General features: G+C 43.3%; 1 protein-coding gene across 1 annotated transcript; it reads left to right on the top strand.

The window, feature by feature from the left end:
- Positions 1-32,802: 32,802 nt before the first annotated feature.
- Positions 32,803-67,947, top strand: EIF4B (eukaryotic translation initiation factor 4B; the record flags this gene model as incomplete). Its single annotated transcript, XM_080704878.1, has 15 exons — positions 32,803-32,815; positions 45,256-45,393; positions 49,019-49,227; positions 50,418-50,534; positions 50,770-50,824; positions 51,392-51,526; positions 55,307-55,444; positions 55,542-55,715; positions 59,487-59,715; positions 60,497-60,594; positions 63,185-63,398; positions 63,949-64,004; positions 66,753-66,858; positions 67,134-67,206; positions 67,712-67,947. The coding sequence occupies 15 exons, from the start codon at positions 32,803-32,805 to the stop codon at positions 67,790-67,792; spliced, it is 1,836 nt and encodes a 611-aa protein (XP_080561004.1). The 3' UTR covers positions 67,793-67,947.
- Between the last annotated feature and the right edge of the window lie 4,142 nt (positions 67,948-72,089).

Here is a 72,089-nt window from a genome sequence, read left to right as displayed (position 1 = left end):
GCTTGGAGGTAGAATACCCTTGGGTTCCATCCTCAGTACTGCCAAAAAAAAAAAAAAAAAAAAAAAAAAAGACATATTTGAAGGGGACCCAGACATTATGGAGGTGAAAGCATTGATTTTAAAATATGAAAATATAACCAGGCATGATGGTGCACACATGTAAATCCAGCATTCAGGAGGCTGAGACAGAAGGATTGTAGTCGCAGCCAACCTCAGCTACTTAGTAAGGCCCTTTGCAACTCAGTGAGACCCTGTTTCAAAATAAAGTATAAAAAATAAGCGGAGTAGTGGTGCACACTTGTAATCCCCACGCTTGGGAGGCTGAGACAGGAGGATCACACAGGTTCGAAGCCAGCCTCAGCTACTTAGTGAGGCTCTCAGCAACTTAGTGAGACCCTGTTTCCAAATAAAGTACAAAATAGGTCTGAGAGTATAGCCCAGAGGTAGAAAAGCCCCTGAGCTCCATCCCCAGTACCCGCCCCCCCCATCGAATCTCTTCCCCACACTTATGTATATGTATATGTATATGTATTTATGTGTATGTATATATGTATATGTATATGTATTTATGTGTATGTATGTATATGTGTGTGCGTGTGTGTGTGTGTGTATATATATATATATATATATATATATATGCACATACATACATACATGCTGGCATCTTTGGCTCGTGAGCCATGGAAGGGCCAGATTACCCATCCCCAGCACTATAGGGCCTGCAGACAGGTGTATTTGTATATTTTGTGCACTGACGTGGCCCTCTCTGTGCATGACTCACATCACATCCAGGTGTACCATGCTCGGAGCTAAGCCCATCCCTCACCTTTCTAACCCTGTCCAGAAAAAGAAATGGGATGGATGGGGGATCCAGGACATGCAGAAAGGCACATGGTATTCCCTGGGACAAAGAAAGGGCAAATGAAAACTCCAGGGCCTGGGATCCCAGCACTCCAGTAGACTTTACCTCACTTCCTATCCTAGCAGTTCCAAATGGTCAAGTCCCTGCTTCCCAGGGAGATGGCCTTCTCTTAAATGGCCACAAAAATGATCCTGGAGAGGTGACTGTCCCCACTCTGCTGACTCACACATCCCCCTGCATTATCCCACACCCAGGGACCCATGCAGGTCTGCACTTGGGTGCCTTAGCTTGCCAGGGCCTGACTTCTGGAGAGTTGTGGGGGAGTCCGTGAGGCCTGGGTTCAGGGGATGGAGATACTGTGGGAAGCCTCTCTGAGTGAACTGAGCCTAACCATTCTTTGTGCTCATGCACTTGGGCCTGCAGCCTCCCCTCCCACCTTCCTGGCCAGGCTGAGGAGAGAGCATGGTGCACAGAGTGACCACTGTCCTTCCCGGACGGTGCCAGGCCCTCTGGCTCAGAACAGTTCATCCTGTCCTGTGCTACCTGGGAGGCAGGAAAGGCTTTGGGTCCCAGTTCTGGTATGGACAGAACCCCTGGCCAAGTGTGGACACATGGGCCATACCATTCCTGACTGAGAGATGAAGAAGGAGAGTGTTCTCACGGCTCTCTCAGTCCCAGACATGGGGTCCTCACTCAGGTCCTCCGGGCTCTCTGGATAGTGGCAAAAGCGGAGGGTGAGGAGTCAGGAGGTAAGCATGGGACTGTCACCTCTCTAGCCTGCACTGATAACAGTCCACACTTTAGATTCTGGGGTTATCTTTAAATCCACATGCTCTCTATCCCCAATTCCTCTCCACTCTGTAAACACCTTATGGCTCCCATTGTTGAAAGAATAAACCCTGATTTTATCCCTGAATTCCATCTTCCCTACTCCCATTTGCGTCTCCTTTTATACATCCCCTGCTCCACCTGAACTGATCCCAAACAGCATCCTAAATTTCCTCCTGCTGGGAATTTTCTCCCCTCTATTTTCTGCATCTCAACTCACACTTTCTTCTAGGCTCAGTGCAAATCACACTTCCTTCCTGCAGGTGCTCTGACGCCCACCTTTCGCTGTAGCAGCACCTCTCATGCAGACTGTTCCTTTAGTACTTGGGGAGTCAGGCCCAGCCAACCATGGCTAGAACCTCCAGCTGTTCCCGTGGGTGACTGTTCACTTGAATAAGTCCTGTTACTGGTGTAATGATGAGACTGTTCTGCCTTCCTAGAAGAGATGGAGAGAGAATCCCATAGCTGAGATGAAGATCTCCTAGCCTGAACCCAAAATATGTTCATACACTGCTTAAATGAGATCTCCCCCTCCAAGTCCTAATGTGAAGGTCCTATATTAGAGGAGGAAGCTGTAAGAGACACAAAGAGACTCAGAGATGGAGCCGAGGCTGAGGAAGGAAGGAGGAACCTGAGAGTCAAACACTGCAGGGGCTACAGGGACCCGAAACTAAAGTCCTGGGAAAGAATGCAGTGCCACTGCAGATGAAAGAAGAGGCTTCCTGGGGCTTGGTCTTATCTGATGTTTACATTCCACAGGGCCCTGCTGCTTCTCATTTTAATTGGAGAATACCTGCAGTATATTCTTCCTGCACGTTTCAGGGAGAAAGGAATTCAGGTGCCTCCTCACTCCCAGGCCTGCCCCCCTTCACCTCTGACCTCCCAGCTTGCTCTGTGGGTGGACTGCTGGGGGCAGGAGTTCTGTCTCCTTTCTGTTTCACTAGGCTCATTCCTTGAGCTGCATTCCTTGAGAGTTAATGTGAGAGGGTCTGGAATTGTCAGGGTGCTGCAAGGAAAAAAATCCAAAACACACAAAAAATATCAGAAACAGCCACTGAAAGAAATAGCTGGCTCTGCCAGCCAGTCTGCCTTTCCCTCATCGCCCTTCCTTCCACAATGAGTTTAAGGGAGCAGGCACTTCATCCACTGGACCACCATATCCCTGTGAGACTGTGCTGGACCCAGACACTACTGTGATAGTCTCTGTCCTCAGGAATAGCTGATAAAAGCCATGACCCAGCTCTAAGTATGCCAGGGGCAGGGAGAGATAAAGTTGTCTTGAAGGACAAGGCAAAAAAAATCCCAGAAGAGAAGTGAGATTTGAGCTGATCCTCGAAGGACCCATATTAAGAGAGAAGTCGGCGCAAGGAAGGGCATCCTAGACAGGGAAGGGGATCCTAGACAGAGGGAAAGGTTTGGGTGAACTTCTGGGTCCCAATCCCACCCTTTCCTTGGACTATCAGTTGACCCTCCTCCCTCTTCCACACAGATTTCTCTCCAGCTCTGCTCCATCCTTCCTGTTAGCAAACATGTTCTGGGGTTGCCCACATGCTCCAGGGACACTGTCCTCCCCAGCAGCTCCTTCCTTAGCTCAGCTCTGTCTTCTCAGAGCCAAGTGGCTCCTGTTATTCTGCAGAGGGCTGCACCTGGGCACTCTCCGCATCCCTGCTCACTCTTCAGCTAACTTGAGGCTGGCCCCAGATTCCACAGCTCCACAGAAGCTGCAGTGGCCTAGGTTCCAGGGACCTCCACATCAGTGGCCACCAGACACCCTTCAGGGCCCTTGACCTTCTTGCTCCCAGCAGCGGAGTGCTCCCTCCCTCCTGGTCTTAACATCTCAGGGCAGGCTTTCCTCCACTGTAGCTTCCCGTAGCTTCCCAGATGACCCTCTCTCACCTGGTCTACAATGTCCAACTCCTCAGGGCTGGATCCTGGGCCCTCTGTTTCCCTGAGTCATCTCAGCCATTTCTATGGCTGTTCTTGCATCTTCTACACACCAAGATGCTCCACTCAGATCTTGCTTCTGGGCTCCTGTGGAACTTTTTTTTTTTTTTTTTTAAATGCTGGAGATTAAACCCAGAGGCTTTCTACCTCTGAGCTACACCCTCAGCCCTACTTTTTATTATTATTTTGTGTGTGTGTGTGTGTGTGTGTGTGTGTGTGTGTGTGTGTGTGTGGTACTGGGATGGAACTCAGGGGGCATTCTACCTCTGAACTACACTCCCAGTTATATTTTTTTAATTCTTTTTATTTTAGTGTGTGTGTGTGTTACTGGGGATGAAACCCAGGGGCATTCTACCTCTGAGCTACAACCCCAGCCTGATTTTTTATTCTTTATTTTGAAACAGGGTCTCACTGAATTGCAAAGGGCCTCACTACGTATTAGCTGAGGTTGTCCATGAACGGTGAGCCTCCGGTCTCAGCCTCTTGAATGCTGGGATTACAAGTGTTGCCACCACGCCCGGCTTTATTCTTTATTTTGAAATAGGGTCTTACTAAGTTGTGGAGGTCCTCACTAGGTAGCTGAGGCTGGCCACAAACCCAGATCCTCTTTTCTATGCCTCCCAAGTACTGGGATTATAAGGGTGTGCCACCACGCTCGGCTTGGAATGTTCTTCAGGATGCCTCCTTTCAGATATCTCTTAAGCACCTCACAGTTATTCTGTTCAAAACTGAATAATTGCCAAGCGTGGTGACGCACACTTGTAATCCCAGTACTTGGGAGGCTGAGACAGGAGGATCAAAGGTTCACCGACAGCCTAAGCTACTTAGTGAGACCCTATTTCAAAATAAAGAATGAAAAATAGGGCTGGGGATGCAACTCAGAAGTAAAATGCCCCTGGGTTCCATTCTTAGTACCGCAAAAAAAAGAAAAAAAGAAAAAGAAGAAAAGAAAAGAAACCTGAATAATTGATTTTAGCCTGAATAAACTGCTGTCACTGCTGCTGCTTCTTTTAGTACTGGAAATTGAACCCAGGGTCATGGGGGCATTCTACTTCCAAGCTACACTCCCCAGCCCTTTTTTATTTTGAAACACGGTTTCACTAAATTGCTGAGAGTTTCACTAAGTTTCTGAGGCTGGCCTCAAACCTGTGATCCTCCCATCTCAACCTCCATGTACTGGGATTACAGGCATGTGCCACCTTACCCAGCTACCAGCTCCTTTTTATTATTTATTTATTTATTTATTTATTTATTTATTTATTTATTTATTTGCAGTATTGGGGCATTCTAACTTCAAACTACACACCCAACCCTAATTTTTTTTCTTTATTTTGAAACAAGGTCTCACTGAATTGCATAAGACCTCACTAAGTAGCTGAGGCTGTCTGCGAACCCTGATCCTCCTGTCTCTGCCTCCCAAATGCTGGCATTACAAGCGTGCGCCACCACGCCCGGCTTACCAGCTCCTTTTTAATCATTGGTCACTTGGAAAATAGCAAAGCATTCATCCAGCTGCTCATGCTGGAAACTTTGGAATCATACTTGATGCCTTCTGCTCTCTTGTCTGACCCCTATGCAGCTAATGAATTGTTAAGTATATTTCAAAGTATGTCCAGATCTCCGTTCTCTCCATCCACACACCATTTCCAGACTACAGCTGTCTCCCAGAACTGCTGCAACATCTTGCTCAGAGCAAGAAACTACATGGAGAGCAGGGGAGGGCTGAGGCTATTGGGAGAGCCACCCTGAGCTGTCCCTTTAATCATTTCACTCCAGAGTCTATGCCTGTTTGAGTTATTCTGTTGTGTCCCTGGAACTTCATCGATGTAATCACTCATATTATTAAAAAAAAAAAAAAAAAAAAAACAGCCAGGCATGGCGGCACACGCTTGTAATCCCAGCATTTGGAAAGCTGTGACAGGAGGATGGTGGTTCAAGGACAGCCTCAGCTACTACTTAGTGAGGCCCTTTGGAACTCAGTGAAACCCTGTTTCAAAATAAAGAATAAAAAATCGGGCTGGGGCTATAACTCGGAGGTAGAATGCCCCTGGGTTCCATCACCAGTACCGCAAAAAGTAAAAAAAAAAAAAAAAGAAAGAAAGAAAGAAAGAAAAAGAAAAAGAAAAAGAGAAAAGACCACTGATGGCACTGTGACCCATGACTCTAGCTGGCCCTGCAGAAGCAGCCCTTGCCTTCCTCTGCCCCCTGGTGGCCTCCTAGGTGCAGAGCCAGTTAGTCCTACCTAACCTTGGGCCAGTGCGCTGGACTTTGATTTCTGGGCTAATAGCACCACCATTTGGCCAAACAGCTAAATAGTCAGCTGCTCCACCCATACTCACTTCCACTTTCTTTGGAATTTTCCACCTGTAGTTTACAGAATCAGGGCCTCTGAGAATACAAGCAACAACAATAGGCATAAATGCTTGAAGTTCATTTTGGAGAACCATGCTATTGGAATGAATAAAAGGACAAATGGCCATGCTTCAGTCCAGGAACTGGCCATTTGAATCTCAGGCATACCCTGAATCATCATCGTTTCCCCGTGTCCAAGTTATCCCAGGGTTTCTAGTCTCCCCCTATCCATCCCACAAACCTCTCACCTCTGTCATGCTGGCGGAACATCCCCGTCTGCCCATCTGCCTCTCTGCCTATCTGTCACCACACTTTTTAAAATAATCATGGTTGGAGCCGGGAGTGGTGGCGCACTCTTGTAATCCCAGCGCTTGGGAGACTGAGACAGGAGGAGAGCACAGGTTCGAAGCCAGCCTCAGCTATTTACTGAGGCTCTCAGCAACTTAACCCTGTTTCCAAATAAAGTATAAAATAGGTCTGGGGTGTAGCCCAGAGGTAGAGGCCCGTTCCATCCCCAGAACCATAAAAATAATCATGGTTATGCATGCTGGTGCAGGCTTCTAATCCCAGTACTTGGGAGGCTGAGACAGGAGGACTGCAGATTCACAGCCAGCCTCAGCAACTTTGTGAAGCTCTCAGCAACTGAGTAAGACTCTGCTTCAAAATAATAATAAAAAATAGGGCTGGGAATGTAGCTCAGAGTTAAAATACCCCTGGGTTCAATTCTCAGTCTCACACACACACACACACACACACACACACACACACACACACACAATAATAGTTATTTGTAGGTAGTGGTATTCTGAAGGGTTTTTTTTGTTTTTGTTTTTGTTTTGGTACTAGGGGTGGAACCCAGGGGCTTTTCTACCTCCGGGCTATACTCCCAGACCTATTTTATACTTTATTTGGAAACAGGGACTCACTAAGTTGCTGAGAGCCTCACTAAGTAGCTGAGGCTGGCTTCAAACCTGTGTGATCCTCCCATCTCAGCCTCCCAAGTGATGGGATTAAAAGCGTGCACCACCACACCTGGCTTGGAGGTTTTAAAATGTTATATCTGAGCCGGGTGTGGTGGCACAAGTTCTATAATTTTAATCCCAGTACTTGGGAGGTTGAGACAGGAGGATCACAGGTTCAAGAACAGCCTCAGCAAGCAGTGAGACTCTAATCAACCTAGCAAGACCTTGTTTCAAAGTAAAATAGGGCTGAAGTATAGTTCAGAGGAAGAATGCCTCTGAGTTCAATCCTAGTATCAAAAAAATTTTTTAAATAAATGTTATTTATATATATTTTGTTTTTGTTTTTATATATGCAAATCCATGTTTATAGGAGCATAATTTACAATAGTCAAATTAAGGAATCAACCTAGATGTCATCAACAGACGAATGAATAAGGAAAATGGAGTACATACACAAAATGAAATTTTACTCAGGCATAAAAAGAACAAAATCATGTCATTTGCAAGAAATCTGATGAAACTGGAGAATAGTGTGCTGATCTCAGCCAGTTGCAGAGCTAAAGGTTGTATATTTTCTCCATCTATGATAGCTAGAAAAAAATAGGGAACCAAAGGGACCATAGGTAAATGAGGAGAGGGAGAAACAGAACAATGAAAAGGGACTAAGGGAGGGAGGGAAGGGAGGGGAAAATGAGCACTGATGAAGGAAACAGTTCAAATTATGCTATGACCATATATAAAGGTATCACTACCAGTCTAACATGTACAGGAAGGGGTGGGTAGTAGGATGAGATCCAGAGGGAGCCAGACTATGTGCATGTATATTTGTATCACTTGGAACTGCACTATAATACATAATTACAGTGCACCAATTAAACTATAATTTTTAATTTACAGATAAGAAAGATTTCTAACTATACCTTTGCTTTCCAAAAGCAAATATAAAAGAAAGTTATAAGGTTACTTGTGAACCAACCAGTACCATTCCAATTTTATTTTTTTAATTTTCTATTTATTTATTTACTTTAATTTTTATTAGTGCATTATATTCATGCATCATATTGGGGTAAAAAAAAAAACTTGTGTTGACACACATGTATACATCTCTCATTTAGCCCCTACCCAATTCCCACCCCATTCCCTCCCCATCCCCTCATTTAGGTTGTCTTGTTTGCTCCTCTATAGGGTCTTCTTTTTCATCAAGAGTTCCTCCTATGACCCATTTCTCCTTAGCTTTCACATATTAGGGAAAGCATCTGATTTCTTACTTTTTGTGACTAAATAATCTTGCTTAGCATAATGTCCTCCAGTTCCATCTATTTCCCTGAAAATAATGTAATTGAGTTTTTTAATGGCTGAGTAAAATTCCATTGTGTACATATCCCACAGTTTTGTAATCTATTCATTTGTTGATGGACATCTTGGCTGGTTCCATAGTTTGGCTATGGTGAATTGTGCAGCTATGAACATAGATACACATGCATTAGTTTGGTAGTTTGGTTTCCTTTCTTTTGGGTAGGTACCCAGAAGTGGTATTGTTGGATCAAATGGTAGATTTGTTCCCATTCTTCTGAGGATTCTCCATACTCTTTTCCAAAGTGGTTGCACTAATTTACAATCCCACCAACAATGTTTTAGAGTTCCTACTTCTCCACATCCTCGCCAGCATTTGGTTGTTTGTGTTTTGAATGATTGCCATTCTAGTTGGAGCTAGGTGAAATCTCAGGGTAGTTTTGATTTGCATCTCTCTGATTGCCAATGATGTTGAGCATTTTTTTCATGCATTTATTGGCCATTTGAATGTCTTCTTTCGTGAAGTGTCTATTTAGTTCGCTTGCCCATTTTTTTATTAGATTTTTTTTTTTTAGTGTTGAGTTTCTTGAGTTCTCTGTATATTCTAGATATTAGTCCTCTATCAGAGGTGTAGGTGGCAAAAATCTTCTCCCATTCGGTTGAGGATCCTGGCAGTTTCCTTTGCTGAACAGAAGCTCTTCAGTTTCATGCAATCCCATGTATTGAGTCGCCTTTTAATTTGTTGTGCCTTTGGGGTCTTGCTGAGAAAGTGTTTATCTGTGCCTATGTGTTGCAGTGTTGGACCAATGCCCTCTTCAAGGATCTTCAAGGTCTCTGGTTTGATTTCCAAGTCTTTGATCCATCTTGAATTGACTCGTGCAGGGTTCAAGAAAGTGGGATTAATTTCCAGTTTTCTGAAAATGGTTAACCAGTTTTGCCAACACCATTTGTTGAAAAGGCTATCTTTTTTCAAGTGTATGTTTTTGGCCCCTTTGTCAAAAATCAATTGAAAGTGTGTGGACTTCTATTCTGCTCCATTGGTCTATCTATCTGTTTTTGTGCCAGTACCATGCTGTTTTTATTACAATGGCTTTGTAGTATAGTTTAAAGTCAGGTATTGTGATTCTTCCTGCATGGTTTTTGTTGCTGAGAACTACTTTGGCTATTCTAGGCTTTTTGTTATTCCAAATAAATTTAAGGACTGATTTTTCTATGTCTGTGAGGAATGATCTTGGTAGTTTAATGGGCATTGCGTTGAATCTGTAGATCACTTTTGGAAGGATGGCCATTTTAATGATATTTATTCTGCCAATCCATGAACATGGAAGATCTTTCCTTCTTCTATGATCTTCTTCGATTTCTTTTTTAAAAGTTTTATAATTTTCTTTGTAGAGGTATTTTACCTCCTTGGTTAAGTTTATTCCTAAGTATTTTTTTTTTTTTTTTGTGGGAGATCCTGAGTGGAAATGTTTTTTGAATTTCTTTTTCAGTGGATTTATGGTTGGTGTACATAAAAGCTTCTGGTATTTTAAGATTGATTTTGTATCCAGACACTTTACTGAATTTGTTGATCAGTTCTATAAGCCTTTTGGTTGAGCTTGTTGGGTTTTCTAAATATAGTTTCATGTCATCTGCAAATGGTGAAAGTTTGAGTTCTTATTTTCCTATTTGTACTCCTTTGATTTCCTTTTCTTGCCTTATTGCTCTGGCTAGAGTCTCTAGTACTATATTGAAGAGAAGTGGTGATAATGGACATCCCTGTCTCATTCCTGTTTTTAGGGGGAGTTCTTGAAGTTTTTCCCCATTTACTATGATGTTTGCGGTTGTAGATCCTCTTAATACTGCCTTCAAAGTGTCCCAGAGGTTTTGATATGTCGTATCTTTTTTTTCATTTGTTTCTAGAAATTTCTTGATTTCACCTCTTACATCTTCTATGACCCATTCTTCATTCAGAAGTGTGGAGTTTAGTCTCCACATGTTTATGTTGTTTCTCTGGGTCTTCATATAGTTGATTTCTAGTTTCATTCCATTATGGTCTGAAATGACACAGGGAAGTATGTAACATTTTTTGAATTTGCTAATGCTCATTTTGTGGCCCAGGATGTGATCTATTTTGGAGAAGGTTCCGCGCAGCTAAGAAAAATGTAAACTCCGCTGTAGTTGGGTGAAATATTCTATATGTGTCCAACAGGTCCATTTGATTAATGGTGTTCTTTAGTTCTGAGGCATCTTTACTGAACTTTTGTCTGGAAGATCGGTCTAATGTTGTGAGAGGTGTGTTGAAGTCTCCCAGTATTATTGTGTTGGGATTTATGTCTGACTTCATGTCACAAAGAGTTTGTTTTATGAAAGTAGCTTCACCTATGTTTGGGGCATAGACGTTAATTATTGTTATTTCCTCTTGCTGGATTATTCCTTTTACCAGTAAAATATGACCTTCTTTGTCCCTTCTAATAAGTTTGGGTTTGTTTTGTTTGCGGGTCTGGGGATGGAACCCAGGGGCATTAGACCTCCGAGCTACAGCCCCTGCCCTATTTTTTATACTTTATTTTGAAACCAGGTCTCGCAGAGTTGCAGAGGGCCTCACTAAGTGGCTGAGGCTGTCCGCGAACAGCAATCCTCCAGTCTCAGCCTCCTGAATGCTGGGATTACAAGCGTGCGCCACCACACCCGGCTTATAAGTTTGAGTTTGAAGTCTAATTTGTCTGATATAGTTGCTACTCCTGCTTGCCTTTGCATTCCCTTAGCATGAATTATCTTGCTCCAGCCCTTTACCTTGAGTTTGTTACTATCTTTACTTGTAAGGTGTGTTTCTTGTAAGCAGCAGATGGATGGATTCTGGTTTTTAATCCATTTTGCCACTTTATGTCTTTTTATTAGGGAATTGAGGCCATTTACATTGTGATTATTGAGAAATAATTTTTAATTACTATCATGTTAAGATTTTATTTCTGTTTGAAATACTGTTTATTCTTTTTCGCTTAATTGTCTGCTGGATGGAAAATCTTATTTCTCTGGTTCTGGTGTGTATTATCTATTTCTTCTTTGTAGTTAATCTCTTTGAGTATTTTCTCTAGCGCTGGTTTGAAGACATAAATTCCTTCAGTTTCTGTTTGTCATGGAAGTTTATTTCCCCATCTAATTTGATAGATAGTTTTGCTGAGTAGGAAATTTGGGGCTGGAAATTGTTTTCTTTCAGAGTTTGGAATATGTTACTCCAAGCCCTTCTGGCTTTCATGGCTTGGTTTGGGAAGTCTGGAGTGATTGTAATTGGTTTGCCTCTGAATGTCACTAGGCCTTTTGTTTTTGTTGCCTTTAAGATTCTCTGCTTGGCTTCCACATTGGTCATTTTGACAATTATGTGGCATGGGGAACCTCTTCTCTGATCCTCTCTAAAGGGATTTCTATAAGTTTCCTGGACCTGTGTATCGACCTCTTGCTCTATGCTTGGAAATTTTTCTGCTATTACTTCCTTGAAGAGATTGTTGATCACTTTGGTTTCACCTTCTTTTTCCTCCTCTATTCCGATTATTCTTAGGTTAGCTCTCTTAAATTGGGCCCATATTTCTTCAATGTCATATTCCTGCTGTTGGATTTTTTTTCTAAGTTATAAACTATCCATTTGTTTTTGGACTGATCATCATCTAAGAGCAAGATTCTATTCTCCATGTGGTCTAATTGATTGTTTATAGTTTGAATTGATGCCTTTACTTCAATGATTGCATCCTTTATTTTTTTTAAACTCTCTCTAAATTCTTTTCAAAGGTCCTGTATTATTTCTACAGTTATATTCCTGATTTGATCTGCTGAAGATCTCTGAATTTCTGTGTTATCAGGTTCTGATGTTGTGGGGTTGTGGGCGTTCATTGCTCCATTGTTATTCCTCTTTCCCATGACTTCAGAAGTTTGTGCCTTCTCTGGGTTCTTCCCTGGGTCACCACGACTTCACACTTAGGGTGCTCTGTATCTCCAATCTGTGGTAATCTCAGTCGCCACTACTCTTTTACTGGGTTATATAGCAAAGTCTCAGACCCAGGGAGTTAATCGAGGCTGCATGATACTGTGGGGGTGCCGGGCTGGGCGTTATCTCACGGGGAACTGCGACTAGGGTATGGTATCTCTGCCACCACTACTCCTTCACTGTGTTGGACTGCAAAATCTCAGACCCAGGGAGATTATCAAAGCTGCGCAAGACCTTGGGGTGCAGTCCTGGGATTTCTCCTTTAGGGGCCGCAATTTCACTTATGGTTATTGTGTGGGCTGATCTGGAGCTATCACAGGCATGGTGAACTCGCCACCACTCCTAGCAATATGGCACCACTGTGACGCCCTCAGCCACGAGGCTGGTGTATTTCTTTTCTGGTTTTGAGCTCCGTTTGGAGTCCCTGGAGGGCATGATGAGCTTGGCCACTGGGAGTTTTAGATGTTCTTTGCGCTGAAAAAACTGCTGAATTACACCCGAATGATTTGCAGCTGCTCACTTCAGCTCCTTGTTTACTTTTCTTCTCTGGAGCCTGGTGCTGTGAGGGAAGATGGCGCCGGTGCAGCATCTGCCATTGCAATGCGGGCTGGTTTCTTTTCTGGTCTCTGGTTGTTCTTCTAGTCTTCTTTTTCTCTGTCCATTGTATTTACAGTTTTTATTTCTCTGCTGATAGTGTTTTCTGTGAAAAGCGCTGCTTTTGTGGCAACAGAGATCGAGTGTTAGCAGGACTTGTAAACGCTGCTTTTCTCAGTCGACATCTTCCCGGAAGTCCTATGTCTTATTTTTCGTGGGGTACTAGGGATTGAACCAAGGGACATTCTACCTCTGAGCTACACCCCAGCTCCTCGCCCTACCCCTTTTTTTGAAATAGGATTTTTTTTAAATCCTTTTGATAAGTTGCTAAGGGTTTCACTAAGCTGTTCAGAGTCTCACTAAATTGCTGAGGCTGGCCTTGAACTTGCAATCCTCCTGTATCAGCCTCCAAAGTACAGGGATCATAGGCTTGTACAACCATGCCTACCTAGTTTTGGATATTTATATTGCTTTTACCTTCTGTTATCACAAACTGAACTACAACAAACATCTCTCTGGCCATTTTGAAAGCAATTTTGCATTATAAATGTTCTGTGGACAGCATACTTGTCTGTTAAACTGTGAAGTCCTGGGCAGAACTGCAGGGCCACTCTGCCCTCATTCAGAGCCACACCTGTTGACTTGGGTCAGGACTCTGGTCAGTCTCTCTCCCTCCCCGGTGAGCACAGTGGGATTAGATTCACTACTTGTGTAAATCCCACCCACCTGGCTGGCTCTCAGCTCTTTAGGGCTCCCAAGTTTCTTGATCTCTTCTCACCTAAGACATAAATCGGTTTCCATCTGTGTATTCATTTAAGGTAAAAAGTAAATAAAAATAAAAGTGCTAGGCATGGAGGTGCCACCACACCTGGCTCCAGACGTCACTTCTGACTTCGTATCTGGCGTATTTGTTGGTCAAAGCAAGTCGTAGGACGAGTTCAGATCCATGGAGTAGGAAGAGACACACTAGACTTTGTTGAAGCTTCAACATATTTTAGTCACGATTTTCAATATGTTGCAAGCTTTCTAATCAATCATTTGATAATTCTCACCAACCAACCAGCCAGGGCTATCTTTTTATTTGTGTGTGTGTGGGGGGGTACTGGGATAAAATCCAGGATCATTTTACCTCTAAGCTACACCCCAAGCCCTATTTTTTACTTTTTTTAGTTTGTTTATTTATTTATTTATTTATTTATTTGGTGGTACTGAGGGTGGAACCCAGAGGCTTTCTATCTCTGAGCTATACTCCCAGACCTTTTCTTTTTATAAATATTTTATTTGGAAACAGAGTCTCACTAAGTTGCTGAGAGCCTCACTAAGTAGCTGAGGCTAGCCAAGAACCTGTGATCTTCCAGTCTCAGCCTCCTGAATGCTGGGGTTACAAGCATGCACCACCACGCCCAGTCTACTCTTTATTTTGAAACAGAGCCTAGCTAAATTGCTGATGCTGGCTGGAAACCTACAATCCTTTTGCCTCAGCCTCCCAAGTACTGGGATTACAGGTGTGCACCACCATGACTGGTCAGCCTGTACTTATTGAATACGTGATATAACTAGGCATTGTGCTGGGTGCTGAAGTATAATAGATCTCTAAGATACAGTCTCTGCTAGAAACAAGATGAAAGACTGGAGTGAGCAAAAGCTTGCTGGTGCCTTTTCAGTGGATGCTGGTGTTGTCTAGGGGCATTTGTGTTATTAGAGCCTGAAGGGGTCTGCTTTGCACCTTTTTTTCTATGAGGGTTTATTATGAACAAAGGGGAGGGGCTCAGTGTCCTTGGCAAGTGCTGTGTCATGGCAGCCAGGACAGTGCCTCTCCATTCCTCTTAGAATAAATGTGAATTCACACACCATTCCCTTTTCTTAATGAACATGAGGGTCTCCAGGATCTTGAAGACCTTGAGCAGTACAGGGAACAGTTACACACCTCTTAGACTGTGTCTCACAGAAACCTGGTGTGTTTATTTGCTTTATTCATTTTTAATTTTTTAAATTTTTTTAATTTTTTTTAAGTACTGTGGATGGGGATGGAACCCAGGGGCATTCTACCTATTTTTTATTATTTTTTTTAAATTTTGAAACATGATTTGACTGAGTTGCAAAGGACCTCACTAAGTAGCTGAGGCTGGCCACGAACTGCCATCTTTCTATCTCAGCATGTGCCACCATGTCCAACTCTTTTTTTTTTTTTTTTTTTTTGGTGGTGGTACTGGGGATGGAACCCTTCTACCTCCGGGCTACACTCCCAGACCTATTTTATATTTTTATTTGGAAACAGGGTCTCTTAAGCCAGCAAGGCTGGCTTCGACCCTGCATGATCCTCCTGTCTCTGCCTCCCAAGCGCGGGGATTACAAGCGTGTACCACCACGCCCGGCTTATTTTTAATTTTAAATCAGGGTCTTGCTAGGTTGCTGCAAGTCTGCTAAGTTGTTGAGGCTGATCTTAAACCTGTGAGCCTCTTGTTTTAGACTCCCAAATATGGTAATTACTAAGGCATGCTCCACTATACCTGGCTTGTTTTCTTTTTTTTGAGTTTATAAAAAGAGTTTTTGTTTTGTTTTGTTTTGTTTTTCCCCCAGTACTGGGGATGGAACCCAGGAGCATTCCACCTCTGAGCTACACCCAGCCCTATTTTTTAAATTATTCTTTATTTTGAAACAGGGTCTCACTGAGTTATGAAGGGCCTAAGTAGCCAAGGCTATCCATGAATCATGATCCTCCTGTTTCAGCCTCATGAATGCTGGGATTACAAGCATGTGCCACCATAACCACCTAAAAAGAGGTTTTATTTGTTTTGGTTGTAGTGGGGATTGAACTCAGAGGCATTGTACCCCTGAGTACTGGTTAAACTCAGAGGCACTGTATCTCTGAGCTACACCCCCAGACCTATTTTACTTATTTTGAAACAGGGTCTTGCTAAATTGCCGAGAGTCTTACTAAATTACTGAGGCTGGCCTTGAGCCTGCAATCCTCCTGTCTCAACCTCTCTCCCACATTTTGGAATTACAAGTGTGTACCAGAATGCCCAGCTAAAATATGTTTTTTGTTTGTTAGTTTTGTTTTTGCAGTACTGGTGATTGAACCCAGGGGCTTTCTACCTCCTAGCTACAAACCCAGCCCTATTTTTGAAACAGGGCCTCACTAAATTACAGAAGGTCTCACTCAGTAGCTGAGGCTGGGATTACAAGTATGCACCACGATGCCCAGCTAAAAAGTTTAAGATTCTAAATAGGATTTCAACATATGATTCTCAGACACACCAAGAAGATAGTTCGTAGCTGGGCTAGTGGCACACACTTGTAATCTCAGTGCTTGGGAGGCTGAGACAGGAGGATCTCAGGCTCGTGGCCAGCCTTAGCTACTTAGTGAGACCATGTTTCAAAACAAAGAATAAGGCCGGGCATGGTGGCGCACACTTGTAATCCCCATGCTTGGGAGGAGGAGACAGGAGGATCGTGCAGGTTCGAAGCCAGCCACGCTGGCGTAAGAGACTCTGTTTCAAAAATATAAAATAGGTCTGGGAGTGTAGCCCGGAGGTAGAAGGGCTTCCAGGCACCCCAGTACCGCCACCAAAAAAAAAAAAAAAAAAACAATAAAATAGTGGAAGAGAGAAAGAAAGAAAGAAAGAAAGAAAGAAAGAAAGAAAGAAGAAGAAAAGAAGATAGTTTCTATGTTTAGTATAACTTTTTTTAGTACAGGGGGTGGAACCCAGGGGCATTCTACCTCCGAGCTACACACCTAGCCCTATTTTTTATCCTTTATTTTGAAACAGGGTCTCACTGAGTTGCAAAGGGTCTCACTAAGTAATAGCTGAGGCTGTCCACGAACCGTGATCCTCCTGTCTCAGCCTCCCAAATGCTGGGATTACAAGTGTGCGCCACCATGCCTGGCTTAGTATAACTTTTGAATGTTTTTAGTAGTTTTTTTTATAGTTCTGTGAGTTGGAAAAACTGATAGGAATTGTCTTAGCATTCTCACTGATATAATCTAAAAGTATGACCATGCAACTTAGAGGAAAGAAGATGTATTTGTTCATGGTTTTCTTGGAGATTTTTGGGTTCAGTCCATGTGAGGCCAGGGACCGTAGATCTCAGGGCACAGCAGTGGAAAGCAGAGGGAGGGAGAACACAGGCTCTGCTCCTCACATCATGGAGACCAGAAGCAAGAGCGCCAGCAAGGGGATTCAAGACATGAGCACAGTCCCAAGGCCACACCCCCAGGAACCCACCTTCTCCAGCCTCACTCTCCTGGCCGTGGCTACCACTCAGAGAAATCCATCACATGTCAACCCTCTTTCTACTAGCTTCTGCCAGTAGTAAAAACTGATCCCAAATACTCACTTTACCTTTAGGATATTAGCCACTTTTGTACTTAATTAGCAAATTCATTTCCGAAATCCTCATTGCCTATAAAGTCTGCTCTTCAGATTCTCTGTTAAGTGTGTGCATGTGTGGTACTGGGGATTGAACCCAGGGGCATTCTACCTCTTAGCTACACTCCCAGCCTTTTTTCTTTCTTTTTCTTTTTTGAAACAGGCTCTCACTAGGTTGTTGAGAGTCTCGTTGCATTGCTAAGAATGTTCTCAAATCTGCAATCCTCATATCTCAGCTTCCAAAATACTGGCATTACAGGCTTGCATCGCCATGCCTGACTCATCTATCTATCTATCTATCTATCTATCTATCTATCTATCTATTGTGTGTATGTGGTACCAGGGATTAAATCCAGGAGTCAGTCTACCTCTGAAATATAACCCCAGCCCTACTTTTTTTTTTTTTTTTTTTTTTTTGGTGGTACTGGGGTTCCTGGAAACCCTTCTACCTCCAGGCTACACTCCCAGACCTATTTTATACTTTTTAAAATTTGGAAACAGGGTCTCTTAAGCCAGCACAGCTGGCTTTGAACATGCACAATCCTCCTGTCTCCGCCTCCCAAGCGCGGGGATTACAAGCGTGTGCCACCATGCCTGGCTCCTTGCCCTACTTTTTTATCCTTTATTTAGAAACAGGGTCTCACTAAGTTGAAGAGGGCCTCACTAGATAGCTGAGGCTGTCCTCGAACCTGTGATTCTCCAGTCTCAGCCTCCCAAGTACTGGGATTACAAACATGTACCACCACACCTGGTTCTTCCTTTTTTATTATTATTTTTATTTATTAATTTTTTCAGTGCTGGAGATGGAACCCAGGGGCATACTACCTCTAAGCTATACCCCCAGCCCTATTTTTAATTCTTTATTTTGAACCAAGGTCTCAATGGGTTGCAAAGGGCCTCAAAATAATAAATAAATAAATAAATAAATAAATAAATAAATAAATAGTCTGGGGAAGCCAGGCGTGGTGGCACCCTCCTATAGTCCAAATATTTGGAAGTCTGAGACAAGAAGATTGCAAATCTGAGGAGAGCCTCAGCAAGTAGTGAGATTTTCATTAATCTAGTGAGACTTTGTTTCAAAAATAAAAATAAAATAGGACTAGGAATGTAGGTTAGAGGTAGAATGTCCCTGAGTTCAATCCAGTACCATAAACAAACAAACATACAAAAAGGCTGGGAGGCTGTGTGTGGTGGCACATGCCTGTAATTTCAGAATTTGGGAGGCTGAGACAGAAAGATCACAGGTTTGTGGCCAGCCTCAGAAACTTAACAAGGCCTCAGACTCATTAAATAGGGCTGGGGATATACCTTGGAGGTAGAATGTGCCTAGGTTTAATTCACACTATCACAAAAAATGGGTTGCTGGGTATGTAGCTTGGAGGTAGAATGTCTGTGGGTTCAATTCCTGATACAAAAACCAAAACCACAACCAAAATAGGTTAGCGAAGAACACAGTCCTGGAGGATGTGTAGTCGTCTTTGAAGATTTTTTTTTTTTCTGGTAGTAGGGATGGAACTGGGGGCATTCTACCTCTGAGCTACACGCCCAGCCCTATTTTTTTATTCTTTATTTTTGAAACATGGTCTCACTGAGTTGCAAAGGGCCTAAGTAGCTGAGGCTGTCCACGAACCGTGATACTCCTGTCTCAGCCTCCCAAATGCTGGGATTACAATCATGCGCCACCACTCCTGGCTTCTTTGAAGGTTCTTTAAAGAGTTCCAGAATTTGGATAAAAAGAGAGAGAGAGAGGAGAGAGAGAGGAGAGAGAGAGAAGAGAGAAGAGACAAGAGACAAGAGAGAAGAGAGAGAGAGAGAGAACGAGCGCAGAGAAATAGAAAACTGTCCCAGACAAACCAAGGTACTATAGACTGAATATGTCCCACTCCTTAATCACCACCAAAAAAAACCCCATAAAAGCTAAGCATGAAGCTGGTGTGGTGGCACATGCCTGTTATTCCAGCACGTGGGAGGCTGAAACAGGAGGATCGCACAAGTTTGAAGCCAGCCTCAGCTACTTAGTGAGGCTCTCATCAACTTAGTGAGACCCTGTTTCTAAATAAATTATAAAATAAGGCTGTGGGTATAGCCCAGAGGTAGAAAGCCCCCTGGGCTCCACCCCCAGTACCGCAAAAAATAAATAAATAAATAAATAAAATAAAAGCCAGACATGGCACATGTTTGTAATCCTAGTATTTGGGAGACTGAGACATGAGGAGGATCTGGGTTTACGGCTAGCCTCAGCATCCTTTTTTTTTTTTTAGATACTGGGGGTGGAACCCAGGGGCATTCTACCTCCAAGCTACACCCCCTATTTTTTATTCTTTATTTTGAAACAGGGTTTAAAAAAAAGTTGCGGAGAGCTTCACTAAGTAGCTGAAGCTGTCCGCAAACCATGATCCTCTGGTCTCAGCTTAGTGAGGCCCTCCACAACTTAGTGAGATCCTGTTTTCAAATAAAGAATAAAAAATTGGGCTAGGGGTGTAGCTTGGAGGTAGAATGTCCCTGGGTTCAATTCCTAGCACACACACACACACACACACACACACACACACACACAGCCAGTCGTGGTAGTGCTTTTGATCCCAGTACTTGGGAGGCTGAGACAGGGGGATTGCAGGTTTGCAGCTAGCCTCAGCTACTCAGTGAGGCCCTCTGCAACTTAGTGAAACCCTGCGTCAAAATGAAGAATTAAAAAATAGGGCTGTAGCCAGGCATGGTGGCGCACGCTTGTAATCCCCACGCTTGGGAGGCTGAGACAGGAGGATTGCGCAGGTCCGAAGCCAGCCTCAGCTACTTTGTGAGACTCTCATCAACTTAGTGAGACCCTGTTTCAAAAAATATATAAAATGGGTCTGGGAGTAAAGCCTGGAGGTAGAAAGCCTCTGGGTTCCACCTCCAGTACCACCAAAAAAAAAAAAAAAAAAAGGGCTGTGCCATCCACCTTCCCTCGGTGTGTGCTCCGGTAACACTCCTCCCAGAAACCTGGGGGCCTCACCCGCTCATCTTTACTCGTCACCTGCCCTTGTTTTCCCAACACAGCATTCCCTCCCTCCCCGCTTTGTATTTCTCCATGGCATTTGTAACCACCTGAATTATCTGGTATTTGTTTAATGTCTGTCTATATCCAAGAGGATACAAGTGTCATGGGGCACAGACTTTTCTTAGTTCACCACTGTAAACCCGGTGCCTAGAACAAGGCACTTGGTAGGGTTGAGGCTGTGACTTGGAAGATAGCAGTACCATTAACAAAACAGAAAAGTTGGACAGAAGGAAAATGAATTTGTTTGCTCAGGGACGTGTTGAGCTTGAGATGTGAACGAGATGAACTGAAAGTTCAGAGCTGATCTAGATTTCAATGGGTATGAAATGTGTCAGAAGGAGGCGGGTCAAGCCACGAGAGAGGATGGCAGGGCCCTGAAAGCTGATGAAGGCTGTGGACAGACTGGCAGGCTGAAGAGCACGTGGGACTGCACTCCAGCATGTGGGGCTTGCCCGCCTTTTGCTCCAAGCCATGCCCAACCCCGCTCTGGGGATGGAACCCAGAGCCTCACACAGGGCAGGCAAATGCTCTCCCACTGCACTGCATCTGGCCCCACTCCAGCATGTGAGCGACACTGCCTGGAGGTACCTGCTAAGCTACCCGGAGTTGTGATAGATCTAAAAGTAGATGGTTAGCCAAGCATGGCGGTGCGTGCTTATAGTCCTAGTACTTGGGAGGTGGTATATGCCTCCATCTGACCAGAAGTGACAATGGAAACTTTCAGAATTGATGAGTCATGAAGGAAACAACTGTGGAGCACAAGTTGCAACCCATGGTGACCCTTGGGTTACACTGGCCCCAGGAGTATTTTTATTTGAGCTACACAGGGTTTTAATTTCATAAGTTAACTGTCTACTTCTATATTATATACATAGTGTGTGTGGTACTGGGGATTGAACCCAGGGGTGTTCTAACTCTGAGCCACAGCCCTATTTTATTTTTTATTTTGAAACAGGATCTCACTAGCCTTGAACCTACAGTCTTCCTGTCTCAGCCTCTCAAGTACTGGGATTACCTGGCTGTCTACTTTTTTAAATTTTATTTTATTGGTGATACTGGGGATGGTCCCTAGGGGCATTCTACCTCCGGGCTACACTCCCAGACCTATTTTATATTTTTTATTTTGAAATAGGGTCTCTTAAGCCAGCTGAGGCTGGCTTTGAACCTATGCGATCCTCCTGTCTCAGCCTCCCAAGAGCAGGGATTACAAGCATGCGCCACCACGCCCGGTTTGGCTGTCTACTTTTTGTGTGTGTATGTGGCACTGGGGGTTGAACCCAGGGGCATTCTACCTCCAAGGTACACCTCCAGTCTTACTTTATTTTTTATTTAGAAACAAGGTCTCACTAGGTTAATGAGAGTCTCACTACTTGCCGAGGCTGTCCTTGAACCTGAAATCCTCTGTCTCAGCCCCCCAAGTACTGGGATTACAAGCATGTATCACCATGCTCAGCTGTTTACTCTGTGTGTGTGTGTGTGTGTGTGGTACTGGGGATAGAACCCCAGGACATTCTACCTCTGAGCTATACCTCCAGCCCTATTTTTTATTATTTATTTTGAAACAGTTTCTCACTAAGTTGCAGAGCACCTCACTAAGTAGCTGATGTTAGCTTTGAACCTGTGATCTTTCTGTCTCAGCTTCCCAAGTACTGGGATTACAAGCACTACTTTCTTTCTTTTACTTCTTTTTTGCTTTTCTTTTGTCTTTCTGTGCTTGGTTTGTTATTCAGCATAATGTCCTCCAAGTTCATCCAATTTGCCACAAATGAACAATGTATTGTACACACTTGAAAATTCCTGGCGCCGGGCGTGGTGGCGCACGCTTGTAATCCCCGCGCTTGGGAGGCAGAGACAGGAGGATCGCGCAGGTTCGAAGCCAGTCGCGCGCGCTGGCTTAGGAGACCCTGTTTCCAAATAAAAATGTAAAAATAGGTCTGGGAGTGTAGCCCGGAGGTAGAAGGGCTTCCAGGAACCCCAGTACCACCAAAAAAAGAAAAAAAAGAAAGAAAAAAGAAAATTCCTGGCCCAGCACAGTGGAGCATGCTTGAATCCCAGTACTTGGGAGGCTGAGACAGGAGGATCACAGGCTCATGGCCAGTCTCAGCAACTTAGTGAGGCCCTCCACAACTTAGTGAGAGCCTGTTTCCAAATAAATAATTTAAAAATAGGGCTGAGAGTGTCCTTCAGAGGTAGAATGCCCCTGGGTTCAAATACCCAGTGCTGAAAAAAAAAAAAAAGGAAAGAAAGGAAAAGAAGAGAAAGAAAGAAAAGAAAATTGCTAAGAGTCCAGTTTTTATTTACCTGTCCCTCTGTCTCAGCCTCCCAAATGCTGGGATTATAGGTGTGTGTCACCATGCCCAGCTCTGTTCCTTTTCTTACTTCAAGTATGTAGTCTTTATTTTTAGAAATACACATAATTTAGTGGATTTTAGCCATATCTCTTTGCATTATTATCATCATAATTGTTAGAAATGTGGTCTTGCAGCTAGACATGGTGGCGCATGCCTGTAATCCTAGTACTTGGGAGATTAAGACAAGAGGATCGCAAGTTTGAGTCCAGACCAGGCAACTAGCAAGACCCTGTTTCCAAATAAAATAGGGCTGAGGTGTAGCCTAGAGTTAGAAGGGCTATGGGTTCCATCCCTAATATCACATACAAATGAATAAACAAATAAATATAATTGGGCTGGGGGCATAGCTTGGAGGTAGAATATCCCAGAGTAAAATCACCAGTACCACACACACACACAAAAAAAAAAAAAAAAAGAAAGAAAGAAAGAAAAAAGAAAGAGAAAAAGAAAAAGGGAAGAAATGTGGTCTATGTTACCCAGCAGATCTCAAACTCAAGTGATCTTCAAATGAGCTCAAGTGATCCTCTCCCAGGTGTCAAGGACTACAGATATGAACAACTGTGTCCAACTTGCCATATTTTTTAATGTTCTAGCTTAGACTACACATCTTTTTGTTCTAGCTTAAATTATACATCTTTGTGTGTGTTTGAGGGGGTACTGGATTTTTTTTTTTTTTTTTTTTTGCAGTACTGGGGAAGGAACCCAGGGGCATTGTACCTCTAGTCCTATTTTTTGTCTTTTTAAAATTTTGAGCCGGGCGTGGTGGCGCACGCTTGTAATCCCAGCATTTGGGAGGCTGAGACCGGAGGTTCGCAGTTCGCAGACAGCCTCAGCTACTTAGTGAGGCCCTCTGCAACTCAGTAAGACCCGGTTTCAAAATAAAGACTAAAAAATAGGGCAGGGGGTATAGCTCAGAGGTAGAATGCCCCTGGGTTCCATCCCCAGACCCGCAAAAAAAAAAAAAATTTTTTTTTTAAACACGCCGGGCGTGGTGGCGCATGCTTGTAATCCCTACGCTTGGGAGGCAGAGACAGGAGGATCGCTTCAGGTTCAAAGCCAGCCGCGATGGCTTAAGAGACCCTGTTTCCAAATGTAAAAAAGTATAAAATAGGTCTGGGAGTGTAGCCCAGAGGTAGAAGGGCTTCCAGGAACCCCAGTATCACCAAATAAATAAATTAATTAATTAATTAATTTTGAAAAAGGGTCTGAGTTGCAAAGGGCCTAAGTAGTTGAGACTGCCTGCAAATTGTGATCCTCTGGTCTCAGTCTCCCAAGTACTGGGATTACAAGCATGTACTACCACACCCAGCATAGATTATGCATCTTTAACTTTCACAGTTCACAGCCTACCTAGAGTTAATATGGTGCCTCTTCATGAGGGATGGGAAAACCTTATAATCATTACAAGTCTATTTACCACCAGGTCTTACTATTATTGTGTTATAGCTTCAATGTGTATATTATATCCCACAATAATGTTCTAATATTTTATTTTAGCAGCCAGAAGTAATTTAAAGAAACTGAGAAAAAATATTTTTATATTTACCCAGTAATTTACTATTTCTGATATTCTCCATTCCTTCCCAAAGATCTGAGTTTCCCTTCAGTATCATGCCCCTCAGCTTGAAGAACTTCTCTCAGCTTGGATGTAATTTAAGTTTATTGGCAAGGAAGTCTCAGTTGTATCTGAAAATGTGTTTATTTTGCCTTTATTTTGAAGGAGCTTTGAGATATAATTCATATACTAAACGACTCATCCATTTATGTATGTATGTATTTACTTATTTACTTATTCTTGTAGTACTGAGGATTGAACTCAGGAGCATTCTACCTTTGAGCTACACCCCCAGCCTACTTTTTATTTAGAAACAGGGTCTCACTAAGTTGCTAAGAGCCTCAATAGGTTGCCAAGGCTTGATTTAAACCTGCCATCCTCCTGTCTCAGCCTCCCAAGTACTGGGATTACAGGCATGTATCACCATGCCTGGCCAAATTCTTCCATTTAGATTGTACAATTCAGTGTACTTTTTAGCATGTTCACAGTTAAACAATCATCATCACAATTCGTTTTAGTATATTTTCTCTCTCTCTCTTTCTGTGTGAGGGGTGCTGGGGATTCAACCCAGGGGCATTCTACCTCTGAGATATACCCCCAGCCCTATTTTTTTATTCTTTATTTTGAATCAGGGTCTCACTAAGTTGCAGAGGGCCTCACTAAGTAGCTGAGGCTGGCCATGAGCCTGTGATCCTCCTGTCTCAGCCTCCCAAGTACTGGGACTACAAGTGTGCACCACCATGACAGGCTCTGAACATTTTCATTACCCTGAAAGTTCATATCACTTAACAGTCAGCCCCACTTCTGCCGTCCCCCCCCCCCGACTTACCTGGACAATAATCCACTTTGTCTCTATAGATTTGCCTATCTGGTCATTTCATACAAATGGAGCCATCAATCCTGGTCATTTGTGACTGGCTGCTTTCATTTGGCTTGTTTTCAAGGTTCATCCCTATTTTATCACATATCAGCAATTCATTTCCTTTTATTGCCAAATTATATTCTTATTGGGTATCAAGTTTCAGGCTGGTATTTTTGACGGTGTGTGTATGTGTGAGTGTTACTGGGGATTGACCTCAGGGGCATTCTATTTCTGAGCTACACCCTCCCAGCCCTTTTTTTTTTTAAATTGACTATTTATTTATTTAATTAGTGGTACTGGAGGTAGAACCCAGGGGCTTTTCTATCTCCGGGCTATACTCCCAGACCTATTTTATATTTTATTTGGAAACAGGGTCTAAGTTTGCTGAGGCTGACTTCAAGCCTGTGTGATCCTCCTGTCTCAGCCTCCCACACGCTGGGACTACAAGTGTGTGCCACCATGCCCGGCCCCCTAGCCCTTTTAATGTTTTGTTTTGAAACAGGGTCTCACTAGGATACTAAGAGTCTTGCTATGTTGCTGACACTGGCCTCAAACCTGTGATTCTCCTGTCTCAGCCTCCCAAGTATTGGGATTACAGGCATGAGAACCACACCTGGCTGCTTCTGGCACTTTAAAAACATTGTTACCTCTTGTCTTCTGGCCTCTTGGCCTCTGTAGTTTACCATAAGCCCACAGCCATTCAAGTTATTGCTTCCAACTAGGAAGCATTAATTAATAATTTAAAATACAATTAATAATTAGTAGTTTAAAATTATTGCTTCCCCTATGTGTCACTTTTCTCAGAACACTTCCAATGTTTTATTATGTTTTCTAACACTTCCACTGGTTTTCACCATTCTAATGATAAGTCATATTGCAACCCCCTTCATACTTATGCTTAAGCTGAAGACATTACTTCTTCAAATATTATTTCAGAAGCCGGGTGTGATGGCACACGCTTGTAATCCCCGCATTTGGGAGGACTGCGCATGTTCGAAGCCAGCCTCAGCTACTTAGTGAGGTCTTTTGCAACTCAGTATATAAAAAATAGGGCCAGGAGTATAGTTGAGGTAGAACATCCCGGATTCCATCCCCAGTATTACAAAAAAAAAAAAAAAAAAAAAAACCTATCCCATTTCTTCCCCAACCCCTGTCTCTTTTTGAGATCTTAATAATGTGTATTCGAGCCGGGCGTGGTGGCACACTCTTGTGATCCCCGCGCACAGGTTCACAGGTTCGAAGTGAGCCTCAATGGCTTAAGAGACCCTGTTTCCAAACAAAAAATATAAATACAGGTCTGGGAGTGTAGCCAGAGGTAGAGGGGTTTCCAGGAACCCCAGTACCACCAAAAAAAAATGTATATTCAATCTTTGCACATTGCCCACAGGTCCTTGAGGCTCTGTTTACTTTTTTCTAGTCTTTTCCCCCACTTTTTTTCTTTTTATCTTTTTTTGAAGGTGTAGGGATGAAACCCAGAGGCATTTGACCTCCGAGCTACATCCCCTGCCCTATTTTTTATTCTTTATTTTGAAACAGGGTCTCACTAAGTTGCAGAGAGCCTCACTAAGTAGTTGAAGCTGTCCGTGAACCGTGATTGAAGCTGTCCGTGAACCGTGATCCTCCAGTCTCCAGTCTCCAGTCTGGGATTACAAGCATGTGCCACCAGGCCCGGCATGTGCCACCAGGCCCGGCTTGCCTGATTCTTCTTCAAATTTTATCATGTCTATTTGTCTATCTCCAAGTGTAGATTCTTCTTCTGTTTCCTATATATTCTGCTATTAATCCCACCTCTTGCATTCCAGATATTGTATTTACCAATGCTAAAATTCCCATTTTTTTGGGAGGGAAAGGACTGGAAATTAAACCCAGAGCATCACACATGCTAGTCAAGTGCTCTACCAATGAGGTACACTCCCAGCCGTCCACTGAATTTTCTTTTTTTTCCTTCAGTACTGGGGATGGAACCCAGGAGCATTCTACCTCTGAGCTAAACCCCTAGTCCTATTTTTTTTTTATTCTTTATTTTTGAAACAGGGTCTCACTGAGTTGCAAAGGGTCTCACTAATTACCTGAGGCTGTCTGCAAATCCCAATTCTCCTGTTTCTGCCTCCCAAATTCTGGGTGTGTCACCATGCCTGGCTTCCTCCATTAAATTATAAAAAATGTATTTTATTTCTCTGCTAAGATTTCCTACCTTTTCATTCATTACAGATATATTTTACTTTATCTCAATGAGCAGTTATAACAGCTGCATTAAAGTCTTTGTATGATCATTTTCGAGCTACACCCCAGCACCACAGAAAGAAAGAAAGAAAGAAAGAAAGAAAGAAAGAAAGAAAGAAAGAAAGAGAGAAGCTAGGTATGGTGGCACATGCCTATTTTTCTTTTTGTTTTGTTTTGGTGGTACTGGGGTTTCTGGAAACCCTTCTACCTCTGGGCTACACTCCCAGACCTACTTTATTTTATTTTATTTTTGGTGGTACTGGGGGTGGAACCCAGAGGCTTTCTACCTCCAGACTATACTCCCAGAACTTTTATTTTTTTTAATATTTTACTTGGAAACAGGGTCTCACTAAGTTGCTGAAAGCCTCACTAAGTAGCTGAGGCTGGCTTCGAACTCATGCGATCCTCCTGTCTCAGCTTCCCAAGCACGGAGATTACAAATGTGCGCCACCACGCCCAGCTATTTTATTTTATTTTATATTTATTTATTTATTTATTTATTTATTTATTTATTTGGTGGTACTGGGGTTCCTGGAAGCCCTTCTATCTCCGGGCTACACTCCCAGACCTATTTTTACATTTTTATTTGGAAACAGGGTCTCCTAAGCCAGCGCGCGTGGCTGGCTTCGAACCTGCATGATCCTGTCTCTGCCTCCCAAGCGCGGGGATTACAAGTGTGCGCCACCACGCCCGGCTCCCAGACCTATTTTATATTTTTATTTGGAAACAGGGTCTCTTAAGCCAGCGAGGCTGGCTTCGAACCTGCACGATACTCCTGTCTCCGCCTCCCAAGAGCGGGGATTACAAGCGTGTGCCAACACCCCCCAACCTATAATTTCAATATTTGGGAGGCTAAGATAGGATGATTGCAAATTCAAGGCCAGCTTCCTCAATTTAGCAAGACCCTCAGCAGTTTAGTGAGAGGGTCTATTTCAAAATAAAAAAATAAGACAGTGTAAGTGGCGCACACTTGTAATCCCAGTACTTGGGAGACTGAGAAGGAAGGATAGCAGGTTCAGATAATTTCAGACAAATTATTATAAGCACTTAAAATACTATGTTAAGCAAATTAGCTTAATAAAATTCAGACTAAGCTGGGTATGCTGATGCATACTTGTAATCCCAGTACTTGGGAGGCTGAGACAAGAAGATCACAGGTTCCCAGCCAGCCTCACTTAGTGAGGCCCTCTGCAACCTAGTGAGACTGTTTCAAAATAAAAAATAAAGCTGGGTGTGGTGGTGCACACTTGTGATCCCAGCATTTGGGAGGCTGAGACAGGAGGATCCGGGTTCGTGGATAGACTCCGCTACTTACTGAGGCCCTTTGCAACTCAGAGAGACCTTATTTTAAAATAAAGAATTAAAAAATAGGGCTGGGGGTGTAGCTCAGAGGTAGAATGCCCCTGAGTTCTATCCCCAGTACTGCCCCCCCAAAAAAAGACTGGGGGTGGGTGTGCCTCAAAGGTAGAAGGATACTGAGTTCAATCCCCACTTCTGGGGGAAAAAAACCCTTAAGACTATGGAAAACAAATGTGTATTTACATTCAGTTAAATGTGTGTGTGTATGTGCGTGTGTGTGTGTGTGTGTGCGCACGGGTGCGCGCGTGTGTGTGCGTGTTTTATTGGGGATTGACCCGGGGCATTCTACCTCTGAGATACACCCTGAGCACTACTTTATTTTTTACTTGGAAACAGGGTCTCATTAAGATGTAGAGGTAGTCCAGTTCAAGACCAGTCTGAAGCTGGCTTTGAACCTGTGATCCTCCAATCTCAGCCTCCCAAGTATAGAGATTACAGGTTTACATCATCACCCCCCACATCTGGCTAATGTATGCTTCTCTCCCTCTCTCCTCCTCTCCTCTCCTCTCCCCTCCCCTCCTCTCTCTCTCTCTCTCTCTCTCTCTCTCTGGTACTGAGGATTGAACTCAGTGCCATTCTACCTCTGAGCTACACCCCCAGCCCTATTTTTTTATTCTTTATTTTGAAACAGGGTCTCACTAAATTACGAGGGCCTCACTAAGTAGCTGAGGTTGGCCGCTATCCTGTGATCCTTCTGTCTCAGCCTCCCAAGTACTGGGATTTCAAGGGTGCACCACCACACCCAGCTCTAATGTATGTTTCTTGAAACTGACTTTCATCCCTTTTAGTGCCAACAAATATGTAGTGGAGTACCAGCAGTGTTCCAATGCTAATACACAGAAAGCACAAAGATTTTCAACATAGATTCTGTGCTAAGGTGAGAGAGACTGGCAAGGAAGAAGGTGACAAATGTCAAAAGAAAGGTTCAGGCAAGAGCAGGGCATGGTGGCGCTCACTTATAATTCCAGTACTTGGGAGGTTGAGACAGAAAGATTGCAGGATCAAGGACAGCCTCGGTAAGTTGTGAGACTTTCATCAACCTAGTGAGACCCTGTTTCAAAATAAGAATAAAATAAAGCTGGGAGGTAGAATGCCTTTGAGTTCAATCCCCAGAACCAAAAAGAAAAGCAAAGATAAAAAAAAAAGGAAATGGAGGAAAGAAAGAAAGAAAGAGAAAAGGAAAGGAAAGGAAAGGTTCAGACAACAGTCCTGGAGGAGATCAGAAGAAAGAAAAAGCTTCCTGGGAAAGGAAACATTTGAAGAGTCTGTGAAGGATATATTTTATTGTTGACTCATTCAATAGTGAAGAAGGAAAAATATTCAAGGCAGAGGAAAGAGAAAGCACAAAGCATGCATGGCAGGAACATAAGCAGACAAGGGAACCCAGCAATTTGGGGCTGGAGTATACATAGCCTTACATGTCTGCCTAGCAGCCAGGCCTGGTGGTGAATGCCTGTAATTTCAGTACTTGGGAGGCTGGGACAGGAGGATCACAGATTTGAAACGCCCAGCCCTAGCCGGGCGTGATGGCGCACGCTTGTAATCCCCGCGCTTGGGAGGCTGAGACAGGAGGATCACACAAGTTCGAAGCCAGCCTCAGCTACTTAGTGAGGCTCTCAGCAACTTAGTGAGATCCTGTTTCCAAATAAAAATATAAAAAGTTCTGGGAGTATAGCCTGGAGGTAGAAAGCCTCTGGGTTCTACCTCTAGTACCACCAAAAAAAAAAAAAGAAAAGAAAAAAAAAAGAAACCCACAGCCCTTAGCCAGGCATAGTGGTGCAAAACTTTGTTTCAGGAGGATAGCAGGTTCTAGCCCAGTTTTAAGAACTTAATGAGATCCTCAGCAGCTTAACGAGACCATTTCAAAATAAAAATTAAAATAGAGTTGGGGTCTAGCTCAGAGGTATAGAAAGCCCCCGGGGTTTAATTCCTAATACGAATAAATAAATAAATAAATAAATAATAAAGCTGGGCATGGTGGGGCACACTGGTAATCCCAGCACTTGGGAGGCCGAGACAGGAGGATCGCACAGGCTCAAAGCCAACCTCAGCTACTTAGTGAGACCCTGTTTCCAAATAAAGCATAAAAATTAGGTCTGGGAGTAGCCTGGAGGTAGAAAAGCCCCTGGGTTCCACTCTCAGTACCATAAAAAAAAATAATAAAAAGGGCTAAAGGTATAGCTTGGGAAATATAATACTTCTGGGCTCAAGCAAGTACAAAAAAAAAAAATGAAATCTGAGGAGCACTGGACTAGTCGATATCTTAAACGTAATAGGGCTAAAACAGTGTACTTGTTCTCTCCAAGCCTGCTACACCCCAGATTTTGTCACCTATGTAAACAGTAACACCCATGTGCTCATGCTAAAAACTTGGAAGTTACCTTTAATAATTAGTTATGTAGGCAAAAGTGCCTAGAGCCCATGAAAAGCCATGTGGCCTCGGTTGTAACAGGGCCTTGGCAACAACAACCTTTTTTTCTTTTTCTTTTTTGTGGTACTGAGGACTGAACCCAAGGGCATTCTACCTATGAGCAATACCCCCAGCCCTATTTTATTTTTTATTCTGAAACAGAGTTTCACTAAGTTGCTGAGGGCCTGGCTAAGTTGCTGAGGCTGGCTAAATTGCATGAACCTGTGATTCTCCTGTCTCAGCCTCCCAAGTACTGGGATTACAGGCATGCACCACCAGGATTGCAGTTTGAGAACAGCCTCAGATACTACTTAGTGAGGCCCTTTGCAACTCAGTGAGACTCTGTTTCAAAATAAAGAATAAAAAATAGGGCTGGGGGTATAGCTCAGAGGTAAGATGCCCATGGGCCCCATCCCCAGTACCTGCAACAAATTAATTAATTAATTACCCACTTTTCAGAGAAGAGTGTGGTGGCACATGTAATTCCAGTATTTGGGAGGCTGAGACAGGAGGATCACAGATTCAAGGATAGCCTCTGCAAGTGGTGAGACTTTCATCAACCGAGAGAGACCCTGTTTCTAAATAAGAAATAAAATTGGGATGGAGGTGTAGCTTGGAGGTAGAATGCCCGGGGAATTCAATTCCCAGTTACATGCGCACACACACACACACACCACTAAATTTTCAAGTATGTTCTTGTTCTAGAGCCCTTGCTCCAACTGTGCATCCTGTCTTCTCCTAAAGCTCTTCTTGAGTATGTTCCAGGGTTAGCAGCTTATAATTTAAACCTCGGCCTAAATATCACTTCCTCAGAACCTTCCCTGACCAAGCCATCTTTTATTATATCCCCTTGTGTTCACAGTGTTTATCAGTTGCTTATTGCCTGTCTTTTACTAGAACATAGCCTCCTCTGGGGCAGTTTTTCTGTTTTGCCCACAAATGTTTGTTAACAGTGCCTGGCACAAGGTTAGTGTTCAATATATACATATATATATATATATATATATATATATATATATTTTTTTTTTTTTTTTTTTTTTTTACGGTACTGGAGATTGAACCCAAGGGCATCTACGTCTGAGCTACACCTCCAGCCCTATTTTTTGTAATTTATTTTGAAACAGGGTCTAAGTTGCGGAGGGCCTAAGTAGCTGAGGCTGGCCGCGAAACTGCGATCCTCCTGTCTCAGCCACACAAGAACTGGAATTATATGCATGCGCCACCACGCCCGGCAAAAATAAAAATTTTCACTGAATGAAATATTAATATACGCTCTGAAGGATTAAGTGAGGTTAAAAGCCTATGGCAATTGCGTGTTCAAATATTTACCTTCTTTCCCCTTCAAACACGCCTAATCAAAACCATCTTTACACGGGACATTGGACTTACCTTGCCTTTACAAAAGGCCACTTAAAAAAAAAAAACCCACCCGCGAATCTTCCCTTTCAGAAAATCAATTGTGGCCCGCCCATTCTAGAGCGCAGCCCGCCCCGTTCCACGGAAGCGGCCCCGCGGCCGGCCCCTCCCCCTGACCCCGCCAGCCGGAAGTAGGACAGCCCGGCCGGCGGCCGCGCGCAGCCCCACGTAAAGCGTCAGGGTTTCGCGACAGCTCAGGCCCCACCCCCGTGGCCACATGTCGCGCAGGTCTTCCCGTCGGACGCCGCGCCACCTCCTCGCGCTGCTTTACGAACCTGGAGCCGCGGCGCCCCGCCTTCGGCCTCCGACCTCCCCTCCCCGCCCCCTCCCAGCGCCGCGTCTCCCAGCCCGACGCGCCCGCTATAATCACGTGATTGCCTCATCCGGGTCTTTTGCGTTCTCTCTCCCTCTCCCAACATGGCGGCCTCAGGTGAGTGAGCGGCCGAGCGCGGCCCAGGACCGGGCTCCGAAACCAGCCTCCGAGCCCGGTCCACGCCTTCCTGGAGTCGGGGAGCGGGCGGCGCCGGCGCCCTTCGGGCCTGGGGGCTGCGGCAGGCTGGCGGCGTGGCCGCGCGAGGTTATCGCTTGGGATGTTTGGGGGGGAGGGGAAGGACACCGTCCCCTCCCCCTCACACCCTTTCCACCCCGTCTGCGCGAGGCCGGAGTGGGCAGTAATGGTGGACTCAGACTTGGATCGGAGGAGGAAGCGCGGAGACAGCTGCGGGAGGCCGGCGCGAGGCCTCCGCGTAGACGTGGGAGCGCCGCGTGGAGGACGGAAGGAGGCGGTTGGCGCGCGGGCCGCGCACCTTGGACCGCGCGGGCGGCGGCGGCGGGGAGGGCGGGGCGGTTGGAACGCGGCGCGCGGGGCGGCCGCGCCGGAGTCCAGATGGGAGCCCCGCGCCCGCGCCCGCTCGGCCTTCTGCTTTCTGCCCTTCCCCTTCGGAGTGTGGCCCGGCCCCGCGGGATGTGTGTTAGGGTTGGAGATTGGTGCCAGCGGAGTTTGAGGTCGGGAACTCAGGGTGGTGCGCCCACGTGTTGGAAGAGGAAGCTGGAGTGGGCACCAAGATTTCCCCCCTAGCCGGGTTTTTTTCCCCTCTCAACCAACACATTTTTGCTGATCAGAACTTTATGCCATGCACAGTTCCGAGTGTTGGGAGGTGAGGTGGACAAGATAGACCCGTCCCCTTAGGGAGCATCCATTTTGGTTGAAGTTTAGTACTTATGATTCAGCTTTTTTCTCCTTAAGTAACTAAAACTGTGTATTTTGCTGGGAATTGAACCCAGGGGCTTTCTAGTTACCAAGTTACACCCCCTATCCCTATTTTGTTGTTACTTGGAAACGGTCTCAGTAAGTTACTGAGGCTTGTTTCGAACCTGCAGTCCTTCTGTCTCATTCTCCCAAATCGGTTCGTTTTTTTTTTTTTAGACTTATTTGGGAGGATATCACTACCTTACCTTTTTACTTGCTTTTATAATTAACCTAAAAGTGTAGCAGTGGGGCTTTGTAGCATTTCGTGGCATTTATTTTTAGGGATATAGTTTCTTTTAAGCCTGGCCCTGCATTTTGCTAAACATTTGAGCATAATAGCTTGCATTGCTGTATCCCATAATTAGCCAAGCATTTCTATGTGTGTTGTCTCATTTGATCCCCAGAGGTAATATAAGGAAATGGTGGTATCTTCCAGCTGATTTATTCAAGGTTGTACTGCTCGAAGGTGGAAGAGCAATGTCAAAATCATGGAGGCTCCTGACTCCTTTAACATTGGAGGTACTAAGGTGTCATTTTAAGTCGAGGTGCTGGCCAATAACATAATTAGAAGTTTACTGTGTGTGTGTGTTTAAAATTTCTGGGGATTGAACTCAGGAGCTTGAAACAAGTCTTGCCAAGTTGCTAGAGTTGGCCCCCAACCTCTGATTCTCCTGTCTCAGCCATCCAAGTACAGGGATTTACAGGCATGTGCCACTACCCTGGGCAGAATGCTCGTATTTTAAATTATTGTGTGAAGTACTTATTTGGCCCGCATTTGCCACCTTCACAGTTTATTATTGTTTGATGGAAAGTTTATATTTACTTTCTCCATAACTTTTGTGGAATGTTCAGAGATGAAAAATATCAATTTGTTTTCTCAGTTTACCCTTGAGGAATTTGAAATTTGTCAAATTTCTTTACTCTTTGAATTTTTCCCATGGTATTTATTGACTTTGCTGAGTGACAAATATGTCCAAAGTTTGGAAATGGGTTTTCCTTCTGAAAACTCATGATACAACTTGATAAGTCTTATCTTTTTGTTTGTGGTACTGAGGGTTGAACCTAGAGCCTCAACTCAAGCTAGGCGAGTGCTCTACCACTGAACTACATTCCAAGCTTTATTTATTTGTACTGAGGATTGAGCCCAGGGGCATTCTACCTCTTAGCTACACCCCTAGCCTTGCTTTATTTTTTATTCTGAAACAGGGTCTCAGTTGGTGAGGCCGGCTGCAAACCTGAAATCCTCCTGTCTCAACCTCCCAGTACTGGGATTTGAAGTGAGCACCACCACACTCAGCTTAAGAAAAGGGATCTTACTTAGTTGCCCAGGCTGGCCTTGAACTTGAAGTCCTCCAGCCTCAGCCTCTGGAATAGCTGGAATTACAGACCTGTACCATCACACTTGGCTCATAGGTCTCATTCATTGTTCAGTGAAACCACAAAATTTTTCATAGCAATACCAGCTTCCAATGTGATCCATTATTGACATTCATTAACTGAAAGTATCAGAACTATTAAATGAGGATAGTTTAAATTTCTGGGAAACTTGATATGTTAAGGTGAGCATTTAATTCCTTAGTTGGCCTCTTTAAAAGAAAATTCCAGCTGGGCGAGGTGGCTCACACTTTGTAATCCCAGTGCTTGGGAGGCTGAGACAGGATCTGCACAGGTTTGAAGGCAGCTTCAGCTACTGAGTGAGGCTCTCAGCAACCTGTTTCCAAACAAAGTATCACCCCCAGTACCACACACAAAAAAAATAAAACTCCTTGATGGGGTGGTAGTACACTCCTCTAATCCCAGTACTTGGGAGGTTGGACCAGGTGGACCCTAGGTTCATTGCCAGCCTCAGCAACTTTAGCAATACCCTCAGCAACTTGGTGAAACCCTGTTTCAAAATAAAAAATAGAAGCCTGGCATGGTGGCACACGCTTATAATCCCAGTACGTGGGAGGCTGAGATGAGGATCACAGACAGGTTCCTGGCCAGCCACAGCTATGTAGGCTCTCAGAAACTAAAATGATGCCGGGTGTAGTGGCGCACGCTTATAATCCCCCGCTTGGGATGTAGAGACAGGAGGATTGCACAGGTTCGAAGCCAGCCGCGCCAATGGCTTAGGAGACCCCGTTTCCAAATAAAAATGTAAAAATAGGTCTGGAAGTATAGCACGGAGGTAGACGGGCTTCCAGGAACCCCAGTACCACCAAAAAAGAAAAGAAACTAAAGTGAGACCCTTTTTAAAAAAAACAAAAATTAGGGCTGGGTGTATAGCTTGGAAGTAGAAAGCCCCTGAGTTCATCCTTCAATACTACCAAGTAAATACTTAAAAATACGAGGTGTTTTACTGGGCGTGGTAGCATATGCTGGGATGCTGAGACAGAAGGGTTCCACAGTTTGGAAGCCAGCCTCAGCTACTTAATGAGGCTCTCAGCAACTTAGTGAGACCCTGTTTCCAAATGCAGTATAAAATAGGTCTGGGAGTGTAGCCCAGAAGTAGAAAGCCCCTGGGTTCCACCCCCAGTACCACCAAAAAATATATATATGAGTTGTGTTTTTGTTGTTGTTGTCCTTTTTATTATTGTTTTGTTTTTGCTGTATGGGGGTGGAACCTGGGGGCAGTGTACCTCCAAGCTACACCCCCAGCCCTGCTTTTTATTTATTTTAAAACAGGGTCTCACTGAGTTGCTAAGGGCCTCAGCTAAGCAGCTTGACGGGTCTCTAATCTCCTGAATGCTAGGATTACAATTGTGTGCCACCACGCCTGGCCCAAATACATGAGGTTTTTATTATAGTATTTAGTATAACTTTAAAGCCTACCTTTTGCATCCCAGGATCCTCATCTGTAAAGTGGACGTGGTTTATCAGCTCTTCCATTAGCAATAAGAAATCAAATACATTTGATAATAGGTTAACATTTAAAATTGGAAATAGTATATGTAAACACATTAGGTCTTTCCTTTGCATAATACTTCAAAAATCTTTTATGGGGGAAGATGGTATTCAGTGGTTTTCTTTTGTGCTGGCCTTCATATTTTAAAAAATGGTTTAAAGAGTTGCCATTATATGTTTGTAAACTACCTGCTTTCTTTGTGTGTGTATGGTTCTGGGGATGGTATCTAGAGGCATTCTACCTACAAGACACACACACACACACACACACACACACACACACACACACACACACACCCCGCTGGATTTTAATTTTATTTTTGTGTGTGTGTAGTGCTAGAGGTTGAACCCGGGGTATTTATTCTACTTCTAAGCTGCACCTCCAGCCCTATTTTACTCCTTATTTTGAAACAGGATCTCACTGAGTGCAGGTGGCCTCACAAGTTTCTGGTTCTGGCTGTGGACCTATGATCCTTCTGTCGCAGCCAACTATGCCCTGCTATTTCTTACTTTGAAACAGGGTCTCACTTCTTGCTGAGACTGCCCTCAATATACCATCCTCCTGTCCCAGCCTCCCAAATACTGGGATTACAGGCAGGCCCCATCATACTCAGCGCTTAGTGTTTTTGTTTTGTTTCTCAGTACTGAGATTGATCAGGGGCATTCTACCTCTGAGCTACACCCCAGCCCTATTACTTATTCTTTATTTTGCAATAGGATCTTGCTTCCTTGTGGAGAACTAAGTAGCTGGGCTGGCTGCAAGCCTGTGATCTTCCTGTCTCAGCCTCCCATGGACTGGGATTACAGGCATGCTCCACCATGCTCAGCTCCTAGTGATTTTAGTATATTCACAGAGCTATTAAACCATCATTACTATATTCTCAGCCATTTGTTTTGTTTTTGGGGGTACCAGAAATTGAACCAACCACAAAGCAGTAGTTTAGAGAGGCATTCTACATCCAAGCTACACCTATAACCCTTTTGTTGTTGTTCTGAAACAAGCTCTTGCTAAATTGCTGAGTGCCTTGTGAAGTTGCTGAGGATTACAGGTGTGCCCAGGCTCAGCCCTTTTTATTTTTTATTTATTTAGGGGCACGGAAGATGGAGCCCAGAGGCTCAACCTACCTCTGAGCTACACCCTACCCCTATTTTATATTTATTTGGAAACAGAATCTCACTAGGTTAATGAGTCTCACTACTTGCCGAGACTGTCCTCGAACCTGGATCCTGTCTCAGGCTTGGAAGTTCTGGAATTATAGGCGTGTGCCACATCTGGCTAGCCGTTTTTATTTTACTTGACACTGAGTGTTCCTAAGTTACCCAGGTTACCTCAGACTTGTGATCCTCCTGCCTCAGACTACTAAGTAGCTGGCATTATAGGCTTGTGACACCATGCCCTGCTGCCAGCCATTCTACTTTTTCTTGGGATTTGCCTATTCTGAACACTTGGTATAAATGGCATTATCATATAACACATGAACTGTGCTGAGTTTATTTAGCTTTAATGTTTTCAAGGCTCATACTTAAAATAGGATATATCATTACTTTTTTGCCAAATAATATCTCATTGTATGGATATACTCGATTTTCTTTATTCATTAGTTGATGGGCATTTGGATTGTTTTCCTTTTTTGTATGAGCTGAGACCAGAGGATTGCAAGTTTGCAACCAGCCTCAGCTACAAGTACTACTAACTAGGTAGGCATGGTGATGCATGCCTGTAATCCCAGTATGGGGAAACTGAGAAAGGAGGCTTGCAGGTTCAAGGCTGGCATGTGGTGACTTAGTGAGACCTTGCTTCAAAATAAAAGGTAAACCTGGCTTGGTGGCCCATGCTGTAATTCCAGTAATTGGGAGGCAGAGACAGGAGGTTTGCAGGTTCAGGGACAGCCTCAGCAAGTAGTGAGACTACCATCAACCTAGCTGCCCTGTTTCAAAATAAGAATAAAGTGGGGCTGGGGTATAGCTTAGGGGTATAGTGCTCCTCACTTTAATCCCCAGTACCACCCCAAAAGTGCTGGTATAAACAAGCAGCACTGTTTGTGTACAAGTTTTGTGACACTTCCTTAGGTTACTTAGTTACTAATGCATTCAGAAGGGTTAAAAACCAACAAAATAAGTGGCAATGTCTAAATTTAGGCATATTTTTGAGGGGCTACTATAGATTGAACCCCAGGGGCATCCTGCCCTGAGGGCCCCCCCCCCCTTTTTAACAAATTTTCCTTTAGTTGTTGAGAGCATTGCCAAGGCTGGCCTGGAATCTTGTATCCTCCTGGTTCAGCCTCCTAAATACTAGGGTCACAGAAATGCATAAGCAAGCTCAGTAAGAAGGCCTGTCTCCCTTTTTTTTCTCTTTATTTTTATTTTTATTTATTTATTTTTTGCGATATTGGGGATAGAACCCAGGGGCATTGTACCTCAATCTACACCCCCAGCCCTATTTTTTTTAGGGTATTATTTATTTTTCAGTGCTGAGGATGGAACCCAGGGGCATTCTACCTCTGAGCTACAACCCCCAGCCTGATTTTTTTATTCTTTAAACAGGGTCTCATTGAGTTGCAAGGGACCACTAAGTAGCTGAGATTGACTTTGAATCTCTATCCCCCCAAATGCTGGGATTACAAGCATTTGGCAATCCCAGTACTTGATGCTGAGACATTAAGGTTTGGCCTTAGCAACTTAGTCAAGCTCTTGGCAACTTACAAGGCCCCTGTTTCAAAGTAAAAAATAAAATAGGGTGGAGTGTAGCTTGGAGGTATAATGCTCTGAGTTTGCTTTCCAGTACCGCACAAAAAAAAAAGATACAGAATAGGCCTGCATTTTATGGGTAAGCTTTATTACTTATAGTATTTTAAGGGTGTCCTTTGTTTAGAAATAATTAGCATCAAGTAGGTGTGGTGGCCCAGGCTTGTAATATCAGCATTTAGGAGGCTGAGACAGGAGGATCCTGGTTCACTGCCAGCCTCAGCTGCAACTGAGTTGCAGCCCTTTGCAACTCAGGGAGACCCTGTTTCAAAATAGAGTAAAAAATAGAGCTGCGGGTATATCTCAGAGGTAGAATGCCCTTGGGTTCCACCCTCAGTACCAAAAAAAAAAAAGGGGGGAAAGAAATAACTAGCACCCAGTTTAGATTTTTATTATTCCTACATCTGACCTTTGGTGCTTTTTTTTACTATTTCGGTGGAGTGATAATAGGGAAGCACTTTGAGAAGAAAAGTAGAGGAAGCATTTTCTACATGCAGCAACCTCAGAATCCAAAGAACTCAGTTTATTGCACTGTTCTGCTAATGTACTTTATATATATATAACTGTCTTTTTTAATTAGTACTTTCAGGTGTTGAAGTGGGAACTTTCCCTTAACAGCAGCCAGGCTTCATGATGCCTAACTGTAATCCTAGTGCTTGGGAGGCTGAGACACAGGTCTGAGGCCAGCCTCCGCAACTTAATGAGACCCTGTTTCAAAATAAAAAGCTGAGGGTGCATCTCAGAAATAGAATGCCCCTTGGTTTAACTTCCATTGCCAAAAAAAAAAACAGTGACTTTCAAAGAAAGGGATGGTTTTGTCTTTTCCCATATTACCCCCAGATCGTTTCATGATCATTTGAGCAATTTTAGGGACAAGGGTGTTTGGGTTTACTTCTAGCTAATGAGTAGAGAAGCAGAGGTACTGCTGAATGTGTTATAATGTGCAGATGGCCCTCCACAACAACAAAAATTACCCAGTCTAAAAATGTCAGTAATGCTGAAATTGAGGGAAATCCTGATTTAAGAATTAAGCTTGAGTCGAGGCCTAGAGAGTTAAAGGACAGCATCAGCTACTTAGGCCCCTTGCAACTCAGTGAGACCCTGTTTCAAATAAAAAGAATAAAAAGTAGGGATGGGGTGTAGCTCAAAGATAGAATGCCCCTGGATTCAATTCCCAGTACTGTCCCCCCCAAAAAAGAAGAAATAAAGCTGATTATATTTTTGTAACAAAGCCTATTAAGAACACAAATATATTGCCTCTTAAAGGATTTCTAGACCTAAAAGCAGTTTTGGAAGATGTTTTGTTTTTAAGATTTTGTATTTAAATGGGTGTATAATGGTGGCTCACACTTGTAGTCCCAGTACTTGGGAGGCTGAGATGGGAGGCTCATGGTTCACAGGCAGCCTCAGCTACTTAGGCCCTTTGCAACTCAGTGAGACCCTGTTTCAAATTAAAGAATAAACAGTAGGGCTGGGGTGTAGCTCAGAGGTAGAATGCCCCTATGTTCAGTCCCCAATACTAGTAAATAAAATTAATAGGTGTATAATGAACTTGAGGTGAGAGAGAGAGCTCCACACCACAACCCTTGGTCCAGATGAGTTTGGCTTTAATTGGCAAGTGTTGTTTTGTGAGGGGTGAGTTTATTAATTAATGTAAGATTTACGGAGCATAAAAGAATTGGAGCAGTTTGGTCATAGTGGCAAGGGATGGATATACTTGGAACCTTGATACTTATTCTTTGAGACAGGGTATCATTAAGTTGCAGGGGGCCTTACTAAGTAGCTGAGGCTGGCTGCAAACCTGCAGTCCTCCTGTTTGAGCCTCTCAAGTACTGAGATTACAAGCATGTGCCACCACCCTGCAAAGTCCTGAATATATAATGGCCTTAGGTACTGGAGGAGCAAAGGTCATGGAGGCAAATGTCAGCACCCACTTTAAGCTAATTGATTTTGCTTTTAAGGGCTACTTTTTTGTATGTGTGTGGTACTGGGATGGAACCCAGAGCTATACCCCAGCCCTATTTTTTATTCTTGATGTTTAAACAGGTCTCACTTACTTGAGTTTCAGAATCCTCCCTAAGGAGCTGAGACTGTCCATGAACTGCTCCTCCCAAATGCTGGATTTACAAGCGTGAGCCACCATACCCGGTTTAAGGGCTACTTCTTATTTTTAGGGATTGAACCCCAGGAGTATTCCACCTCTGAACTCTACCTCCAGCCCTATTTTCATATATATATTGGGGGGGTGGGTCTGGAGATGGAATCCAGGGCCATTTGACCTCTGAGCTACATCCCTAAGTTGCAGAGGGCCTCACTAAGTAGCTGAGACTGTCTGCAATCCACAATCCTCCTGTCTCAGCCTACCATTTGGGATTACAAGTGTGCGTCACCACACCCAGCTTTATTTATTTTGAAACGGGCTCACTAAATTTGGGGCCTTGCATGTTTCTGAGGCTGGCCACTCACTGAGTTGCAAAAGACCTCACAAAGTAGCTGAGGTTGAGGATTACAAGCTTGGCCCAGCTTAAGGGCTACTTTTTTAAAACCTTATATTGTAGCTGGGCGTGGTGGCGCAGGCTTGTAATCCCAGCATTCAGGAGGCTGAGACTGGAGGATCGCAGTTCGGGGACAGCCTCAGCTACTTAGTTGAGGCCCTCTGCAACACAGTGAGACCTGGTTTCAAAATAAAGAATAAAAAATAGGGCAGGGGGAGTAGCTCGGAGGTCAGAGGTCGAATGCCCCTGGGTTCCATCCCCAGACCTGCAAAAAAAAAAAAAAAAAAAAAACTGTAATACTGTAAGTCAATGCTGTTGTGAGATTTAAGTAGTTAGAAATTTTGTAATGGAGAAGCAGGCTTGGAGCCCTGCTCCTGTAATCCAGCATTTGGGAGGCGGAGACTGGAGGATAGGGGTTCTCTGGACAGCCTCAGCTACTTAGCAAGGCCTTTTGCAACTTAGACTGCGTTTCAAAAAATAGGACAGTGAGGTGTAGCTCAGAGGCTCCTGGCTTCCATTTCTAGTACCTCCCCAAAAAAATCTTGTAATGGAGCTGGGCATGGTGGCACACACTTGTAATCTCAGTACTTGGGAGGCTGAAACCGGAGGATAATAGGTTTGAAGCCAGCCTCAGCAATTTACTGAGGCTGTCAGCAACTTAGATCCTGTTTCCAAATAAAAAATAAAATACGCCTGGGATTATAGCCAGAAGTCCTCTGAATTCCATCCCCAGTACCACAAAAAAAAAAAGGAATCTCACAATAGCATTTTATTTTGTTTCAAAGACCTCATCCATTGGTGAGATTTCTCAACCAGAGGAAAGGGTGGCAATCATAGAAGAATGGGAAATATATGATTTGAAGACTTTGTGTGTGTGGTAGTACTGGGGTTCCTGGAAACCCTTCTACCTCCAGGCTACACTCCCAGACCTATTTATTTGGAAACAGCCAGCCTTGCTGGCTTCAAACCTGCATGATCCCCCTGTCTCCGCCTCCCAAGCTCAGGGATTACAAGTGTGGGCCACCAAGCCTGGCTGAAAAGGCATTTTCAAGTTAACAGTGGCTTGATAATGTGTTAGTCATGCTATTTATTTTGGAATACCCGATGACATTAAAGTGCAAGACTTGTTTGTCAGAAGAATCAAGGGGTTAACAGTTGAGAAACCCTGAACTTAAGTTGATTAAGCCAAGTCAGATCAAAGGACAGGTTAATTCCAGATTCTGCTATTTTGGTTGGTATGTGTATGTAGAACAAGGAGAAAGGAATACCTTACTCAGTTTATTACTGTTCTTACATTAAATTTGACCTCAGTGAACTGACCACCAATTTTATTTTTATTTTCCCAGTGGCAGGACAGGTTAATAATTAGGTATTAGCTGATGAGACTAGATTAAGCTCTAGCAGGGTGAGGATCTTGGCAAGCATCATACTAATCTCAGACACTATTTTCAAACTAATGGATATGAAAAGGACTAAAATAAGCCTGTGTGCTATAAGTATTCTACTTTATGTCTTGTTCAAATTAGCTTATTCAAGTTCTTCTGGATCTTTGTGCAGTATTAGTGCTAAAGGACCCAACCTCTGAATAACGATTCACAGCTAGAACAGAATGACTGATCTACATGACCATAAATCATACTTTTGAGGCCAGATTAGTGTTGAGTCGCTTGAGAATAATATGGAAGTTTTCTGTTCCTGGCCATCGTTAATTGACATTTCAGCCAAGTTGATTTGCTTTGCACATTGAGATCATAATACTTTGGGTTCTTTTTGGTGCTGGGGTGGAACTCAAACATTCTACCTTCAGGCTACACTCCCAGCCCATTTCATATTTTGTTTTGAAATAGGACCTCACTAAGTTGTAGAGGCTGGCCATGAACCTGCAATCCTCCTGTCTCAGCCTTCCAAATTCTGAAATTATAGGCATGGTGGCACATACCAGTAATTCTGGTACTTGGGAGGCTGTTTTAAAATAAGGATGGAGGGTGTAGCTCAGAGGCAGAATGCCTCTGGATTCCATCCCCAGTACCTCAAAAAGAAATGATAGATGTGGTGACACACTCCTGTAAATCCAGTTGTAGAATCACAGGTTCAAGGCTAGCCTCAACAATTTAACTAGACCCTGTTTCAAAAATTAAAAAGGGTTGGGGGTGTGCCTCAGAGGTAGAATGCCCTAGGTTCAGTCCCTACTACCAACAAAAGAAAAAGGCAGGTACCAAGTTACAGGTACTTGGTCATCTTGGGTTAGATGAGAATTGGAACATTGAAAAGGAATTAATTATAAGAGCCAGAAAACTAATTTTTGTTACAACAAAGCTGCTTGCTTTTTTCTTAATCATGTAGGAATGTGGGTAGGCCAGTTCTAGAACTTAGTCCCTTCTGAACTAGCTATTGGTTGTGCCATCTCAGAAGTTCTAAGGATAGAGAGCTTGAGTCAGTCCACTAAATGGAGCCTTTGGGGATTTCTAAGTATTTCATACACACAGAAAACTCTCAAAACATTTAAATGTGTTGGTTGTTAAGATTTTCTTAATTTTCTTTTAATGTCATATCTTTGTATGTGTGTGGTACTGGGAATTGAATCCGGGGGTTTGATGGAAAAACCCTGAGCAGCTTCAAGCTTTCTAAAAATTCATAGTTATGGTTCATCTTTTTCATGCTCATTTTTCAATTTTTTATTTTTTTATTTTTTGTGATACTGGGGGTAGAACCCAGAGGCTTTCTACCTCCGGGCTATACTCCCAGACCTATTTTATATTTTATTTGGAAACAGGGTCTCACTAAGTTGCTGAGAGCCTCACTAAGTAGCTGAAGCTGGCTTCGAACCTGTGTGATCCTCCTGTCTCAGCCTCCCAAGTGCAGGGATTACAAGCGTGCGCCACCACGCCTGGCTTCATTTTTCAAATATTGATCAGTCCTCAAAAGCACCATATTACATGATTTATATGAGATAGGAATTTTGTCTTATCTTTGTATCCAAAGAGCAATAAATGTAGTAATGTCTTTTTTGTTAATCTATCTTAAGTAGAGGTTGTTGCCAAATTAAAACTCCCAAATGGGGCTGGGGGTTTAGCTCAGCAGTAGGATACTTGCCCAGCATGTATGAGGCTGTTCGTTCAGTCCTCAGCACCACACGCATAACTTCAAATGGTAAATTAGTGAATGTAGTAGCAAATAAGAGGTTGCCCTACCCCATCAATACCATCCAGAGGGGAATGTTACACATCCTTCCCTTTTTATACACAGTTGTGTGTATAAAATATATATTCAAGGACTTTTTTAGTTTTTCACTTACTGATTAATTCTTTCTTGAGCATTATATTGTGCTTTCTTTAGATTTACATCTGCATAGTACTCTCTTATATAAATATACCATGATCCGGTCCTCTGGACCTTTGTATTGCCTTTATAATATATTTAATGATACTTCATTGTGGAATTTAGTAAGTACCCAAGTAGTTATGAATAACTTTTTCTTTTGCATTTTCAAAACAGCAAAAAAGAAGAATAAGAAGGGGAAGACTATCTCCCTAACAGACTTTCTGGCTGAGGATGGGGGGACTGGTGGAGGAAGCACCTATGTCCCCAAACCAGTCAGCTGGGCTGATGAAACGGATGACCTGGAAGGAGATGGTAATTTTTCATTTGTTTGTTGTCAAGCTTAGAAATTCTAAACACAACTTGTTAAATGATAATTCACATTATTTTAAGTGTAAAAGGATCTTACTCATTCTGAGGAGTCTGGAATCATTGGGGGGAGTTGTTGCTTTTTTGTTTGTTTGTTTTCAGTGCTAGGGCATTCTACCTCTGAATTGAATGTTCCAATTCTCATCTCTCAACCCTTTTTATTTTTATTTTGTGTGAGGGGTATTGGAGATTGAGCCCAGGAGCATTCCACCTCTGAGCTATACCCCCAACTCTTTATTTGGAAACAGGGTCTCTTAAGCTAGCAAGGCTGGCTTCGAACCAACGCGATCCACCTGTCTCACATGCCTCCCAAACGCAGGGATTACAAGTGTGCGCCACCATGCCCGGCCCCTTGGCTCTATTTTATTCATTGTTTTGAAACAGGGTTTCACTAAATTGCTCACAAGTGTGCCTCACCACACACAGCTTGGTTTTAATCTCAGTTTAATTTAAGCCAGGCATGGTGGCAGAGGTTTGTAATCCCAGTACTTGGGAGGCTGAGACAGGAGGGTCACAGGTTCAGAACAGTTTCAGCAAGTAATGAAACTCATCAACCCAGAAGACCCTGTTTCCAAATAAAAATAGGGATGGGGTATAGTTCAGAGGTGAATGCCTTAGATTCAACCCCCAGAAGCCTCCAGTTTCACTCTCCAGTAGTATATCCACACACACACAGTGATACTGTGGCCAGGCATGGCAGCGCACACCTGTAATCCCAGTACTTAGAGGAATGAGACAGGAGGATCACAGGTTCAAGACCAGCTTCAGCAACTTAGTGGGACATTTTGTTTTTGTGGGGGGATTCCCCCCCTTTTTTTGTGTCTGCTTTTTGTTTTTCTTTTTGGTAATTGGGATGAACTCAGGGGCATTCTAATTCTGAGGGGCCCCCTCCCCCATCCTGTTTTATTTTGCAATAGAGTCACTATGTTTTGAAGGGCCTAAATTGCTGAGGCTGACCTTAAAACTGATCTTTCTGTCTCAGCCTCCCAAGTACTAGGATTACAAGCAAGCACCACCATGCCTGACCATGGGACATTGTTTGTTTGTTGTTTTGTTTTGGTTTTTGGTGGTACTGGGGGTGGAAAAACCCCAGAGGCTTTTCTATCTCTTGGCTATACTCCCAGACCTATTTCATAATTTATTTGGAAACAGGGTCTCACTAAGTTGCTGAGAGCCTCAGTAGCTGAGGCTGGCTTTGAAACCTGTACCCTCCTCCTGTCTCAGCCTCCCAAGCGCTAGGATTACAAGTGTGCACCACCACACCCAGCCTGGGACATTGTTTTAAAAATAGTGCTGAGGGTAAAGCTCAGTGGTAAAATGTCCTGGGTTCTATTCCCAATACCACTTGGGGAATAAAAAGTGATATTAGAGCATAATTCTAGGGGCTATTGGAGAGAGGTTGAAATGAAAATGGTCTGAGGGAAAAGAATAGAAATAGTCGTGTGAGAAAATACAGAAGAATCATTGAGATGTGTCTTCAGAGAGTAACTGGGAACACAGGGAAGGCTTTTGTGTTTTGTTTGTTTTGCTGTGCTGGGGATGGACCTCACAGCCTCCTATGTAGTTGACCAGAGCTCTACCATATACCATTGAGCTATGTCCTCATTCCCTCAGCATCATTTTTTCTGAAAAGGTGCTTTTGTTTGTTTTTGTTTTTGTCTTGTGGTACTGGGGATAGAACCCAGGGCCTTTCCCCAGGCTATACTCCCAGACCTATATTATATTTTACTTGGAAACAGGGTCTCCTTAAGTTACTGAGAGCCTCACTAAACTGCTGAAGCTGGCTTCGAACCTTGTGGGATCCTCCGTATCAGCCTCCCAAGTACTAGGATTACTTAAGCATGCGCCATCACGCCCGACTGAATAATTTAAAAAAAAAATAAGAGGAGCCAGTTGTAGTGGCACAAACTTGTAATCCCAGTACTTGGGAGGCAGAAACAGAAGGGTGAGTTCAAGAATAGCATCAGCAATTTTGTTTCAAAATAAAGAATAAAAAAAATAGGACTGTGGGTATAGCTCAGAGGCAGAATGCCCCTGAATTAAATCCCCAATACTTTTTTTTTTTTTTTTTTTGGCGGGTTTTGGGGATGGAACCCAGGGGCATTCTACCTCCGAGCTACACTCCCTGCCCTACTTTATTCTTTTATTTTGAAACCGGGTCTCACTGAGTTGCAGAGAGCCTCACTAAGTAGCTGAGGCTGTCCGCAAACCACGATCCTCCAGGTCTCAGCCTCCCGAATGCTGGGATTACAAGCGTGCGCCACCACACCCGGCTAATCCCCAATACTTCTGGGGATGTAGTTTAGTGGTAAATAAGATGAAGCCAGCATGGTGGAGCACACTTGTAATCCCAGCATTTGGGAGGTTGAAACAGGAGGATCACAGTTCACAGATAGCTTCAGCTACTTAGGCCCTTTGCAACTCAATGAGACTCTTTCAAAATAAATAGGGTTGGGGGTGTAGCTCAGAAGTAGAATGCCTCTGGGTTCCATCTCCAATACCACAAAAAAAAGAGAGGGGGGGAGGGAGGGAGGGAGAAGATTGGGGTAGTTAGTATGAAGTCCTTGGTGCATAATAATATTCCATAATAGTTCGTGTTAATTAGGAGTAAAAGGCCAACAGAAATCTGGGCCTTCAAAGTCCTTTAGCTACTCATAAGGAGACTGGATACTGAATACTGGTATGTTTATTGGCTGGTTCTGTGCTTCCTCTCCTCTTTATTCTTCTCTTCCTTCTATACTGGGATTGAACCCAGGGGCTAGAGTCTACCTCCAAACTACACACCAGCCCTTTTTATTTTGAAACAGTGCCACTAAGTAGCTACAGCTGACCTCAAACCTGCAATCCTCCTTTCTGTCTCCCAAGTACTAGGATTACCGGAATGTACCCAGCTATGACTTGGCTATTTTGATTCTAACATTTCAGGAGCCTTTTCTTGTCTTTTCTTGGAATTGGAAGTGAAACCCAGGGACTTTTCTACCTCTGGGCTATACTCCCCAGCCTATTTTTATATTTTATTTGGAAACAGGGTCTCACAAAGTTGCTGAGAGCCTCACAAAGTAGCTGAGGGTTGGCTTCAAACCTGTGCGATCCTCCTTTCTCTGCCTCCCAAATGCTGGGATTACAAACATGTGCCACCAAGGCCAGCTCAAGAGTGTTTTCTACTTGTAAAAGTACCCTCATTACTAAGTCCCCTGTGTGTGTGTGTGTGTGTGTGTGTGTGTGTGTGTGTGTGTGTGTGAGAGAGAGAGAGAGACAGACAGACAGACAGACAGACAGACAGACAGACAGACAAGGGATGGAAGCCAGGGGCGTTCTACCTCTGAGCTACACCCCCCAGCCCTATTTTTTATTTATTTATTATTTTGAAACACTCACTGGGTTACAAAGGGCCTCACTAAGTAGCTGAGAACCAAAATCCTGCCTCAGCCTCCCAAATGCTGGGATTACAAGTGTGCGCCACCACGCCCGGCTAGTCTTGTTTCTTTTTAATACTTGACAATTAGTATAGTTCCTCTTGTTCTAAGATAGTGGTAAGAGATTTTCTCTAATTTCTTTATTTCTTTTCTAGTTTCAACCACTTGGCATAGTAACGATGATGATGTGTATAGGGCACCTCCAATTGATCGTTCCATCCTTCCCACCGCTCCACGGGCTGCTCGGGAACCCAATATCGACCGGAGCCGTCTTCCCAAATCGCCACCCTACACTGCTTTCCTAGGGAACTTGCCCTATGATGTGACAGAAGAGTCCATTAAGGAATTCTTTAGAGGATTAAATGTAAGTAAATTTTTTAGATTGTTAAGTAGACATTGAGGGTAGTGACTAAAATTAATTACGGAATGGACAGTCAGCCTTAATTTATTATTTTGTGGCGCCAGGGATAGAACCCAGGAGCATTCTACCTCTGAGCGTTACTCCCAGCCTGATTTTTTTTTTTTTTTTTTTTTAATTTTTATTTTGAAACAGGGTCTCACTAAGTTATGAGGAGCATCACAGGTTGCTAAGGCTAGCCTTGAACCTGCAATCCTGTCTCAACCTCCCAAGTACTGAGATTACAAGCATGCACTACCACGCCCAGCACCCTTATTATAAAATACCAATAGCCAGGTGTGGTGGCGCATGCTTGTAATTTCTGCATTTGGGAGGCTCAGACAGGAAGATATGGTTCAAAAATAACCTTACCTACTACTTAGTGAGGCCCTTTGCAACTCAGTGAGACCCTGTATCAAAATAAAGAATTTAAAAAAAATATATGGCTGGGGGTGTGGTTCAGAAGTAGAATGCCCCTGGGTTCCATCCCCAGTACCATAAAAAATTTTTCAATGTAACATGGAAGAAAGCAAAGTCAAGCATACAAGGGATGCTTTAAAAAAAAAATTCAAGTACTGGGAGTGGAACCCGGGGTCCTTCTACCTTTGAGCTGCATTCCCAGCCCTAATTTTTATTCTTTATTTTTGAAACAGTGTCTCACTGAGTTGCAAAGGGCCTCACTAGCTAAGGCTGACCACAAACCATGATCCTCTTGTTTTGGAGTCCTGGATGTTGGGATTACAAGCATGTGCCACTGCACCCAGCCTAATATATATATATTGTTTCATTTCTTTGGTGCTAAAGATTAAGTTGGGTGTAATTCTGCCTCCAAGATAACCCCCCAGCAACCCCCTGTTTTTCCCCTGAACAAGGTCTTGCTATGTTCCTGAGGCTGGCCTTGAACCTGCGATCCTTCTATCTTGGGCTCCCAAGTACTAGTTTTACAGACAGCGCCATCATTCCTTGATGGTTCAAAATTCAAAAGGTGTTGTGGAATATAGACTGAAATCTTTCTTCTATACCTTTATAGCCGTTTTTCTCCTGCAGATAACCAGGTATACAATATATCTCTTGTATATCCTGCAGAAAAATCGTTTGCATATACACTAATGTTTGTGTGCTTTTTTAAGGGGAAAAAAAACCTTTTGTTTCTTCAGATCAGTGCAGTGCGTTTACCACGTGAACCCACCTTTCCAGAGAGATTGAAAGGTTTTGGTTATGCTGAGTTTGAGGACCTGGAATCCCTGTTCAGTGCTCTGAGTCTCAGTGAAGAGGTAAGGGGTGGGGATGGCCATGAACCTGTCTCAGCCTTCCAAGTACTGGGATTATAAGCATGGATCACCATGCCTGGCTTTTAAAGGATTCTTTAGCCAACAAATTAAGACTGTTGGCTAGATTTGTGTTTTTATCTTCCCCCAGTGCTTCTGCCATCCCCAGATGTTTGTCATTCCCATGGGATTTTTGCATAATGTGGGCACAAGGTTGGTTAATGTAGTCCTTTGCTCTCAGTCTCTAGGTAACAGAAGAATTCGAGTGGATATTGCTGATCAAGCACAGGATAAAGGTAAGAAAACTGGTAGAAATTTCCTTTTTGTTGGTGTTCTTAGATGACAAAGTAGAAAATTTTAACAAATAGTGGTGGGTCAGTGTGAGTCTAGAGCAACAGTTCTCAAATAGTTTTGATCCACGGGGCACTTTTGGCACATTTGCGGGCATTTTGTGTTGTCACAGCTGAAGAGAGCACTAACGATAGCTAATAGGATTAATCCTGTAATGAATAGAATGGCTCCTCCATATCTAAGAATTATTAAATACAACATGTTAGTCATGTTGAAATTGAAGAGCCCTGAATAATCTAAATGGAAATTAAATCTATAAAAAGTATATTAGCTACCTAACAGGGTATTGGGCTTCAGAAAGATCGCATTTGTGTATGTTCCAGGGACTCCTGGCCTATACAGATTATAAGACAGATGAGCACCCAAACAGTTGAAATAAATGTGAGAACAAGAATAGCCCAGCTGAGTTGGAGAGTGTACTTGCGGGGCCTGGAGCAAATTTATGATGCCAACGCGATAGAGGAATTGTTATTTTTATATGTCTTCATGTTCTTGTTTTTGTTTATCTATAGATAGAGATGATCGCTCTTTTGGCCGAGATAGAAATCGGGATTCTGACAAAACAGACACAGATTGGAGGGCCCGTCCTGCCACAGACAGCTTTGATGACTACCCACCAAGAAGAGGTGATGACAGCTTTGGAGACAGTAAGTTTGTTTTTATGAAGTTAGTTTCTTTTGTGCCCTAGGGGTTTCTTTGGCAATAAGACAACTTTATTATTGTAGAAGATCGCATTAGCACCTAGGAGATGGGGAATGTAGTAGAGCTAGGTGTTGTTGTTGTTGTTGTTGTTGTTGTTGTTGTTGTTGTTGTTGTTGTTGTTGTTTTTCAATACTGGGGGTGGAATCCAGAGGCATTCTACCTCCAAGCTATAACTCCAGCTCCACTTTTTATTCTTTATTTTGAAACAGGGTCTCACTGAGTTACATAGGACCTCACTAAACAGCTGAGGCTATCTTCAAACCACGATCCTCTGGTCTCAGCCTCCCAAATGCTGGGATTACAAGTGTGTGCCACTGTGCCTGGCTTTAGATTTTTTTTTTTTTTTTTTTTTTTTTTTTTTTTTTTTTGCCCAGGAGGACTCCAACTTTCTAGACTCAGGCAGTCTTCTGCCTCAGCCTAATTCTTAGTAGCTAGGACTGTAGGCATATGCACATGTGCCCAGCAAAGTAAAGAATTTATTGTGTCCAAAAGAATTGATATATTTGTGGTTTTTATTTAGGAACCTTTTTGTGTGTGTGTGGTACACTGGGGGGTGGAACCCAGGGGCTTTTTTACCTCTGGGCTATACTCCCAGACCTCTTTTATACTTTATTTGGAAACAGGGTCTCACTAAATTGCTGAGAGCCTCACTTAGTACCTGAGGCTGGCTTTGAACCCGTGCAATCCTCCTGTCTCGGCCTCCCGAGTGCTGGGATTACAAGCATGCATCACCACATCCAGCTTAGGAACCTTTCTAAACAAAGTAAAAGGGATGAACATTTCTCTTTTTGCAGACAATTGTTTATGAAGAACCACAACAGATTTCACAAAGTAAGCTAGTTGAACTAAACAAAACTCAGTAAGATGCTAAGTGAAGAACTTTATACACAGTTTATCTACATTACTATATGCAAAAGAAGTCGTTTTTTAAGGTAGCTTCTATCCAGACATGGTGGCATGCACCTGTAATCCCAGTACTTAAAAAATTGAGGCAGGAGGATTACAGGCTTGAAAACAGTCTATGTGATGACTCTTCAGTATATATCAAGTGCCAAACACTGTTCTAGGCTCAAGATAAAGCAGTAAGAAGAAAAAAAAGCCTGTTGTCTCTGGACATGCATTATAGTGGAGGAGAGTTTAGGTGGGGGGGGGGACTTAAAAAGATTGACAGTGACATTGGGTAGGAATCACCTTTACATATACCACTTAAATCCAGCAAAAGGTTCATAAAACCTTATGAGGACTACTTTATTAAAATATATGAAAAAAAAAAGACTCAGCTCTGAGTGGAAAATAAATGCTTTACAGTCTAAAACACATAGAGTGGCAAGGATAAAATTCAAAGTCTGTTACGGTGAGGGGGAGGAAACAGTATGTGTAAATATTTGAGGAAAATACTATTGTGGTGTTAGTACATATTATGCTGCAAAAAATACGAAGATGCACATTGTGATGGAGCCGCCCTCACAGTGGGTGGGGATCAGGCTGTTAAATCTGAAGACTGGCGCTAGGTAAAAATAGAGTTAAGCTTTCCAAGACACCTAGTGCACTCTACTACATTCCTTTATACAGGTTTCTGGTATTTAGTGCCATCTGATATTGATTGATGAGCATATGTATACAAAGCATGATTCATATCTTTTTCTCTCAAATATGTCATGAAGACATTTAGTAATTGTTTTGTTTTTTGTTTTGTTGTGGTACTGGGGATGGAACCCAGGGGCATTCTACCTCTGACCTGCACCCCCAGCCCTATTTTTTATTCTTTATTTTGAAACTGGATCTCACTGAGTTGCAGAGGGCTCACTAAGTTGCCGAGAGCCTCACTAAGTAGCTGAGGCTGGCTTCGAACCTGTGTGATCCTCCTGTCTTGGCCTCCCAAGTGCAGGGATTACAAGCATGAGCCGCCACCATGCCCGGCTTTATTTTTATTTTAAAACATTATCTTGCTAGGTTGATGAGAATCTCACTGTTTGCTGAGGCTGTCCTCAAATCAACAACCCTCGTGGCTCCTGTTTTTTATTATTTCATTTTGATACAGGGTTTCACTTAATTGTGGAGATCCTCACCAAGTTATAAGGCTGGCCAAGAACCCATTGTCCTCCATTCTCAAACTTCCAAGTACTGGGATTACAAGGTTGTACCACCACATTTATTTTATTTTATTTTTTGGTGGTACCAGGGGCTTTTCTACCTCCGGGCTGTACTCCCAGACCTATTTTATACTTTATTTGGAACAAGGTCTCACTGAGTTGTGGAGAGCCTCACTAAAGTAGCTGAAGCTGGCTTTTTTGTTTTGTTTGTTGTTGTTGTTGTTGTTGTTGTTGTTTTGCTTGTTTCTTTGTTTTTTGTGGTCCTAGGGGTGGAACCCAGAGGAAACAGGGTCTCACTAAGTTACTGAGAGCCTCACTAAGTAGCTGAGGCTGGCTTTGAACCTGTGTGATCCTCCTGTCTCTGCCTCCCAAGTGCGGGGATTACACGTGTGCACCACCACGCCCGGCTTGAAGCTGGCTTTGAACCTGTGCAATCCTCTGCCTCAGCCTCCCAAATGCTGAGATTACAAGTATGCGCCACCACACCTGGCTGAGTGTTTGACTTTAAACTATGATCAGCTGTGTGGGAATTAATTTGTGCCCCTAACTTTGCTGATACCACATTACCATTTGTTTTATCTGCCACTTTGGCAGTAGAAAATTATACCATTAGTTTCTATTACTTAAGAGACGGTTATTATCCCTTATTTAAATGTTGCGTATGTTTTTCCCCATTTTATTTCCTTTCAGATTTGTATAGTCCTCTTGTAAAACTTGTATATGGTATTAGGTATTGAATGCCAAAGGGGTATTCTACCTGTGAGCCATTTTTTATTTTGAAATACTGTTACAGACAGCCTTGCTAAATTGCTGAGGCTGGCCATAGATTGTGGTCCTGCTGTCTTAGCCTCACAAGTAGTAGGGTTATGGCCCATGCAAAAACTTTTTTTTTTTTTTTTTTTTTTTTTTGGTGGTACTGGGGTTCCTGGAGGCCCTTCTACCTCCGGGCTACACTCCCAGACCCATTTTATATTTTTATTTAGAAACAGGGTCTCCTAAGCCAGCGCGCGCGGCTGGCTTCGAACCTGGGCGATCCTCCTGTCTCCGCCTCCCAAGCGCGGGGATTACAAGCGTGCGCCACCACGCCCGGCCTATGCAAAAACTTTTTAAAATAGCCTTTGAAGCCAGGCGCAGTAGCACATGCTTGTCATCCCACCACTTGGGAATCTGAGACAGGATTCAGCTACTAAGTGAGGCTCTGGGCAACTTAGACCCTGTTTTCAAAAAGTATTTAAAAAAATAGGTCTGGGAGTTTAGCCCGGAGGTAGAAAAGCCCCTGGGTCCCACCCCAGTACCACACACACACACACACACACACACACAAGCCTTTGGTTCTTTGATATTAAGCATGGGGAAAATCCCCATTATATTCTCCTAATGGGGTGTGTGTGTGTTACTGGGGATTAAACCCAGGGGCATTCTACCTCTAAGGTAGCCTCTTCCCCCCCCCCCCCCCAGTATTGCATATTGAACCTGGGGGTGCTTTGCCTCTAAGCTGCAAAACCCCTATCCCTATTTTTTACTCACTGAGATAGCAGTGAATAGGAACTTATAGGCCAATGAGTTCCTATTGCTTTCTGGTAACAATGCAAAAGAAAAGGGTATGGTGTTACCTGTTTCTTTTCTTTCTAGAGTATCGAGATCGCTACGACTCAGACCGATATAGGGATGGGTATCGGGATAGTTATCGTGATGGCCCACGCCGGGACATGGATCGATATGGGGGCAGGGATCGCTATGATGACCGAGGCAGCAGAGACTATGATAGAGGTAATTATAACTTGAGTTAAAGTTAAAATACTTTAAGAACTTTGCCTCCTTTTTCCTCCATACTGTATGATGACCATAATTTGGGATATATTTGCAGGGTATGATTCCAGGATAGGCAGTGGCAGAAGAGCATTTGGCAGTGGATATCGTAGGGATGACGACTACAGAGGAGGTGGGGACCGCTATGAAGACCGATATGACAGACGAGACGATCGGTCATGGGGCTCCAGAGATGATTATTCTCGGGATGATTATAGGCGTGATGATAGAGGTAATCATTTTCTTTTGTTTACTTCATGGAGCACACTGGGAAAAATGGAACATTGAGTAGGAAGGACATAATGGAAATAAAGTTATTTTTTTTTATCTTTTATTTTTTAAACAGGGTCTCACTGAGTTGAAAAGGGCCTTGCTAAGTAACAAGGCTGTTTGTGAACCCACGATCCTTTGGTCTCAGCCTCTCATGCTGGGATGACAAGTGTGCGCCAGCATGCCTGGCTTATATACTTTTATATACAAATTTTTTTCAGTTAAAATTTATCAAGTAGCCGGGCGTGGTGGCACACGCTTGTCATCCCAGCATTCGAGAGACTGAGACTGGAGGATCACTGTTCGCGGACAGCCTCAGCCATTTAGTGAGGCCCTCCGTAACTGAGTGAGACCCTGTTTCAAAATAAAGAATAAAAAATTGGACAGGGGGTGTAGTTTGGAGGTCAGATGCCTCTGGGTTCCATCCCCAGACCCAGGGGGGGAAAATGTATCAAGTAAACAGAGCTGAGTGTTGTAGCGTAAACCTATAAACCCAGTATATGGAAGGCTGAAACAAGAGGATCACAGGTTCAAGGCCAGCCCTAACAACTTAGCAAGGCCTTCAACAACTTAGGGACACCCTGTTTCATAAAATAAAAAATAAAATAGGGCTGGGAGTGTAACGCAAAGGTAGAACATCCCTGGGTTGAACCCTGTTATCCCCTCACACACGCGCACAAAAAAATATTTGTTAGCTTTTCTTAGATTGTTAGCTCATTTCACCTAAGTAGTGTCAAAGCCATTTTTCAAGTGAAGGAAATTCATATTAAACAGTCTCATTGTCAATAACTGACATTACAAGGTTGGAAACCAGGTATTGCTAGTTTCAGTGCCATTGTGCTGCAATAATTGATGTTTGCTAATTACCTTCAAAATTAGTAATACTAATATTATTCCCCTAATACTGTAAGAATGTACTATACAATCTGACCTATAAGTTGACTGTTATTTATATTCTGACTTTAGTGATGTTGTAAGAAAGTTTAGAGGGTCTAAACTTTCCCAGAATTTTTTGTCTTTAATTAATATCTTACTTTGGCCATGAACTTTTGTTTTTGGGTCTGGAAATGGAACCCAGCCAGGGGCATTCGACCTCCAAGCTATACCCCCTGCCGTATTTTGTATTCTTTATTTTGAAACAGGGTCTCACTAAGTTACAGAGGGCCTCACTAAGTAAGTAGCTGAGGCTGTCCGTGAACTGTGTTCCTCCAGTCTCAACTTCCCGATTGCTGGGATTACAAGCACCAGCCTGGCCATGAACTTTGTGCCCAGGGCTTTTATATCTACCATCTCTTAAAATCCCTTGAGAAAGAAACATGTGAGAAAATTGGAGATTCACTTGTGGACCTTAAATCCTTGACTTCTGGCCTTTTCCTCTCACACAGGTTTCCCCAATAGCTGCAAACCTGTTTTGCCCCCTCATGATTTTACACACATCTCACTCCCTGCCCGTTTGTCTCTGTCTACCAGTATCTTTGCTTGGGCCTCATTACTGTACCTACATTGACAGCAGTTGCTTCCTAACAATTTGGCCTGCTTTGCTTCATTGTTCTCACTGGTCCCAGTTATCTTTCTAAAACAAGATTTAGTTTATTTTTCCTTTGTTTAGACATTCCTAGTCTACTACCTTAAAGATCTCACTTTGTACCTCTGACATACTAGGCCCTTTGAGGGCATGTACTTGTTAAGCAATACCTCCCTTTTCTTCCACATCTACCCTTTTGAGTGCATGCTTAGCTTTCAAGACTGTTCAAGTGTTGTATGCACTTTACAGCTTCACTGAACATGTACCACTTTTGTATCTTTCATATGGATAAATCTTTTGTAGAGTTTAGCATACAGTCTTCTTTTTTACTCTTCTGTCTCCCACTAAGTTGGGCTTCTTGTAGGCAGGAGGGTCAAATTTCAGACTGTTGCACAGTATCTAACATGTGTAGGTACTTGATTATTTGTTGAATGGATAAATAGATTTGCATTCTGTGTAGGGAAGGGGGCTTGAACCCAGAGGCATTTTATCTCTGAGCTATCCCCCCAGCCCTATTTTATTTTTATTTGTAAACAGTCTAGCTAGGTTGATGAGGGTCTTAATATTTGTAGAGGCTGCCCCTGAACCTGCAATCCTCCTGTCGGCCTCCCAAATACTGGGAATACAGGTGTACACCAACATGCCCGTGAGTTTTTTTGGTTGGTTTTTTTATGTTTTGTGGTACTGGAGATTGAATTTCTGAACTGCACTGCAGCACTATTTTATTTTTTATTTTATTTTTTTATTTTTTATTTATTTATTTATTTGTGTGGTACTGGGGGTGGAACCCAGAGGCTTTCTACCTCCGGGCTATACTCCCAGACCTTTTTTATATTTTATTTGGAAACAGGGTCTCACTAAGTTGCTGAGAGACTCACTAAGTAGCTGAGGCTGGCTTCGAACCTGTGTGATCCTCCTGTCTCAGCCTCCCAAGCGCGCGGATTATAAGCGTGCACCACCATGCCCAGCTATTTTTTATTTTAAAAGAATATTTCACTAGCTGGGCATGATGGCGCATGCTTGTAATCCCCGCACTTGGGAGGCTGAGACAAGAGGATCGCACGGGTTCAAAGCCAGCCTCAGCTACTTAGGCTCTCAGCAACTTAGAGAGACCGTTTCCAGATAAAGTATAAAATAGGTTTGGGAGTATAGCCCAGAGGTAGAAAGGCCCTGGGTTCTACCCCCAGTACCAAAAAAAAAAAAAAGGATCTCACTAAGTTGCTGAGGCTGATCGAGAATCTACTCTCTTCTTGTCTCAGTTTCCCAAGTACTGGGTTACAGGTGTGCGCCACCACTCATGGCACCATCTCCAGTTTTTGATCCTTTGGCTTCAATTCCCCAAGTGGCTGGGTTTATAGGCCACCACACCTAACTTTATCTTAAAAGAACTCATGACACTTTGGATCAATGGGAATTATTTTCAGTTTTGCGTGCTTTGCCCTCTGAATCTTGAATAGACAAAGGTTATAAGAACTAGTTTTTACCAGGCGTGGTGGCGCATGCTTCCAATCCCAGCATTTGGGAGGTGGAGACAAGAGGATCATGGTTCTTGGACAACCTCAGCTACTTAGCGAGTCCCTTCACAACTCAGTGAGACCCTGTTTCAAAAATAAAGGCTAAAAAATAGGGCTGGGGAGTAGCTCAGAGGTAGAATGCCCCTGGGTTCCATCCCCAGTACTGTTTTTTAAAAAAAATAGCTTTCCCTATCATATTATTACAAGTCTTAAACCTTTTGAGGGATACCTATCTTCCAAATCAGTTTCTTGAAAAAGATAGTTTTGTCCAGCAGTTTATTGTGATGAAATGACTGAATTACTACTTAAATTGATATTCTTAGCCTTTCCCAGTCGTATATCACATGGATGTGGTAGAGGAAAGAGTAATGGAATTTGATTATTTAAGCTACCCATTTTCTTTATTTTGAAACTGGGTCTCACTGAGTTGCAGAGGGCCTCACTAAGTAGCTGAGGCTGTCTGCGAACCGCGATCCTCTGGTCTCAGCCTCCCGAATGCTGGGATTACAAGCGTGCGCCACCACGCCCAGCTAAGCTACCCATGTTCTGATCTCTCATTTGTCTACTGGATTGGCTGGACCCCTAACCTGAATCCCATAGAGCATTTCATAAGAGCTATGTCTGGAAATCTGGCTTTCAGCCATCAGCTTCTGATGACTTGAAAAACTATTACTTAGAGTTTCATTTAATTTAGGTCCCCCCCAAAGACCCAAACTGAATCTAAAGCCTCGGAGTACTCCTAAGGAAGATGATTCCTCTGCTAGCACCTCCCAGTCCAGTCGAGCGGCTTCTATCTTTGGAGGGGCAAAACCTGTTGACACAGCTGCTAGAGAAAGAGAAGTAGAAGAAAGGCTACAAAAGGAACAGGAGAAATTGCAGCGCCAGCTGGATGAGCCCAAACTAGAACGGCGGCCTCGGGAGAGGTGAGATTATCTCCAGTTAAGAGATTTCCCATCTGTTTTTCAAATGCTGTTTTTGGGAGAATTTGGTTTCTTTTTTTGGTGGTGCTGGGATTTGAACCTATGGGCAGTCTACCTCTAAACTATTCCCCAGCTGTTTTTAATGTCACTAATAAGCATTTAGTAGGGAGGGGTATTGGGTAGTCTACAGCCTTTGGGATAGCTTTATAATAGTTTCCTGTACCTCATAATTTTTTAAAAGGCTGTGCTATGCCACAAATGTAAATTGATGGACAGCTTCAGCTACTTAGGCTCTTTGCAACTCAGTGAGACCCTGTTTCAAAATAAAGAATAAAAATTAGGGCTGGGGGTGTAGCTTGGAGGAGTGGCATTGACCAGGCCTATGTAATCTCACTAGTTCAGAGGCTCAGGGGGATCACAGGAAGGGCTGAGGGGTGTAGCTTCAAGGTAGAATGTCTCTTGGTTTAATTCCTAGTACTACAAAAGAAGGTGGCGTTGTATGTAGCAGGGTAGAAACCTATATTGTGTTATAAAGTAGACCAGTGTTTGCAGGTGGTAGAGGTTACCCTTAATCTTACTAGCTGACTCTTGCTGAAGTATTTAAAGTCAAAGTTTGTTTTTATATCTGCAGCTTTCGTGTCCTTTGAGAAAAAGAAAAATATACATAGGCACCAATAGGTAAAGCGAATATAATAAAATAAATGATGTTTCTTAGGAGGTAAGCATGGGTCCTGCAGAGCTATCATTGAGTCATACACATTTATTTGTTCACTCTCTTGTGAAGACACCCAAGCTGGCGAAGTGAAGAAACTCAGGAGCGGGAGCGATCGAGGACAGGGAGTGAATCATCACAGACTGGAACCTCAGCCACATCTGGCAGAAGTAAGTCAGACCAGGGTGGGTATCATCATTGCTGTTTTCCCTGAACTATCTATAACCAAAGTGTGCAGAGACTACGGTATTGAATTGAATTCATAAACTCTTCTACTTGGAAGTACTGATCTGAGTTAATATATTTTCTCCAAAATATTGGAAGAATGGGCGACAGAATAAACTTGGATGATGTGTTGGATAATTGTCACTAAAATTATCAGATTTAACTTGACGGTCAAATTTGTCCCTTTATTGTGCCTTGTTTATTTAGTCATTGGCCTAGAATCTGTGAACCATACCAGAGCCATCCTCTCTATATACACACTTACTTTTATTGAGTTAGGCATGGAGGCACATGCTTGTAATTCAAGTACTTGGGAGGCTGAGACAGGAGGATCACAGGTTCAGACCCAGACTTGGCAACCTAGTGAGACCCTGTTTCCAAATAAGAAATAAAATTGGGCTGTGGGTAGTTAGCTTGGAGGTAGAATGGGTTCAATCCCAAGTATCCCCCCAAAAAAAAATTTTTACTAGTTATGGTCTCGCGTCATAATGTAGGTAGTGATAGTGATGTACATGTGCACAGCTCTTGACAGGCTTTTTTATACTTTTTATTTGGAAACAGGGTCTCTTACGCCAGCACGGCTGGCTTCGAACCTGTGCGATCCTCCTGTCTCCGCCTCCCAAGCGCGGGGATTACAAGCGTGTGCCACTACGCCCGGCCTTTTTTATACTTTATTTAGAAACAGGGTCTCACTAAGTAGCTGAGGCTGGCTTTGAACCTGTGTGGTCCTCCTGTCTCAGCCTCCCAAGCGCTGGGATTATGAGCATGCGCCACCATGCCTGGCTGACTTCATTTTTTGTGACTGACTAATCTCACTTCAAATAATGTTCTCCAGGTCCTTCCATTTTCCTGCAAGTGACATATTTTTTATAGTCCATCTGTGGATGGTCACCTACGTTTGTTCAATAATTTGGCTATTGTGAATTGTGCTGATAAACATGGATAATGCATATCTGTAATGATTTCAGTCCCTTTCGAAAGAAAAGATAACCAGGAGTGGTATGTAGCTGGATCATATGGTTGATGGTTGATCCATTCCCAATTTTCTGAGGAATCTCCACACTGATCTCCATGGCAGCCGAACCAGCCTTTTTTTTTTTTTTTTTTTTTTTTTTTTTTTTTTTTTTTTTTAACAGGAAGGGTCTCGCTAAGTAGCTGAGGCGGTCCAAGGACCTTGATCCTCCTGTCTTGGCCTCCCAAATGCTGGGATTACAAGCATGTGCCACCATGCCCGGCTTGAGTCAGCCCACCCCCCCCCCCCTTTTTATGTTAGTCCTTCCTAGTTATTGATTGCTCACAAATACTTCTAGTGTTTTGGAAACTTGAATGATTTTTGTTTCAACTCCATGTTCTTGCTGTGATCCAGTGTTTTAAGTTCTGTCTTTTTTTTTTTTTTTTTTTTTCCCAGTGCTGGGGATGGGACCTGTGAGCATTCTACCTCCAAGCTACAACCCCCAGCCCTATTTTTTTATTCGTTACTTTGAAACAGGATCTCACTGAGTTGCAAAGGGCCTCACTGAGTAGCTGAGGCTGGCTACAGACCCAGATCCTCATGTCTGAGTCTCCCAAATGCTGAATTACAAGAGTGCATCATCACACCCAGCTTTCTCTTCCCACTTCTAAATAAGATTTGTGCCAGGCATGGTGGCACACACAAAAAAAATATGTGTGTGTGTATGTTCTTGTTTTTATAATGAAAAGTTGCAGTTGTATCACAGTCTGCATGTGTGTTTAGCTTTTGAGCTGGAGTTGATAGTGGTTATTGGAGTTGTTTATTTGTTGTTTTTGCAGTTCTGGGGATTGAACCCAGCGCATTCCACCTCTAGCTATACCTCTAGTCCTATGTTTTAATCCTATATTTTGAAACAGGGTCTTAATTGTAGAGAACCTCGCTCAGTAGCGGGGGCTGGCTACAAACCTGCAATCCTCCTGTCTCAAACCTACCATGTTACTGTGTTTAGAGGTGTGTTCTACTGCACCCAACTTTAGGTAAGGCCATTCTAACACTGAAAATGTTAATTCTAAGACAAGCATGGTGACACATACCTGTAATCCCACTACCTAGAAGGCTGACACAGGAGGATAATGGGTTCAAGGACATCTTCAGCAACCTAGCAAGACACTTAAAAATTTAGCAAGTACCTCTTTCAAAATAAAATATGATGTGGTGTATCTTATAGAGGTTGATGCCCCTGGGTTCAATCCCCAGTGCCGCCTTCTCACCCACAAAAAAAAGCTGTAATTCTAAACTAAACAGTACTCGTTTATTCATAAGGAAAACTAGTTATCCTCTAAGAGGTGTACATAGTTGTTATTTTTCCTATTTCTCTATCATTAAAGCATTTTTCTCAAAATGATTTTTGTGAACTACTGGCTTAGAATTAGTTCTTTCCTTTAGCCAGATTAGGATCTCTGTTTAAGAGGAATGATGGAAAGTAGTAAATGTGGATGTTGACCCTTTTCTGCTCTGTTATAATCCTGGTAGATGCCTCTGCTGTCTCTCTCTCAATTGACCCTCCCACTTTCATTTCATAGATGCACGAAGGAGAGAGAGTGAGAAGTCTCTAGAAAATGAAACACTCAATAAGGAGGAAGACTGTCACTCTCCAACTTCTAAGCCTCCCAAACCTGATCAACCTCTAAAGGTAATGCCAGCCCCTCCACCAAAGGAGAATGCGTGGGTGAAGCGGAGCTCTAACCCTCCTGCTCGATCTCAGAGCTCAGACACAGAGCAGCAGTCCCCTACAAGGTGAGTCAGCCTGGAACCAGCAGCTGGCCTAGAATTAAAGATGTGCTGTCATGATGGAAAATGCCATGTGGTTATTAACCTTATATAGTGTGTAATAAGTTATGTTAGCTTGATTCTCTTAGTTCAAATTTATGCTTTGTTGGAGCTGGCTCTTAAGGGCTTGGAGTTAGGATAACTGGTTGACATTTCAGTGGCTTGATATCAGCTATGGTATAAAAGTCTGCAAACAGATGAATCAGTCTTTCTCTCTGTCACATATTGGCAATATATAGCCTCAGAGGTTACTTGGCCTAAACCTTAAATCTCCAAGTCTTCTTTCGTTTGTAAAGAATATTACCGTTAACTTTGCACAGCAGTGAGAGTTCTAAAGCATATGGCATTTAGTAAGTGGTTTAAATTACTGCTTTTGTTTTTCCTGTATTTTGCAATTCCATAAACTTAAGTATAGAGCTTCTTTGCTTTCTTTAAAGCTTACTGCATTTGGAGAATGATTAAGTTTCTTGCTTATTTGTCCACAAACTAATGAATATTAATTACGTTTTCCTTCTAGCGGTGGGGGGAAAGTAGCTCCAGCGCAGCCATCTGAGGAAGGACCAGCAAGGAGAGGTGAGGTCATACTAAGTAACTTTCCTCCTAGTTAGAGGCCTCAATAAAAAGGTTTATATATACCCGAGTGTGGGGTCACACACTTGTAATCCCAGTACTTGGGAGGCTGAGACAGGATGATCACACGGTCAAAGCCAGCCTTTGCAACTTAGCAAGGCTCTCAGCGACCTAGTAAGACCCTTTTTCAAAATAGGAAATTTTTAAAAATACATACACACACACACACACACACACACACACACACACACGCATACACACATGCCTGGGAGTGTAGCTTGGAGGTAAAATGCCTATGGGTTCAATTAAAAAAATGTTTGTGCACAAGTTTTCAAGTTAAGCTCATTAGTACCATGATAGTTGGAAGGGTTGCAGAATAAACTCTTAACCTTTTGGTGCTAGAGATAGATAGAACCCAGGGCCTCACATATTTTGGCAATACTCCTAGCCCGGGAGTCAGTTTTGTTTAGTGTTGGGAGTTGATCCCAGGATATTCTACCTCTGAACTAGACCCCCACCCCCTTATTTTATTTTGAAACAGGGTCTAAGTTGCTTTGGTTTGCATCAAAGTTATAATCTTCCTATCACAACTTCTAAGCACTAGGTTAACAGGAGTGTATCACCAAGCCCAACCCAAGAATCAAATTGTGTATGAGTTACTGGGGATTGAACACAGGCATTCTACCTCTGATCTACACACCCCCAGCCCTATTTATTTTTATTTTGAAACATAGTCTTACTAAATTGATGAAGTTGTCCTTTTTGAACCTGTGATCCTCCTATCTCACCCTCCCAGATACTGAAATTACAAGCATTGCTCCACGAAACAACTTTTAAGAATTGAATTCTGATCAGATCCATTCCCAACTTTGTGTTGATGGTTCTTTGATTATCTATGCTTTCCTGCCAGTAGAGGGCAGGCGTGGCCTCTTCAGGAAAAGCATGAAGCTTTGCTTTTTTCTGGTAAAAACCATTGGAAGGTTTAGTCCAGATTAGAAATGTCCCCATCAACCAGATGTGGTTGCACACACCTATAATCCCAGTATTTGGTAGGCTGAGACAGGAGGATTGAAGGTTCAAGCAAGTAGTGAAACTTATCGTTTCCAAATAAAATTGGGCTGGGGTTTTGCTCAGGTTACAATGCCTCTGGGTTCAATCCCTAGTACCACCAAAAAAAGGTAAAAAAGAAATGTCACCATTAGCAAGGCCAGAGTTACTGCAAAACATCACAGTTTTATTTCCAGTCTGGATTTCAATATGGTATAACTTTACAATGGCACTCTTTTTTGTGTGTGTGATACTAGGATTTGAACATGGGTCATTCTCCCTCTGAGTCACTCTCTCTTCCACCTCCCAAGTACAGGATCACAATTTGTACCACCATACCTGACACAGTGGGACTCTGTAGGGGTTGAACGAACCAAGGGGCATTCTACCTCAGAATCACACCAACAGTACTGTTTTGTTTTTCTCTTTATTTTGAAACAGTCTCCCTAGGTTTATGAGAGTCTTGCTACTTGCTGAAGCTACCCTCCAACCTGGGATTACACCACCACCCATCACACCTGGCCTTTATTTTTTTGTTTTGAAATCGTCTCCCTAAGTTGCTGAGGCTGGCCTTCAACCTCCAGCCCTGTCTCTGCTTCCCAAGTGCTCCCAAAGCATGTGCTACTATGCCCAGCTTCTTGTTTGGTTTGTTTTTGCAGCACTGGGGATAAAACCCATTCTAACTCCAAGCTACACCCCCAGCCCTATTTTTTATGCTTTATTTTGAAACAGGGGCCTCAGTAAGTAATAGCTGAGAATGGCTGCAAACCTGCAATCCTCCTGTCTCAGCCTCCCCAAGTACTGGGATTTACAAACATGCACCACCACACCTGCCTTCTTGTTTGGTTTTGACATATGTGTGTGATATAGAGGACATGGGAAGAAAGGCTTTAAGTATAGTTTTGCTGCTATGTTCAATTTAATTTTATATGAACAGACTCTTTGAGGGTGAAGCAAAATCTGGCCGGGTTTTTTTTTATATTTTGGGGGTTTATGGTATTGGCGATTGAAACCAGGGGCGTTCTACCTCTGAGCCAATCCCCCAACCATTCCATTTAGTATTTTGAATTGTCCTACTAAGATGCTGAAGCTGGCTGCAAACCACCTGCCTTGAGCTCCCAGTTACTGGGAGTACAGGTATGTACCACCATGACCAGGTATCTGACTGTTTTTCCTCATAAACTTTTTTTTTTTTTTTTTTTTTTTTTTTGAGCCAGGTGTGGTGGCGCATGCTTGTAATATCCAGTATGTGGGAGGATGAGACAGTAAGATCTCAGGTTTGTGGCCAGCCTCAGCTACTTAGACCCTCCACAACTTAGACCCTGTTTCAAACAAAAGAATAAAATAGGGCTGGGGATGTGACTCAGAAGTAGAATGTCGCTGGGTTCCATCCCAGTACCAAAAAATTATTTCTGGATTTTATTTCTAAACTGATCTTGTCTCTAATCTTAATGTAAATGTAATGTAAATGTAAATGATGGCAGAATTTATTGATTTTATAAGGTGGATTTCTATAATCTGCAAGTTATTTTAGGGTAAACCCTGCAGCCACAATTGCTGCTAGTGAGTTTTCAAGGGGAAGACAGGAGGAAACTAAGTTAATTTTCCTCTGTACCTGTGAGCATAGTTTTTTTAGCTTGAAGGAAATCTAGGACAGCAAGAGTATTTTACTTGCCTTTCATTTTGCATTTTTTGCTCAAACAGATGAAAATAAAATAGACGGAATGAGTGTCCCAAAAGGCCAAACTGGGAACTCCAGCCGTGGTCCAGGAGATGGAGGGAACAAAGACCACTGGAAGGAGTCAGATAGGTGAGTGCATTTTCTTTATCATCAAAGTTTTATAAAACATACATCCAGATGCACAGATCTTTGTAATTAAGTTCTTGGTTCTCCAAGCACTGCCAGATCTTCACTGTGAGCAAACTGAAGTCAGCTCAAAATAGACAGTTAAATTTGGAGAATCTAGAAACCATAGGATGTCCAGGTAGCACAGACTGTTAACTGGCTGTACCTTCTCAATATCTCAAAACTGCATGTTCTGAGAGTGTGCCTTCCCAAAGATGTGGTTTTGTTTACATCTGCAGGAAGGATGGCAAAAAGGATCAAGACTCTAGATCTGCACCTGAGCCAAAGAAACCTGAAGAAAATCCAGCCTCCGTAAGTGATGCAGCCTTGCCCTCAGCTTCTCTTAGCAAACCTTGGCTATTGGGCTCCTACATTTGGGGCTGAACAGTGTCTAGGAAGTAAGACGTGGTGGTTTTTTCCAACTGTTGAAAAGGTTTAGATGAGTTTTTTTTTTTTTTTTTTTTTTTTTCCTCTTACCACATTTCAGACACCTCACACCTACAAGGTAAAAGGTGTTATGTAACTAATGAGAATGTGCGCACCTCTGACATCTCCCTGACTCCCAGACAGTGCTGTGAGCAACCACATGGGTGTGTCTGGACTGTCTTCGCCATTTGCCAAAGTTATTAGCATTTTGTCTTTTGGTGGTACTTTGAAACAGGATCTCATTATGTTGCTGATGCTGGCCTTGAACCTGTGATTCTGTCTCAGCCTCCCAAGTACCAGGATTACAGGTGTGCACCACCATGCCTGGCTATTGTTGTTTCCATGTGAGAGTCAAAGACCTTCATTATCTTGTCGCTTTCTTCTGTTACAGAAGTTCAGTTCTGCAAGCAAGTATGCTGCGCTCTCTGTGGATGGTGAAGATGAGAACGAGGGAGAAGACTGTGCTGAGTAGACACCTTCATCCTATGTTTCTCCTAGTCTCTCCACCCTGGAACATTCGAGAGCAAATCAAACCTCTATCCAGACAAGACAAAATAAAGCTCACCATCTCCTGGAGACCTTTCTTAACTTTTTTTTAAAAAATGAAATGAAATTCTTTTGCATGCTGCTGCAGCCTTTAAAGTATTGAAATAACCGAAGAATCGCCAATGTAGCCAGAGAGACAGAGACTACAGCTTTTTTTAATGGAAAAGTTGTGGTGTGTTCTTATGATACCATGCAGTTGCCTGTGTGATTAGTGCCTAGGGGCCTCCATTTACAGAAAATGGTAATGGCAGTGATGTCTGGACTGGTTGGGTAATTGGGGAGGGATAAGGAAGAGTGAGATCTCTACCTTTTAATTCGTATCTTGTTGTGGCATATATGAATTCTCAAAACCTTATCCAAATAAATTTTCCATCTTTGGAAAGGTAGATCTATAGTCTGTTAAGTTGTTTAAGTCTCCAGGAGGCTGCCAGCCCTTTCTCTTAACTTTAATTCTGAGTTACTGGGGCCAGCCTAGGGGAAATTCCTTTATTTTTTACCCCCTAGGGGGGTAGTTTGGAGTGAGTCTACAGGCCACTAAAGAAAAGGACCGCTTGGGGACCAAAATAAGTGGGGAAATCGTGGTTTAAAAAGAAGCTTTGGGGAGGTAATGAATTATTTTGTACCAGGTAGTAAGGGGAAATGGTGTGACCTCCAGTAAACACATGGTTATTTCCTGGAGCAGGAAGCACTTTAAGGGTCATGGGAATTCCCAGTCTTTTGTGCATCCTGGTTTTGCCCTTTTTAAACACTGTCCTTACTGAAAGTTAAAAATCCACATTTTGTTCTAACCTTGAAGCTTTAAAGTTGTCATCTCATGTTCATACTACTGTCAGCTCCCAAAAAGCAGTCTTAAGTCACTGATCTAGGCATTTTCTGTCAGCTGCTAGAAGCTGTGACATGAGGAATCACTGCTATTTTGAAGCCGATCACCTCCTTGATGTCTTTTGATTCTCATTCCTTCCCCCTCCATCCGTGCCTGCCCCCCTAGTTTGGCCCCTTTCACAGATCAGAATATCCCAGAAACTTATGGTCATAGGTGATAAAAAAAAGATGGGACAGTTGGGTACAGTCGAATCAGAAGACTTTCTTAAAACCTTGATTGTTGGGTGGGTTTTTGTTTTTTTAAAACAAGTTTCTTTCTCCACTGAGATCCCACACCGGTATTTGGATTTATAATGTGGCCTAGACTATGTGTGGGTTTTCTGCTTTTGGGGGTTTTGTTTTTTAGCTTTCTTTGAGAGAATAAATGATAATGCAAAGAACTATTTAACAAGGTCCTCCTTTGTCTTGTAACACAGTAGCTTAGTTGTCTACTTTTCTGTGCACCTATGTAGGGATCAGCTTGGTTGATGGAATCCTTCCCCATCATGGGCAGTTTTGGTACCTGCACTCAAATGACACCTTAGTCTCTTGTTTGCGAGCCCTCCCGCCATCAGTCCTAAGAACCTGTCCAGTCCTGCAAGGGCATTGTGTGCGCTGCAGCAATGGGCATAATGAACCATTTACCCAGTGAATTAACCTCAATTGGCAGGATTTGGCTAGTAGCTAGAAGTGGGCTTTTAGAGAGAGAGACCCAACATTGAATGGGTTTGTTTTAAAACTTGGTTGTAGATAAAGTAGACTTTGCCTCCATGTCTACTCTTTCCAAATAGTTATTACAAAAAAAATTTTTTGCTCTACTCCCCTACCTTGCTCTCCTGTTAAAACTGAAACAGGGATTGATTTATGTCCCATCCTGAATACATGTAAAATTTGTAAAAAAAAAAAAAAAAAAAAAATTCTATGAAAATAATTTGTAATCTGTAGACTTACAACCTGGGAGATGTCCTGAGATGTAAAGTCCCATCCTCCGGGTTGTGGGTTTTTGTTTCCTTCAAATAAATCTGATCTAAAGTTCATTTTAATGCTGAAATTCTTTTGACATACACTGTACTCCCAGTGCTTTGATTGGACTACGCATTGAGAGCCAGGGTGGGGTTATAAGGAAGCCCAAGGTCTGGGGACTTGAGTCCTAGCTCCCCGTCCAGCATGATTTGTCTTTTAATTTGTATGGCCTGAAAATTCTTGTAGTCCTCTACTATTTTAAGCATAAAATGTCAGCAGGTCGTTCCGGTGGTGCTTCCTTAAGCCCCAACCCTCACTCAGATAAGTTCAGAAGGCAGGCTTCTCTGGGTTACCAGGACAGGCCACAGCTCTGAGCCATACCTCAGACTTAATTGGGATTTTTCAAACAGCTAAGGACAGACTGGTCGTTGTAAGGCAGAACTGTGGCGGAAAATCTCTCAAAAGTCACAAGGGTGTGGAACACAGGAACTCAGGAAACCAGTCCACTACTTGGGAAGTTGGAACAAGAGGCTGAGGGAAGTAGGAGTGGTGATGGTAGCTTTACTGCCCAACCAGAGCAGCTGCTTCTCTAGTTCTCCAAAGTGTGATGGAGTTGGAGAGTAAGAGGCTCATGGACTGTAATGTGATGATGGAGAGTAAGAGGCTCATGGACTGTAATGTGAAAGCACTGAAGTGGCATTAGGTAGGGAAAAAGGTTCCCCGGCTGTCCAAGCATCTGTGGAATCGGTAAGGCCAAACTCATTTAGCTCTACCCAGGAGTGCGCCTGGGGTCCCCGTTGCCGGGCATGGCAGTGCACACTTGTAATCCCAGCGTTTGGGAGGCTGAGACCTGAGGATCATGGTTCACAGACCACCTCAGCTACTTAGGCCCTTTTAACTGACCCTCTTTCAAAATAAAGAATAAAAAATAGGGCTGGGGGTGTAGCTCGGAGGTAAGAATGCCCCTGAGTTCCACCCCCAGTGCCACAAAAAAAGACTAGGCAAGCAGGTTTCGAGACAGCAAGCACTGTGGTGCATGCCTGCAATCCCAGTATTTGGGAAGCTGAGACAGGAGGATGACAGGTTCAGAGGTTAGCCCTAGGAATTTGAGACACTTTCAAGTTTTTAAAAAAATAGCCCTGGGAAGCCAGGTGTGGTGGCGCACCCTTCTAATCCCAGCATTTGGGAGGCTGAGACAGGATTGCAGTTCACAGCCAGCATCAACTACTTAGGCCCTTTGCAACTCAGACCCTGTTTCAAAATAAAGAATAAGCCAGGTGTGGTGACATACACTTGTAATGCCAGCATTTGGGAGTCTGAGAGACTGGAGGATCATGTCTCTGACAGCCTCAGCTATTTAGGCCCTTTGCAACTCAGTGAGACCCTGTTTCAAAATAAAAAATAGGGCTGGAGTTATAGCCCTGAGTTCCATCCCCAGCACCACCAAAAAATAATAGGACTGGAGGTGTAGCTTGCAGGTAGAATGCCCACTGGGTTTAATCCCCACCCAACACCAAAAAAAAGATGGAAGTCAAGGGAAGCTCATCTATTGTGGCCATAACCAGTCTTGTGCAGACCCTACCCTGGTCAACCCTCATTGGCAATCTCCTGTAGATACTGAGTTGCCAGAAACTAGGGGCAGAATTCTGCAAATGGGGTCCTATTTGACCAGGGTCTACAGAGCCCAGTCTTTGTTTTGTTTGTGGTACTGGGGGTGGAACCCAGGGACTTTTCTACCTCTAGGCTAGACTCCCAGACCTACTTTATACTTTATTTGGAAACAGGGCCTAAGTTACTGAGAGCCTCACTAAGTAGCTGAGGCTGGCTTTGAACCTGTGTGATCCTCCTGTCTCAGCCTCCCAAGCGCGGGGATTATAAATGTGTGCCACCACGCCCAGCTAGAGCCCAGTTTCTAACAATGTCAAGCATTGCACTGGGTCTCAAGGCAGTGAGGGTCCCAGCTCATGGTAAGGGCGACAGCTCAAGTACTCTGAGTTCACAACATCTGGTTTCTCAGGAAGTTAAGAGCTACACATCTGTTCCTGGGAAGCAGTATTTGTCAAATAAATCTTGTTTCTCAGCAACCAGTTGCCCCAAGGGCCACAAGAGGGGCTTCCCTCCCCTCACCCTCCCACCTCCCCCAGGAAAAAAAACTTTGGAAGAGACTGCTGCTCCCGCCCAGCTGCAGCAGCCTCCCAGTTGGACAATACACCCTCTGTCCTCAGCCAGGAGACCCGCCTCTGGAGCTGCTCTGCCCCTTCCCCCGCTCTTCCTGGTTCCCAGCGCCCATACCCTCCACAAAGTTCTGACACTGGTCCTCCAAGAGCACAGCCCTACACCCTCAAAGTCCCTCTCCTACAGTGCCAGCCTAAGGACTGAGCACCCAATTACAGGCATGG

The sequence above is a fragment of the Muscardinus avellanarius genome, assembly GCF_963383645.1.
Source record: "Muscardinus avellanarius genome assembly, chromosome: 11".
Lineage (NCBI taxonomy): Eukaryota > Metazoa > Chordata > Mammalia > Rodentia > Gliridae > Muscardinus > Muscardinus avellanarius.
Note: the sequence above shows the minus strand (reverse complement) of the source record. Positions and strands in the feature narration are given on the sequence as shown.